General features: G+C 52.8%; 1 protein-coding gene and 1 long non-coding RNA gene across 6 annotated transcripts; both read right to left on the bottom strand.

Moving 5' to 3' along the window:
* Window positions 1-421: 421 nt before the first annotated feature.
* LARP1 (La ribonucleoprotein 1, translational regulator) lies at window positions 422-45,788 on the bottom strand. 5 transcript variants are annotated; one of them, XM_021552108.4, is made up of 20 exons: window positions 45,391-45,788; window positions 29,925-29,951; window positions 17,143-17,204; window positions 15,554-15,619; window positions 14,658-14,826; window positions 13,986-14,117; window positions 13,667-13,810; window positions 12,859-13,021; window positions 12,491-12,635; window positions 12,100-12,274; window positions 11,133-11,302; window positions 10,503-10,862; window positions 9,235-9,358; window positions 8,448-8,653; window positions 8,247-8,353; window positions 7,727-7,878; window positions 7,329-7,473; window positions 7,037-7,146; window positions 6,425-6,552; window positions 422-5,900 (listed from the first exon to the last, which is right to left on the bottom strand). In XM_021552108.4, the coding sequence occupies exons 1-20, from the start codon at window positions 45,731-45,733 to the stop codon at window positions 5,679-5,681; spliced, it is 3,150 nt and encodes a 1,049-aa protein (XP_021407783.2). In that variant the 5' UTR covers window positions 45,734-45,788; the 3' UTR covers window positions 422-5,678. The 5 variants fall into 5 exon arrangements, with proteins under 5 accessions (XP_021407783.2, XP_021407782.2, XP_085447559.1 ...); XM_021552107.4 differs by having other exon boundaries at window positions 14,658-14,829; window positions 45,391-45,785; XM_085591433.1 differs by lacking the exon at window positions 45,391-45,788 and adding an exon at window positions 44,427-44,896 and having other exon boundaries at window positions 14,658-14,829.
* An 813-nt stretch (window positions 45,789-46,601) lies between these two features.
* On the bottom strand, window positions 46,602-55,091 carry LOC110482767 (uncharacterized). The gene is made up of 2 exons (XR_002467453.4): window positions 47,951-55,091; window positions 46,602-47,011 (listed from the first exon to the last, which is right to left on the bottom strand). It is a non-coding gene; the product is annotated as an uncharacterized LOC110482767 (long non-coding RNA).
* Window positions 55,092-59,138: the final 4,047 nt, after the last annotated feature.

Here is a 59,138-nt window from a genome sequence, read left to right as displayed (position 1 = left end):
TTCCAGAGATTTTCCAAGGAAAGCAGAGTCCCTGCTGTCCTAAGCCATGTGGAGATTAAGGAACCCCTGTAAGAAAGGACCCAAGAAAGCAGCCCCCAGAACAGTATGCACAAGTACCCACAGACCATCTGAGACACACTGAATTCTCTCAAGGATCTCCCTAAATCTCAGTCCTGCCTGGGGGCGTGGAACAAAAGCACATTTGTCCCCAGTGCTAGAGCAGCCCCTCGAGGAACAGGCACACAGGGCTGACCTATGCTGCACTGACCCATTGGGTCAGCCCAGCTCTACCTGTGGAGCCAAAGTCACTTCCCCTGCTCCCCTCTGGTCCCCACAGCTGCACCAGGATGAACCCAGCCCAGCCACTAGCCACAGTTCCCTGGGGAGGGCAAGTCAGCAGAACAGAAAACCCAGGCACCACTGTCTTTTGAACTTTTTATTTTTATACATTTTTTTTTGTATTAAAAAGGAAAAAGCATAATTACCACAAATTACAAAGGACTAAAGCATTACTAGAATAATGAATCACATCAGCCTAGAAAGCAGATACTCTGAATAATATTAATGTTATAATACAAGCTCTCATTCAAGTATTTTACATTTTTCTCTTTTCCTTTTATACGTGATCATGATCCTAGCACATGGGTCAAAGATTATGTACTATCGACAGAGATGGATCATGTACAGCAGGCCGTATTAACAAGATTTTCCTCCCAAGTGATATATGGTCTCTGATGAGTCATTTTAAGTTTGTTTCTACTATAAATGCAGCTGAAGAAGGTAGCACACACTCTCTAGTTTTGGGAAACAGAAGGCTGAGGTTGGACACATAGGGTTTGAGAAGGGCCAGCACATCGAACCATCACCCTTTAGCTCCAGGCGAGCAAGCAGAAGGCTGCACTCGCTGGGCTGCAGCTCAGTGGGTGTCTCTGAGCCACAGATCCAAAGGTTTCCAAGCCCAGTGGGACCAGGACAGGCTGGGGGGGAAGACAGGGAGCAAGGCTGCACCAGGGAGGCTCGAGGGACCAAGTGGTGCCTCGAGAGCACCACTGGCACAAGCCACCCTGGTGCAGGGCTGACACCTGGGGAGAGCAGGAGGACAGCATGGGGAGGAACCCCAGCACACTCCATAGGGGCCGGCTGGCACCCAGGGCACTCCCTGCTCCTCTGGAGCTTCCCAGCAAGGGATGTGCTTGTCACAGGTACATCGGTCCTATGTTCAAGTGTCTGCAGAAAGTGAAACTGTAAACTACTGGAAATGCTGCCCTCCAGCCACCCGCTCCACACCACCGAGATGAACGTTTGCTTAGAGAACAAAAAATGAAAGAAATTCTTTTATCTGTTACCTGTATTGGAATCTTTTAAAAAAGTCACTGAGGCATTTAACATCAAGTGTAACAACCCTCTCAAGAAGAGCCCAGCATCCATTTCAAACAGTGAGTGACAAGTGACATAACCAGCCTCAGAGGCAGGAGACAATAAGCACTGCAAACACAGCTTGCTACATTTACAGTTTTCCTTTTTTTTTTTTTCTTTTTTTACTTTTGATAAAATATCTGGGAAGGCATTAACAGCTAGAAGGCCCCCTCTGCACTGCCATGTGGAACGTGGCAGGACACTGAGGTTAAACACATCAGTTTGTTACAGTACAACAATCAGTCCCCAGCAGATGCTGAAACTCAGGGACCCCAAGGGCTACAGTGAGAAGGTGCCACCAGAGGTGCCAGGGGGGCATCAGAAGAGATGGATAGGCAAAACTAGAGCAGCAGCATCATTATGTTTTAATTTTTTTTCCCCAAATGAGCACAGCAAAGCAACAAAGCCTCATCAAAAACACACCTTCCACCTCCACTCTGACCTCACGCCACAGCTCTGTACCTGCTGCAGCCATCTGCATTCTCAAGACAAGTTAACCTCGGCAAGGAGGACCTCCTGAGAAGAGGGGCAGGATGAGGAATGCTCTCCTGCCTCAGCCTCCCTCAGCCTTTCCAAAAACAGCTGGGGCTGCCCCAGGCTCTGCCAGTGGCTGGACACCAGCACCAAGCAGCCCTCGTGGGCTGTGGGACAGTCAGCACTCACAGGAGCACGTGTGCAACCACTCAGTCCTCTAAAATTCAAAAAAGCACAACACATGGTGGAGGCGAGGCATCCAAACTAAAAGCAAGGCCCAACTCCCTCTGCAGAAGGGCAAGAGCTCCCTCAAACGCAACCCCCCTCTGGACAGATGTCCCTTTATCCAGTGGGGACACGAGCCTTGCTGCAGCCACTCGTGACCCAGCTGGGCACAGACCACGCACCTGGGGAGCTCCCTGCCCTCTGCCAGCACCCACCCTGGCACGGAGCAGGAGGGAGCAGCTCTGTGCTCCCTTCCCTGCAGGAACACAGGTGTGAGCCAGCAGCAGCTGCCTCGGACTGTCACATCCATCTTTGCTCTGTCCTGCCACTGCTGTCCCATGGACAGCTAAACAAGGCACACGGTCCACAAACCGGGAGGGCACTGGGACCACTGGGATTGCTCTTCTGACCCACCTTCCCCTGGGTGCACACACTAGTGTGACAAACCATTGACTTGGCAGAGGGGGAAGGGAAAACACTTCTATGCCAAGACTAGAGCCTCAGGATCAGGAATTAAAAATTATTTAAAATCAGTATTTTCAGAAATTCTCTGGGAAATGTCTTACCTCTTCCACAACCCAAACAATTCCAGTCTGCTCTACAAGCAACAACTCCATAGCAGCAGCTCATCCCTCCCCATTTCCTATGAATTTGTTGCTGAAACACAGACAATTGGCTTCAAGAGAGCCACGCACACACACCAACGAAAGGAGCGCAGACAGAGCAGCAATGATCACCTGTGGCACATCCAGACCTGCCTCCACTTGCAAACAACCAGCAACACATCTACAATGTCCTTGATTGACTCTCCAGCCTCCTCCTTCCCAAATGTGGGACAAACCCGCCTACTATAAATGTAACCTCAGAGATCTGACTCCAGCTCACAAGAGGGGAAATCCAGAGATAACAGTCACGGCCACAGCACTGTACAAGTGTTACTTTTGCCCATCTTGCCCAGTTCCCACAACCCCAGAGCACTGCTGCCATAACGGAGATCCACGGCCTTGGATGGGCTCGCCTGCTGCAATCAGGCCTGTGAGTGGTACCAGCTGCAGGTGACATGGCAGGGGTGGAAGGACCAGGGCAGGATCACACCACCAGGAAACAGCCAAGCAACAGCTCCCCAGCCTCTCAAACCCAGCTGTGCTTTCGATTCTAGCAGCAATTCATGAAGCCTCTCCAGTCGGACCAGCCCACCTGCCCCACAAAGGTGGCATCCTGGAGGCAGGGTCACTTTGGGACGTGATGGCCTCAGCCAGAACCCCACAAGCACCCACAGCCACTGCTGATGGACAGCTCAGCCATGCTTCCCCTCTTGCTCCTGCTCTCAGTTCCTGGCTGCTCCCACCCACCCTGCAGCCACACAGGGACAGCCCTGGAGAGATGACTCCTCCCAGCTCTGGATCAGCTGGATCCCTTGGGAAAACACTGTTCAGTACCAGCTTGTGACTTGGGAGAAAGGGCAACCCAAGGAGCTGCTCCCTTTGAGCGGTGCATCACGTGCCCACTGCACACAGGAGGACAGATCTGGAGCTCACAGGGACAGAGCCACAGCCAAGCCTGGTATCTCAGGGATCCAGCAGAAGGAGCATGGTGGCAGCAAGGCAAGCAGGTCTGACTGGAAAGGAACACAGCTTCCCAGTGCTACCTCTGGAGCACCTCCAGAGGTAGCACTGAACATCTCAGAGATCTCACACCTGACACATGCCCCTCACAAAGGACCTAGCTCACAGCCTGGGGAGGGTTTGCCCGCCAAAGTCCACCTAGTGCTGGGTGTAAGGATGAATCAAGTAAATGCCACAGCAGCTCTGCAGTCAACCCCTGCCTCAGCTGAGTAAGGAGCTACACACGGTGTCAACTTGGCCCTTGGAAATGCACAGGGACTGAGCCCTGAGTGGGAGACTCCATGCAGGTGCCTGCCACAACACAACACACAAGGAAACCCAGACAAGAGCTCTCCTGTGCCAGGCAGCTCCTGCTCACCCCTGCACAAGTCCCACCAGCAGCCCTGAGCCAGTGACTGCTGTGGACAGCTTTCCCAGGGCTGCCTCACTCCCTGTCAGGCTACAGCAGAAGCAGCCCTCGCTCCCAGCCAGGAGCAGCCCCCCATCTGCTGTGACAATCCCCCTGCTCACTCCCCAGCCAGCTGGAAGCACAGACAGGAGCAGAGCCACCTCCTGCCCAGGGAGGGCTGGGGGTGCGAGCAAGGCCACGACAGAACAGCCGCTGTGGTGGGGACAAGGCTGCCACAGAACCAACACAGGGCTGCGACTACGGCGTGACACCGAGCCTGGGCTGTGACTCGGCCCCTGCCCAGGAGGCTCCAAGCGAGCTGCGGGGGCAGAGGAAAGGCCGCAGGGAAGATCAGCTCGGCAGCAATGCCGTGAGGAGTCTCTGGGCCTGGGGGGAGCCGAGCCCAGTGCACCCCAGGGTGCAGGATGCCAACAAGCCTCCCCGCTCCAGCTCCACCATAAGGCAACTTTTTTTTGTGTATTTTTGGGGTTTTTTGTTTGTTTTTTTTTTTCTTTTTTTTTCTTCAGTAATATTTCCAAGGAAGAAAGCAAAGGGGGATGTGTCTTTTTTTTAAAGAGTTTTTCTGTTGTTTTAGAGGGGTTTGTGGGATTTTTTTTCGTTATGTCATTTTTTCCAAGGGAAAAGGAAGAGAAAAGCTCCTTCAGCAAAGTCCTGTCTTTGCAAGCGATGGGCATTCCTGGGGCAGCGGGTGCACCGTCCACACAGGCTTGAGTCCAGGTGCCTGCCAGCCTCCCAACCAGCCATCCTCGCAGGAAGGAGTCAGAACGAGCCTATCCTTGGCAAAGGTCCTTTGGTTGACTTCCAAATTGTCCGTGACAGAAGGGAGAGGTGGACAGAGGGAGAGCCAGACCCCCGGGAAGGTGAGGACGCTGGGGAGAAGGGAGCGGGAGAACGAACAGGGCGATGCTCCTGTCAGAGGTCGGTGTTGGAGAGGCACCGCCGCACGTGGGATGGGAGACGCCAGCCGGGTCATGGAGATCAGAGGCTCCGCAGCATCGTCACACGCTGTGGCTTCGGTCCCCCACTGGGGAACCTCGCTCCTCCGAGCTTCCTGAGCGGCTGCCCCGCGATCCGAGGGGGACACAGAGGGGACTCGTTGGGGCCACACAGAGCAGACTTGTTTTGGTAAATCCAGACGAACTTCTAGCAATAATTTAAAACTTGATATATATATATAATAATAAAAAAATCTCCCCTTTCCAACCCAGCCAGAACACATTTCTTTTGAAGAGACACTAAGACATGAGTGTGTGCACGGGAGGAGAGAGAAGGGAAAGCTTGGGTCTGCTGGGAGCGGGTCTGGCTCTGGTCAGGGTAATAATAGCAAAACGGTGTTTTGGATGCAGATCGTCTTTGCTTTCCAGCCACAAGAGAAGAAAATCGTGTGCGTTGAAGTTTCTCCCAAGCAGCCTATTCCTGGGAACCCACCTTGCAGCTCCTTTCCTGTCCCACCCCCTCATGTCTGCTCTTCTGAGCCATTCCCCACCAACCCACCCCACCCCCGGCAGGAAGCGGACGCTGCAGCCTCTCTACTTCCCCACTGTCTGCGACTCTGCAGCTGATGGGGCAGGGGATTGCTGGCTCAGGTTTTTGGCATCCTCTTGTGCAGGCTGGCTGGGTGAGGTGTGGGCTTGGCTGGATGGGCACTGGCTGACCGTTTTGCTGGAAGACTGGGATGGGTAGCGCTTCCTGCTATCTCCCCCGGACGTCGTAGGGTATCTCTTGTGTCCACCTTCTTCCCCCATGGGTGGCTGGAAGAGAAGCACCCCAGTATCAGCACAGACTCCTGCAAATGTAGGTGCCCACCCCAGGATCAGGAAACAGCCTTCCTGCAAGCCTGGCCCACAAGGAACACACACATTCACTCCAAGCACTCAGATTCCCTGTCCAAATTTCCTGCTGCCAGATTGGACAGAAAAACTGACTGACTCCCACAAACTGACCACAGTGGTGACAACTTGCTCTTGTCACCTGCTTCCCACACAGAGGCACAGTCCAGAAGTTTGGGAGCCAAAGCTCCACACAATGCACCACTCAAACCATCAAAGCTCTCTTTCCTCCTCCTTCCTCACCTCACCAGGGAGGACAGGCTCACCCAGCTCCCTCACCCCACACATTCCAATCCCGCAGTTTGCTCCCGGCCTGGCTGCAATGACTGGCAGTGACAGTAGATGTCACTGCCCCCCCTCCTGCCACCTGGGGACCCCCAAAATCCTCCATCCTCGGAGGACTCTGCAGGGGCCGTCAGTGTGGCACAGGAATTGTGTCTACTCACATCTACTCGGAAGTCCTCGAGGCGCTTGAACTTGCTGAGGTATTCTTGCAGTTTGCTGTTAATGTCCAGATTTTTGGCTTTGGAATATTTTAAGAAGGCCCAGAACTTTTCCAGCCCATAGAGCTGCCCTGGAGGGGAAAAAAAAAAATCCAGATGTCAGCAAGACAAAAACCAAACGTGACATTTTCCCTCCAGGCTTCCCCACAAACCCTATTGTCCTGCTGGTGGGCACAGCCTAGGCAAAATGGGACACCTGGAGGGAAGCAACCTACATCAGTCCTGGGCAGCCCCAACTTGGGATGTCCCCAGGCTCAGCTGGCTTGGTGGTGACAAGGCTCAGCCACTGCAGGGCACTGAGAAATCCCACAGGAAATGGTGCCTCTACAGGAATGCTCTGGCAAAACTGCAGCCTCCCACTGCCCTCCTCCAAGCCCCAGTAATCTTTACGATGGTGATAGTCAACCCTCTCCTGTGAAATGAGCAACAGGACATCCCAGTCCTCTACCTACAGCACTAGGTGGTTTCATCAAAATGATGAGTACAGAGGCTCAGAAGGACCATGCAGCTGAGCTATATCCATGCCAACCCCAGGGAGCCAAAGGAGGCACCTACCAGCTTCATAATCCTTGATGGTCTCTTCTTGGAAGTCCTTAAATATGTCTGGCCGGAATTTCTTCTCCAGCCCGTAGCTGTAGTATCTGAAAAGGCACTCCAGACCGTACCTGGGAAGGGAGCAGCACATGCAGCTCAGACACTGCTGCACACAACACAGGGCAGCAGCAGGAGATAGAACAACCCCACACCCACCTTCAAGCAAGACAGAGGCACTGCCTTAATTTGCTGTGAGCCCTGCAAAAGGCCAAACCCTTAGAAAAGGCCCATACTCTTATCACTTTCCTCTTACCTGTATCCCTCCTTCCCATCCTCCACAGCAAGTTGCTTGAACTCCTCATACATTTTCTTGTTGAAGTGATCTCGGAGGAAGAAGGACCAGAAGCGGAAAAGCGTGTTCATCTCCTGGGACTGACCAATGCCCAGTCGTTTTCGCTCTGTTTGGGGAAGAGGGAATAATTACAAAGCCAATCCTGCCCCAGGGAGCCAGGGGCTCACGTGCAGGAGAGCCCTGTGATGACACCCAGCCCCAGCAGAGGACACCATGAGCACAGCCCATGCTCCCCACAAACCATGGGGATACAGCAGCTACCAGCAGGGCTGTCCTGTAGAACCCTGTCTGTGTCCATCCCTGCCATGCTCCTGTCCCCAGCAGACACCCTGTGCCACCCCTCAGTGCAGGGTCCCTACCGTTAAGGCAGCGCCGCCGGTACTTGTGGTAGACGTGTTGTGTGAAGCCGTTCTCCTTGAGCAGCTCGTGCGAGGGATGCTGGAACTTGGGCAGGGACTGCGGGGTGCAGCCATAGCTCCCGACGGCCGGGGTCCCTTCCGAGGGGCTGGAGCTGGGTGTGAGAGACTCCTGTCAGCACCCTTCCTTGGCATCACCCAGGAGAGGGGGGGGGGGGTGTCACACTCTACCCCACCTGTCTGTTGGTCCCACCCTTGCCCTGTCACTATGCTGGGTTTGGGACATGAGCCATGGAGCAGTCTACTAGGAAGGTGACCCATGTTTCTAATCAAGTCTCATCTTGCTACTCTCCAAGGCCACAGATTTCCCCCAAGCCTTTCCAGGAAGGGCAGGTTTGACTCCTGTCCTTTCTGCAGTCACCTAACAGGAGACCTCCCCTGCAAGACCAGATGCTGCTTTCCCCTTCCTTCCCACACTCCTTCCCTCTCCCATTTCTGCCTCCTGCATGCCTGTCTCTGGTACCTGATGGAGGCAGTCCGGGGCCTGTGCTCCCTGGAGTCCATCACCCAGCCCACGTGGCACTCCATCGGAGGGTTCGAACTGTGCCTCGTCTTCCTCTTGCGCGGAGTCTGCAAGACACGGCACATCACGGATGTGTTCCCCTCCTCCTCAGGCCCCAGCTGGGAGCCCCAGCTCCCGTCCCCCAGCCCAGCCTGCTCCCACCTTGGCATCTATCGTCCTGCCCTCTTTCACCACTGGGTAGAACCGGGGCGTCTGCGTCGGGTCCTTGAGCTGCGGCGTGCGCGGCGTGCGGGGGGTCCTGGCGTTGCGGTAGTTGGGCGATTCTGGGACGGTCGTGGGCAGAGAGCGGGCGATGGTGGAGGGCTCAGGGACTCCGAAGAGCTTGTTGGCCAAAGCATCTGTAGGTACTGCAGGGAAGAAAAAGAAAACCCCCCCGTGTCACGCTGGGCTCCGGGCACCGAGCGTCACCACCAGCAGCAGATGGGAAGCAGCAGGGGCAGAAATGCAGGGACGCATCCCAGCTCTCCCACACGAGCAGCCTGAATTCCAGTTTGGCCAGAAAGCCCAAATGCAAGCAGCAGATGCAAAGAGCTCCCCACAAGGTATCTGCTTCCTAGTGGTTAACAGCAGCAACAAATCCCTCTCCCCAAGGACGCAGCCCTGGTGTCACACAGGAAAACGATGTCCAGTAGGCAGCTGCCTTCCAAGTACTCGGAGAGGCTCCAAGAGGAAAGCCAAATCCCAGGAACTACACCCAAGTCTGCCACGGTTTCCTCACCACACTGGGACACCCCTGCTTTTGGGCTCCTCTTCCAGAGCCCTACAGCATTCAGCTGGGAGCATTAATCTGGGAAAGATGCAACTCGGTATATTCTGTGAACTAGATAATCCATCACACTTGTGGCCCCAGTTCCTTCTCCCCAACTGCTATCCAGCCTCCATGAACCTGTCAGCATGAGAAACCCATCATTCATGCCCCATCTCTTACCTTGCTGGAACCTGGGGGGACCAGGAGGGACTTCCTGGTTTGGATCCACGGGGGGCTCTGGGGTCAGGGTGTCAAACTGCTCCCTGCTGATCATATTCACCTTCTTGAAGTTCTCCACCTCTTGCTGCATTGGAGGAGGAAGATGGTGAAGAAACTACTCACAACCATGGCTCTGCCTGAGCAACAGACACAACACTGGGCCCCAAGGGCAGTCAAAGGGCCCGGGTGCCCAGAGGGCACTGGCTGCACAGGGGTAGAAAGGGGAGATGCAGCAGACAGAACACTGGGCATTGCACAGGCCACATCTGAGCCACCAATGCTGCCAAGCTTTCAGGGATCCCACAGGCAGCTTCACTAACCAGCACCTGCTTCTTTCAGGCTTTTACCAGCCAGGTCAGAGCCAGTGCAGTAAAGCTCAACATGAGCTCAGTGACCCATTTTTGGCCAGGACCCCCTGCCACCCTCCTGTGTCGCTAGAGCACCCCTCCCCACATCCTCACAGCCATGCTGGAACCAGGCACAGCACTCCCATGGATCTGAAGGATCCACATCCCAACACACATTGTCCCTGTCACCCTCCAATTCTGTTACCCTAGACAGCAGCACTGCTTCAGCAATGGGCCGGGTATCAAACTTGGAAGCACTGAGCCCAGCTGGGAGCTCCAATAAGTCATCCCACCTCACAGCCATGATTTCTGTCACTGAATGAGTCTAGGCAAGTACCCAAAAGTGAGAGTCACCAAGTTAGGACCCAAACATTTCAAAACAGCAGATGGGCTTTCTATAAAAAGCCCATGTCTATGCAAACTGACACCAAAATGAAGAGCACAGGCCAAGTGCAGCCCAGCCATCTATGAACCCGTCCCCAACACACGTAGTCTCCAACAGTCTGTGCCCAAAGCACAGGGCACTATGGGCAGTGCAGAGACGCCCAGTTCCCCTCACAGACCTGGCCCTGCCAGCTGAGATCCTGGCAGTCAGCTGAACAATGGGCCCCATGTTCCAGGTCACCTCACTACTGGCACTTTGTTTACGTGGCTGTAGCCTCACGTCTGGTAACAGCGCTGTGTTTATCCCTGGTATGGACAAACACGATGCTGGGAGCCAAGAATCCCAAACACTGCAAGAGGACTAATCCCAGCTTAGCTCTTCCCCACGAGGAGGCTGTAACCCACTGCACTGCCCTTTTCACCCCAGCCCAACTGCTGCACACAAGGCTCCCCACAGGCCACACGGATCCCTCCCATCCTCGGATCAGCCGCTCTCACCTTGATCTGAGAATACTCTGGCTCAAACTGCTCTGTCCACAGGTCCTGCTCATAGTAGTACAGCCCATCGTTGATCACCTTGGCCAGCTCCGAGCTCATTTTAGCCCTGGAGGTGTGGTTGCCAGTCCGGTCCCCGCCGGGATGGCGGCGCAGGTACGGAGGGGTCTGCGTCACGATGAGGATCTTGTTCACGTCGCGGTCGTCGATCTCGTAATCCGAGTCCTCGTCTGACCAGTCGGTGAAGGTGTTCTTGCGGCCATCCATCTGCTCCATCTCCTCGTCGAAGAGGAAGTCGAGCTCCTCGGGTTCATCTTGGTCCTTTTGCTTCTGCTGCTGTGGTGTCTTTGACTCCTCTGGTTTCTACAGGTAGGGGAGCAAGGGTGACACAGGGTAAAGACCACACAGCGAGACAAGACCCAGCTCTTGCCCCTTATTTCTTTACCCCAGCCCATCTGGGGAGAACACATCATTTACACCACTGAGGAGCAGCTCCAAAGGGGCTCAGATGGACACAGGAGAGACTGGGACATCACTCCCAACAGACCCTACTTGACTGAAGCTGCCCATGTATGATCCAAGTCACCCCAGTCACTGGGAGACTCCCAGTCCAACAGCTCCTACATCACTTACCTTGGGCCTGGCTGGGGAAGGGCGGGGTCTCTTCTTCACTTCAATCCAGGTCTCTGAATCCAAGTCTGGCAGACTTGTAGACAGGCCCTTGGGCATTGTCTTCAGGTTACTGACCTCCTCTGTTTTGGTGGGGACTGGGCTGGCAGCACGTGGGGAGCCTGGAGCAGACTCTGGAACCAACAAAAGCCACAAACTGCTTTAGAGGGAGGGAGGGAACCCAGGGGTGCAGTTACAAATTACCCAACCATGCTGGCACCATGGCACAGCCTGCAGGACTAACTGGCATACAGTGACCACAGTTAACCAGCACAGTGTCCACAAGTGCTAGAGTGGGAATCTCCAGTTAAAGCTATGATGGCAGGGGTGGCCACACAGCTTTGCAGGTGACAGTATCCCAGACACACAAAGCCCTAAAGGTGCTCCGCTGCTCTCTGGGAAACCTTTCCAGGAGAGTCTGGACCCAGATCTTCTGTCAAAACTATTACGAAGAACCAGGATCCTTCATGTGGGCTCTCAGGCCCAGCCCTGGGCTCCTGCCAGCCCCTGTGGGATGAGGTGACAAGAGCATGGGAAGCCCATGAAGGACAGAAGACCCTTCTGCAGCACTTGGTTGATGGCTTCACATCTGCTGCCCACTTTGTGCCCAGTATCTCCTCACAAGGATTCACAAGCATCCTCTGCTCAGCAGCTGTAGACTATTTCCAGGCATGCCAAGAAACTTTCAGCAGGACTGACTCTCTCTGAATCCCTTCAGCCCTAACGGAGGACAAGCTACATGCAGGCTCTCACATCACCCCATGTCTGAAGGCAGCAGCAAGTCCTCTCTCTCCAAGGACAGAGCCCACACCAGCTCCCACCACCAAGCAGAAAGCCACTGGCAGAGCCCTGCCCTAGGAACACTTCTGACTCTCAGAGTCTCAGTTGTGCTGCAGTCCCAAACCTCCCTCCACATTCCCCCAGTGCTCACCAGTCTCTTTCTGGAAGCTCTGCCGGGGCACAAACTCAGGGCAATTGATGAACTGTGAGAAGTCTGTCTGTGTGTAGTCTGCCATAGGAGGGCCAGGCAGAGCCCATTTTTCTGGCTGCTCTTTTCTCCTTATCTTCTCATCTACGATTTCCACCACCTTGCTGTCCTTCAGAGCCTGGAACCAAGCAGTATTTGGTTAACTTAGGGTCTTGCTTTGGCATACTGAGGGGGGTCAGCCCAAGCCATTCCTCCCTGGGAGGACTAATAGGAGGCAGGAGCAAGTCAAGGACAAGGGAAGGCTCCACCTGCACCTCATCCAGAGTGAGCAGGCATTGCACAGGGGCGATGAGAAGCAGAACAAGGAGGAAAGGTCACCTCTCCTTGCCCTCACCTTGATGATGAGGCTGATGTCGGTGGTCAGCGCCTGCACGCGGTGGAAGCTGGCGATCAGCGTGATGGGCAGGAAGCCGTCCGAGTCCATCTTGCGGCGCAGGAAGAAGTCCCGCTCCAGGTTGTCCACGCTGAAGTAATATTCTCTGCATGGACAACGTGCCAGTGAGAGGAAGCCCCAAACCACCGTTCTCTGGGCACCCCCAAGGAAATAACCCCCACACACACACACTGAGGGGAGCAAGCCTGGGGAGCACAGACATGCCTGGTGCTGGAAGCAAAGCACAGTCAATGGCTCAGCTCCAACCCTTCCCTTGGGATTGGCTGCACAGTCCCCACCACCCAACAAGGACAGGAGGTGGTGCTCACATCTGCCTCTTGATGTAGTCCTTGAGCAGCTCCTGGTCCACGCTGTAGAGCTCGGCACTGCTGATGTTGTCGAAGTAGTAGGTGATGTTGCTGGCGTACTTCTGGGTGCGGGAGCCGTCCGAGCCCTCGAATTTCCGGTATCCATATTGGTAGTCAAAGTGCCCTGGGGGACACCAGGGTCAGCACAGAGCCCCTGGGGTCTGCACCCTGCCAGACTGGGGTGGACTCCTGCACAAATACTTCCCTCTTCCTGGGGACCCCTTGGAAGCCATCAGTGGAGCACCCACATCCCTCATCCTGCTCTCTGCCTGTGCCATAGAAGAGGCCAGGAGCCCTCTTACCCAAGGGTAACTGGGCAGCCCAGCTGACACATGAAGGTCCTACACTGAAGCTGCATAGTGTTAGCACAGACACTGCCCAGTCAAATGCCAGGGCAGGTGCTCTTTCTCACCCAAGCCATGACCCCTGCTTGACTCTCAAATGGCATAAAGTCCTCACAGACTATCAACATGCTTCAATTCCTGCTCACAGAGCTATTGCAACAGGCAGAAAACATGAAAATGAGCTTGGCCTGAGTAGCAAAAAGACATCTGCTTTTATGAAAATACTAGTATGAATTACTTGCTTTGTTAACAGCAGATCAACTTACCAGCTGGAATGACCTGCCACAATATTCCCCTGTATCTCTGGAGTGCTCTGTCCTCCCCAGCCCACTTTAGAGCCCCAGATCTCTCAGGCACACAGACACAGAGCTCTGCCTGCTGTGTCACTCTCCCTGCAGCCACACGAGCACACACACGGTGATCACCTCCTCTGCCACGGCCACGGCCCCTGCCCCGGCCACGGCCTCGGCCCCGGAAGGTTCCTCGCACGGCTCCTCCCTCGCTCTTCACGCTGGAGGTCTCGTCGTGGTCCTGCCAGCTGCGCTCGTGCTTGTTGTCGGGGTGCCAGCCTGCAGCAGGGGGAAGGAGAGGCAGGAGGGGAGTTAGGGCATGACAGCACCTCCCTGGAGCAAGCCCACTGCTCGCAGGGAGCTTGCAGAGCCCTCTGAATGCAGGGCAGCTGGGCACCAGGGCTTGCTCTGCCCCGGGCCGGGCCAGGAGCGGCTCCCCAGCCCGAGCCCCCACCTTTGAGCTCGCTGCGGTTGTTGGAGGGGTGCCTGTGCTGCTCGTTCTGCCGGTTGTTCCGAGAGGCCGTTTTGTCCCTAGGCACCTCTGACTTCATGTCTATCTGCAGAGGGACCCACTTGTGTTTGTTGCCTGCAAAAGGACAGGGTTTGGGTGTGACACAGGTTGAGAGTGCATCTGCTTCCTCCCCCATAGCCCCCACACATGGAGGGGAGAAAGCAGCAGGGCCTTTTGGACGGACCCTGTCCTCTGACATCCCTCCAGGCCTCACTGCATGCAGAAAAGCTCTGACCAGGACTCTGAGACAAGGAGGGACATGAGTCAGAACTTGCCTGTGGCAACTGTCACAGCACTTGTCCTTCCTCTGCCCCTTTCTGCCTGCCCAGGCTCAGGCCAGACTAAGCCCATGTGTCAACCACAACTGATGCAGCCCAAGGTGAGGGGCTGTTCTGTGACACTGTGGAACACACAGGAAGGCAGGCTCCTGCCCTGCCCCCACCAAAATGACACCTGAAGCCTGCCAACACCTTTTCCCACAGCTGTCCCTGCACTGGGATCATGTCCTGCAGCAAGGCTCCCAGGGAAGGCAGAAGACGCTTCCAGCTGTCTGAGGGCTGGAAAGGGGAGGACAAGCTGAGCCTGGGGGACTATCCCCACCAGCTCCTGCCTTACCTTTTTTCTTCTGGGCTGACTTCTGGTTGTCATCATCACCATTCTTCTCCTCGCCAGACTCATCCGATTTGGTTTTCAGGCTCTCTTTGCCATCACTCCCATCCCCCTTTTCCTGCTCTTTCATGTCTTTCTTGACAGGCAGCTTCCGAAGGGACGGTGCTTTGTGTGGCTGCTGGAGACACACCAGTGCAGCAAAATGTGAGAGGTGGGAATAGTGAGGAGCTGGAGGCAGAGCCCAGCTGTCCCAGCTGAACAGGAAGACTCTGCCCTAGGCTGGGTGCATCCCTGCTCTGAACCTCCCAGAGCTGTCCTGCTCCTAGGGAAGGGCCCATGGCTGAGCAGGGCAAGGGCTCATTGAGACACCAAGATGGGCTGACAGGGAGACCTCGTGCTCATGGATGGGTTTGTCCTGTAAAGGACCAGACTGCCTCAGTGACAAAAGGGCGAGTGACCACCTTGCCATGACAGACAGGCAGGAGCTAGCAGAGCAGCATCCAAAAATAGAAAGGTTTCAATGACACCCATGTCCTCAGCAGGGAGGAAGGGCTGAGCCCCCCTTCAGCACACCAAACATTTCTCATGCATTTTCAGTTCCTCCTGTGGAGCTCCTGACTTTGGCCTGGTCCCTTCCTGCACAGAGCAGCCCCGAGGAGAGCAGGTCTGGGAGCTGGCCTACCTGCTTCAGCCAGCCCAGGGTTTAGAATGGGCTCCAGCTTCCCAGAATAGCACTGAGGGAGGGAGGCAGCCCTAAAAGGAAATTCCCTGCACACTATTCCTGGCTGCCTCCGAACTGACACTCAGCACCCCAAATGACCTGGCTCAGCCAGTGCTTCCAGAGGGATAGGGAGGTCTGCAAGGGCCACATCCTGCCCATCACAATGGTTCTGTGTTCTCACCTGGACGCTCTTGTGGGCTATTTCTCCAGGTGTTGGCCAATTTGTGGCATCACCAAAATCGCCAACCTTGTTCCAAAGAGAAAGGTCCTGTTAGTGCACGAAGCTGCAGGTGTTCCCTGCAGCAGGAAGAACACTTTCCACCCATTGCTGTCCCAAAACCAGGAGGCTGGAGGGGGACACCCACACTGCACATATACCACCCCTCTCCCCACCAAAGCAGGAACCCTGAACTAATTCCAAATAGCTGCAGCCAAATTTACGTCCATCAGACATTGTCCTGCAAGGTCCCAGCCTCTCACTAAATATTCTGCCCTAGCAGCAGCAGCGTTTGGCAGGAAGCTGCCCAGGATAATTCACTCAATTACAGGCACCATCCCTTGGACAGGGAAAGCACTCAGCTTATGGCACTCTAAATACACCTGATGCAACTGCATTCCACTGAAGAAGCTCTTCCAGCTAGTGGCAACCACAGCCAGGCACAGCCCCAGTCAAGTGCCCAACTAGAACCACCATGTGCTGCCAACAAAGCGAGGGCATGGTTTCAGAGTGGCTGAGAAAATTCAAGCAGGTGAAGGGAACTCCCTCATTCCAGTCACCCCATGGGCACACAGGGGAACATCAATGACTTCTCTGCTGAATAAATGACCTGCTCACTACCATCACTTCTATCTCTTTCGGGTTTCAGAGGACCTGCAGAACACAGGAAAGAAGCCAAACAGCTGCCCAGGCACCAAAAGAATCACAGCTGGTCACCGAGTTCATCTGGGCACAGAAACTCCTCCTTGCCCTTGTGAGATTGCTATTTCTGAATTAATTTGGAATCAAAGGAGTTTTTTATCCCTCAGGAGATTGCATCTTTACATGCAGGTGCCATGCTCCTCTGCCCAGGAGGCAAGTTTCCTGGGAAAACCAATTCCAGTGCAGGGCCATGCCTGTTTCACAGAGAGGAGCACCATCCATCCCAGGGCCTTCCTCTCTCCAAAATGGAACAGAGAAGTAAAGTCCTATCAAGTTGCAGATACATCTCTACTGGCTGCTGGGAGCCAACACCAACAGCTCCTGTCCCCAGCTGTGCCCCAGAATAAACTGTCCCTCCATCATCACCCATTCCCTGGAACAAATTGCCCTGGTTCCTCCAGAGGAGTTGCTTTGTCTGACATCCATTTCCCTGGCTCTCTGTGTGCCAGGGAGGAACAGACTGCACAAGGAAGGACAGAGCTGCAGACACACCACTGTCACACCCTGCCTGCACTGCAGGGCTGGGCACGGGCTGGGCCCACAAGGAATTTGGGGTGTCCTCACAGCGGATGAGAGGTTTTCCACATCCAGGACTCCTCCAGGTGCCTCCCTGTTAGAGGGGAAATAATAAGGTCTCCCCTGACCTAGCTGGGCAGAAAACCAGTCACAGCAGCATGCAAGACCCTAAAATGCTGAAGGGGAGATAGAGAACAGGGCCAGCACATCAGCCTCTCCACAACCAAGCTTGTGAAAGGAGAGCTCTGCTCCCCAGACCCTCGAGAGGCTCATGCAGCACTGACAACTGCACCAGAAACTGGGGGCCAGCGAGAGGAGAGCAGGCACAGCCTTACCTTGCTTCCTTTCCTCTGTCTCGGGTTGGCAGCCCTCACCACTTTCGCTGGAGTTGTAAGTTCTGCAAGAGAAGGACAACAAAATGTTAAAACACAGCTGAGGGCTGTGAGTGGGAGTGTTGGCTCTGGAGAGAAGTGGGTAGGAAGCAAAGCAGCTCCCCCTTGAGCAAAGGAGGGCTATCAGGAAAAGGTAAACAGAAAACATAGCCAGCTCCTGACTTGAGTCTCAGAACTGCCCCATGAAGATCAGAAAACTCCTGACCAATCCAGGTGGCCCAGAGATGGACTTTTAACCCATCCTGCTGCAGCATGGCAGTCCCTGCCTTAGCTCTGCCCTCCCCAGCCAGGGAGCAGAGGGGCAAGGAGCTCAGCTCATGCTGCAAAGCACAGAACAGCAAAACAATCGTGCCCTTGAAAAGCCAAGACCCATCACAGCACCGTGAGGCCACTGCTCCCCAGGGAGCAGAGCAGGGCTCTGACAGAGAGATGCAAAAGTCCGTGGCTGCTGAATCCTGGTTTGAAGTCAGGCATCCCATCCCAGCAAGCACAGTAAGTTCAAGAGAGGAAATGTACAGAGAGAATGAGCCAGACACATCAAGCTCCTAATCTGCTACTGAATTTAGGCACTGAAGCACCTGTGGGGTGTTTTAACACATCAGAGTGAGGCTGTTGGGGTTCACACTACCACAGACTTCACAGCAAGTCAAGTTCTCAACCTCATCATGGCCCAGCTTGGCTCCAGCTCACACACCACCTTCTCACAAGCAGAAACAAGAATTCACCTTGCTTTGTCCCTCTGGTCTGGCTGCAAGGTCTCTGATCAGGCTCACACAGGGCACAGAGTCTGAGCAACAGAGCAGCACAACTCTGCCCAACACAAACCAGCCCCACAGGGATGAGGGTCTCCTCCAGGATGCTGGTGCTCCACAGGGGGAGGAGAGCCCAGCAGCCTGTGCCAGGTGCCAGGCTCCTGCAGCAAGGATTTCTGCTGACTCACTGGCTTTGTTTAGAGGAAAAGCAGCCCTGACTGGGGTAGGAGGTGAGGCTATCTGGGGATGCCCCGGGAAACACCCTGAGTAGCCTATTCAGCTCTGCTCAAAGCTGCCTTTGATCTCCTTCACAAGGCTGGACAACTTTGCCTGGATGATCAAAACCGGTCCCCTTCTGAGCCTCGAAACCAGTGATTCATCCTGGCCTTGCTCAGAGCTGGAGGCTTTGAAGTGTCAATAAAGCACAGTCAGACATGGCAGGACAGAGCCATGTGCACTCTCCTTCCCCAGTTCCCATCTCTATGGCTCCTGCATGGGGATTTCAAATCCAGAAGAGTCCAAGCTCTCAGCTGGATCCCTGAACCCTCCCCTTTTCCCCCAGCACCTCCCCAACCCACCGGCAGTGCCTCCCTTCATGAGCAGCAGCAGTCCCACGTGTCCCTCATTCATTCCATGTGCACTTCATTGAGAATCCTGGCTGCACAGGCACAAAGCTTGCCACAGGGCTTTTAAACCTCCCTGCTAGTGTAGGAAGAGCCAGCGCTTTCAAAACAGCCCCCAAAATCCTCCACTCAACACCCACAGATGTCACCAACTAAATATAGCTTCAAAAGGCACCAGGAGCTACAGCACAAACCCACAGCCAGCCCAGTTTTCCACAGACACAGAGCACCCAGCCTGCTCCAACAGCACTGATGGAACTGGCACAGCTGATCAGGCTGATCTCCGGGGCTGGGGGACAGCAGGGACAGCTCCTCTCCCTGCAAGGATCCCACCCAGGTGCCTGCTCCCTGCACAGCACAGCCCCAGCGCTCACAGCAATGGCATCCAGCCCTTTCCTCCAGCTGCTTCACCTCCGGAGCCCTCAAGACCATAGATATTCTTGTGCTTTTTTTTTTTGGGAACCTGTCAAAGAGAGGGGCCTCACAAGCAGCAGTGAAAGAGGACGAGGGGCACAGGCTGCAGGGGCAGGTGCCACAGACTTCATCATCTCTGCGGGGGAGGGAGGAGATTGTTTGAAACAAGTTCTGCTGCTTTCCTTATCTGCAAGATATGAACAGGGATCCCTTATCTTGCTGAGGTGCTGAGAAGACTAATTAGCATTTGCAGAGTGCTGTGGAACACAAAACATAAAGCAAAGGGCTGCAGTCCAGCAGGCAGGGAAGCTGTGAGCATGGATGGAGCAGAGATCCAGCAATTCATGGTGGAGACCATACTAGGAGATGGAGAGGGTAGGACTGTGCTGGTGGACACATGGCCAGACACAGCATTTGCTGAGCCAAGATCATGGCTAGCAGAGGCCATGCACGCCTGGCACCCTCCAGGGCACAGCAACATAACCAAGGGCACCAGCAACACATCTTGTGGCCTTCAGCTGAGAAGAGACAAGACCCCTTGCAGGAAAACCTCACGGCATCAGCCTGGGAAGTGGAGAGCAAGTGAGTGCTGCTCATCCCACGCAGGAGCTCAGCACGAGCAGTGGGGGACACTGGATACTGCCTTGGTTCACAGCCGAGCCTTTAAAAGCTGCTGACAGATGTCTCAGACCTCTGGGTGTCTCACAACTCTCCCTCTGCATCTGTTTGGTGGCAGTAAGTAATTTCAGCTGCACTAGCAGTGCCTGAGCACCTCCTGAGAAACAGGGCCTCTCTGTGTGAGGGGACAGACAAAACAGCTGCAGCAGGAGCCAGGGCTTTAGTGGTGTGAGGCTGGCACGGGGACAGCGGGCAGGGAAGCAAGGAGCAGCTCTGCCTGCGGCCACAGAGCAGATGCTGGCACAGCCAAGAAGAGAAAAGCAGGTCTTGAGTTTTGATCTGCTGCCTGCAGCCAGAACCTGATCATTTGTCCAGGCAAGGGGTTGCCCAGCCACGAGGAGATTATTCCTTAGCAACCAAGAGGATGAGGTACAGGTGGGAGCACCCACAGCAGCTATCACAGCCAAACCCTTCCCGAGGCTGTGCCACAGCCAGAGCATTCCCTGGCTTTGGACACTCACTCCCAAATGCACCTGACAAACACCAAGGGCAAAGCTGTGCAGACACCTCGTGCCTTCCAGCTGGCTGGGACATAGAGCCCTGGGGTGGGAGGCTCACAGGGGCATCCAGGTGAGCAAATGCCTCTTAGCCTTGCACCAGAACCAGACAGTCAGAGTGACAGTAGATCCATAGCTAAATGTCCTTCCACCTCAACAGGGACATCTGATGTAGGACCACTGAACTCAGCCAAGGAGACATATCTACTACCTTATCTGGGAAAATGAAATCAAACACCCAGCAACTGGTTTTCTGCCTTTCCTTGCATCCAATGGAAATTCTAATGAAATTTTAGGCAAGGTAAATGAAGAGAGGGACTATATCTGCAGTGCTGAGCAGAGACCTGGCATTACTGGAGAAATATCTGTACATATAGCAAGAATGCTGTAATGTCTGCTCCAGGTGTACCACTCATGTGCAATGCAGACAAGGGCTCCAGCAGCAGCTGGGACAGCCTCAGAGGGCAGCCCAGGCTCCCAGCAGGAATGCAGAGTCCTCAGCTCTGGCACACTGTCCCTGACACAGCATCCCCTCCTTACCCAGCAGCCAGGTCGACAGAATGGAGCCATCCTGCTCCCTGCTCCACAGCCTGGCACCTACCAGAAACTGCTGATAAAGGTGGTTCCAAGCCAAGAGCCTGGACTTTGTGCTGAAGAGGCTGAGGCAGGGGCGCATGCTCTGTGATGTAGGTCCTGACGGGGCTGCAGGAACCAAACCAGTATCCCCAGTTTCCCCAGAGCCCTGGCAGGAGCTTGAGGGTGCTGTATGAGACAGACAGCCACATGCCCAGCGGTCCACCAGGGTCCACTTCACTCTTCTGTCTCCAAGCAATCCTCCCTCCTTCCCACACTCCACAGAACACTGGTGGCACATGTGAAGACTAAAGTCATAACCAACACAACAGGACACCCGCTCTGGCATCAAGGTTTTTAGGTGAGAAAGAGCAAATGCAGCTTGGGCAAAGGTGAGCTGAGAAAAATGTTTAAAAATGTTTCTGTGTGGGATTATCTGTTTTCCCAGGAGATAGGTAGCTCCTTCAGAGTCATTTTGTGAGGGCAGAAGAATCCCTCCTAGGGTGCTGACACACAGGAAAGATGTGGTGAAACGGCACCAACCCTCAAAGAAATTCCCTTAAGACAGCCCCAGCAGGCAACCCGCCACAGGCAGGCAGACCAGGACCCCACTGTGGCTGCAGGAATTCCCTTCCTGGCCAAAAAAAATACTTAGGGAGCCAACAGAAAACAGCTCCAAAGGTGCATTCACCACCTTCTCAACATGGGAAACTCAGGCCATCAATCCTGTCCCTGTCCTTCCTCCAGGCCTCAAGGAATCTCTCTCAGGGTGACCTGATCTGCACAGCTGCAGGGGCATGACATGGATTTGGAGACTCTCCTGTGGCACTGACCACTGTCCATTAACTCAGTGCAGCACTTGCAGTCTGAGCCTGACCAAGCCATCCGAGGACACAGCTGGTGAACTTCCATGTCCACCAACAGCACACAGGGACATTTTTAGGACCAGTCCTGCAGGCCAGATATGACCCAACAGTCCCTGCTCCCACCAGCAGCCTGCCTCTTGCAGAGAGTGACAAAGCTTTTCTCTTTTTGAGTCCATCCCAAAGAGGACCCCCTGAAGTTACAAGCAGAGAAACCTTGGGGGATGAGCAATCACTTTATGCCCCTTTTGTGGGTGCTGCACCTATTTCTGCATCAGCAAGAGGCTGTGGTGGGCAACACACTCTTACTGTGAAGGGGCTGGGAAGCATCAGCAGATGGGAGGGGACCTCAGCCTCCCCAGGGAGCCATCTGGTAGCACCCCTGTGTGCAGAGAGGTGCAGATATAGAAACCAATCAGCAGATCCACCCTGCCCTGCCTCCCAAGGAGCTGCTCCCAGCACAGCCTCAGCCTGGTGCCAGAGCTGAGATGGGAAACGCTGCTGCAGCTCCACACACAATCAGAAAAGCCTGGGATTTATAGCACGGACTGCTTGGCATGCACTCACATTTTGCTGAAGGCATCACAAGGCACACAAAGCCAGAAAGGTCCAGGACAAGCTCAGCCCACAGACTGCACCTCCTCTAGGAGGTTTGCAATGTTTTACAGCTCTACCTCCCCCTGAATCTCAGTGGCACATGAGTGAGCAGAGGGGGAAACAAGGGAGCACTGGATGGAGTTCTCCAACAGCTTTAAATGAGATGTTATCACAAGGACATCTTCCAGCACAAATGCCTCCACAACAGGGGCTCCCACCTGCTCTTGGGGACTGCAGAGAACTACAGCCAGCCCCAGCACTCACAGCATGTAGTCTCACAGCTCCCACTGGGCAGTGCTTGGCTTTGCTTACTAAGGTAGGAGGAGTATCTGCAGCACCCCAGCAATATCACAAGTTTCCTGTATGTGCAAGAAAAACTGCAGAAGAATGGCCAAGGTCAGGACCAAGCAGAAGACTGGATCCTTAATGTGGATGGCTGAGCAGGATTCAGGTTTGTAAAGCACAGGGGAAGCCTGCTCAGCTGGAGCAGGAGATAAGCTGCAGGTACCATGGCTCAAAGCCTTCCAAGCAATTTTCCACAGCTCCTCAGCAGAAGCTCCACTGTACAAGCCCTACTGTAACAGCAATGGAAGCAAGGAGCTGCCTACACCTCTCTGCAACGTAAGCTCTGCAACTGCTGCAAAGATCACTCTCTAAAAATAACTTCAAAAAGGGCATCTGACAGCTCCACGGAGAGAACAAGAACACTCCCACCTGGGTGTCCTAGGCAGCTCCAGGAGCTCAGGAGTTTGACCTGGGAAAGTGCAGGGAGGTAGAGGACAGCACTGCCACAGGCTGAGTGTGGGCATCTGAGTTATAATCCCAGCTCTCCAAGACCTCACATCCCTCAGCTGATAGTCCTGAAAGCCCCGGAAGAGGAGGAGCAGCTCAAGACATGTGCAGAGCCCACCTCTGCTGAAGCACAAATGGGCACAGATCCCCACAGAGAGCAGGGGCTCCAGTCAGACCACAGCCCTCCTCAGGGAGCTGAGGAACAGCAATGTTCCTTTTAACACATAAACTGCTACAAGCTCTACACACATGCATTATCTACAGGGTCTGACATTTATTTTCAGAGCAAATGAGGGGCAGGGAGGGACTGGACTTACCAAAAGTGCATGATCATCTTCACGGCAGCCTCTCAGTCCAAGACAGAAACGCTTCAACTTCTGAGCAGCTACACTCCAGAGGAGCGGGTTAGGAAACGTCGACAAGCATTTCTAACATTAACACTGTCAGTGAGGGCAGCCTGGATTCTTCCTGGCACAGACAGCTACTATTAAAGGTAGCAAATGAACTCCTTCTTAAGGGCGAGTGACATCTTTCCACTGCCTTTTCAAGCAAACCTCTTCCCTGAAGAGGATTTCTAGGAAACTCCTGACATACAATCCATGCTCACAGCCCTGCACACGATCCCTGAGATGCCAGGCACACACAGAATGAGACGCACATGAACCACCTCCCACCCAGTTTTCTACAAAAAAAACGAATCCTAAACTAAGGATTCAATCCAGGGAAAACCAAAGGGTTCCCAGAACCAAGAAGCATGGCACAGGGGACACAGCCAAGGTCACCCAGCTGACCAGACTTCAGAAACTGTCAAAATGAGGAAGCTGGGCTGGCTCAGGCCCCCACAGCTGCTGAGCCACTCTGTTCTCTCTGAGCACGGAAAAGGTACCCACCACCTCTGCAGGAAAAGCTACTCCAGAACCAGTGCCTGACCCAGTACATCTGGTGCAAACACATCTCCAGCTGGAGGAGCATGTCACCAGCAATTCTTCTGCCAGCATGGAAGGCAGAAAAGCCTTCAAGGACAGCTGCAAACACTGTCAGGTTAAATGGTTCAGGGACAGGGGCTGGAAAAGCCGGCAGCGCTGCAGGGAAAACACCGTGTCAGTCTGGGCCCCTGAGAAAAGGCAGGAGTTGATCCAGCTGCTGCTCTGGGCACGAGGCACAGCAAGGACACCTCAGTGCTAGGACAGGAGGCCACCTGAGGCAAGGCTGCAGCAGCCCAGGGTATGCAAGTGAGCCAAATCGTGGAGGAGATGGAGGGTCAGGCCCTCCTCCCAGCCATCTCAGAGACCAACTGATAGTTCACACCTTAAAATCTAAAATCAGTGGTGGGGGAGAGGGAGGGCTGACATGGACAGGAACTACAGAGCAGCACAGGCAGACACTAGGCAGGACTCACAACTCCTTATAAAACAATAAACCAACCCAGCCCACTCACCTTTGGGGACAACTGATTTGTAAATTAAAAGGGGGTGTCCACCCTCCAGGAGGGATCAGGAACAGATTCCCAGTTTCCTCTGCTCCCGTTCACCTCTGCTGCACGGTTCTGCCGGTTCTGCCAGGCTCTAATGAAAAGCTAGTTAACAGTTAATTATTACCCATTCAGACACACGATCCCCTACTCTGCCGGCTGGGAGGGATAAGACAGTCACGTGATGCAAAAATCCCGACCTTATGAAAGCACAGGCGACTATATTTAGTTGGAAAAACGATGACCTAGCGAGCCTGCTCCTCCCTGGCCCCCCCTCGGAGGGGCCAACCTGCCACATCCCAGTATCCTACCTCCACGGCACCCGGAAGATCTCATCCAGCAGGAGCTGCAATACACAGAACAGGGACACCTGGCACGGCAGCAGGCCCTGTGTGAACGTCCAGGCTATCCCGGGTGGAGGGGCCAGGCCAGCACACAGCCCCAGCTGGGGGACCCTCCCTCCCCATCCTCAGCGCTCTGCAGCAGGTCACCTTGTCAGCAGCAGAAGCTGATAAGCACCAAGAGCAACAAACAGGGGCCTAGCCCAAGGTCCTGGACCTTATCTTGAAAGCAGGAGGCACACAGGGAACCTGACCAGTGTGACCAAGCATAGGAGAGCATTCTGCAGCAATGCTCCAGCTGCTGGCTCCTCCATGCCCAGGGCTGGTGATGCCCAGAGCTGGTGACAGGAGTTTGACCCTCTGGATCAGTCTACCCCTCACTCCTCAGGGCTGGGTGACCAAGACAGACACTGGTGTGCTGAGAAGGGAACAAGAGCCAAGCAGCACCACTGCTGCAGAGAGATGGCCCTAGAAAAAAGATGCAACAACAAAATCCAAGAGCATCGCCTGCTCCGTCTGCAGTGAAAGAGCTTCAAAGCAGAAGAAAAACAAAAAGCCTGAGGAACAGACATCATTAATCTCTTGACATCAGCAGAAGGGTGCTCTCTGCCTGGATCCTGCTGTGGCCGGCGAGCCAGCACAGCGCCCAAGGCACGAGCGAGAGGAGGTCACTGCACCGCTGCCGAACCCGTGCTGACACCATCCCTTTCATGGCTGTCAGCCTCTTCTGCAGCTGCATCTGGGGACTTGGAAGCTGACAAAACCCTTCTTAGGAAGCATCTGGTACATCTCACTGTAAATATTTAACAACAAAAAGACAGGAATTGAGAGCCAAGCGCCTGCAGAGACCCTCCAGCTCCAAGCATTCACACTGTCTAGGAGGAGACTGTGCAGCTCCTACAGTGCCAGTGGAGGGGGAGACGGGTTGTACAAGGCAAAAGTGTGAACTCTGCACAAAATATGCCTCTGGAAAACCTGTCATCTCAAAGAACAGAATGGGTTTCCAGAAAGGAGACTGTGATGTAATTCAAACAGCATCATTCTGAGTTCCTCCCGCTGTGATTCCTTGACCTTCCTGGCTACTTTGGCAGAGGCATCCCTGCAGGACCAGAGTGTCCCCTGAGAAGTGGCCACTTGCTAAGTGACCACTTAACCTCGCCCTCAGCCTGCACAGCTGCAAACCTGCCTCCTTGACTGCACAGAACAAGAAGAGACTGAACAGCAGCTCAGCTTGTGAGGTCAAGGAACACAAAGCCAGCACCGCATAGAAATCCAGCTCCATCTCCTGGGGCAGGTGAAAGTAATAGTGATTTGGTGGTAGGAGCAGGTGCAGCAAACTTCCCCAGGAATTTAGGGAAGTCATAGCTACACTAAGCAGGATGTCTCTGTAAATGTGTTGAAGTAATCTTACAGTCTCATAACAACCTGGATTAAACTGAGCACAGGTATTGGGGCTTCCTCCTCTTGGTGAATCCAGAGCATTAAAATCATGACAAGGCACTCAAATATCCCTGTGATCTCTGAGAGCAAGCAGAAGGGCAGCTTTTTGTTCTACTTCAGGATTACTGCACCTCAGCTGAGCTGATTTCAAGGCATCCTTTTACACGCAGAAGATGCACCATCCTCACTTATGCCTCCCACATGAAGCAAGATGCAGAGACATTCCAGGTTTTTCTAAATAACTGATATAGCAAGTCTGAACTTCCTGGGTTCACAATCACATTAATCCTGCTGCATAAACCACTCTCTCTAATAAAGCTAATTCCTGTGCTACAGGTGCCTGCCTCCCATGTCAATACACAGCATAAAAGAGTACAACACCCTAATCAGACTAAGTCTTCCCAAAGGAGTCAGGAATAACCAATTACAGAAGAGTGCAACCTAGCAGTTTCCTAATTTAAAAATCCATCTCCCCTCCTTTTATTTCTAAAGGATTAAAAACCAGTTCCTTGCAGTGGTAGTATCACCCTCATCTCTTTATGGAAAACTTCACAGTGTTTAATTCAAAGAGGCATTTATGAACTCAAGAAAGATATCTCAGACACTGCTGACAGTTGTACAAAATGATCAGGTCAGGGTGCAACAGATGAAAAAAAGTCATCAGGAGTGTGAAACCAAGACAGAGCATCACTTGCTGCTCTGTTGAACACCAGCGCATCCACAACTGCACCCTGCAGTCAGCTCTGGTCTCTGGAATTCAACAAGGGCACAGGGCTGTTACAGCTGCTCAAAGAAAAGCAATTAAACCATCCAGAGGCAGCTCCTTGAGAGGTGAGACTAAAAAGGCTGGCTTCTTCCACCACGGAGAGGAGGAGGGCTGGCTGCAGCTTGTAGGAGGCCAGGAGGGCACAGCACACTAAGCTAACAGGAGAGCCACTTGAAGTGGCAGAAGTATTCCCTTCCAGAGGAGGCAGAAAATTGCACATAGTAGCAAGTCCTTGGAGCTGAGCAGCATCGGCTCCCTGGCAGAAGAGTTTGGTGTTCAGAGTAAAGTCCTCCACAGACATCCAGCTGCAAATGTGCCCTCCCAGTCCTCCTCTGCAGCAGTGGGAATGTGAGAGTGTGTCCCTCAGCTCACCAAGCCCAACTTTGCATCTCTCAGGGGTGTTGAAGTCTCTCAGCTTTCCACCTGAACTCCAGATCACATGGTTTGCAATGGCTCCTTCTGAAAAGCACCCTACAGCTGCCAAATCCTGGATGTGGGAGAGGAGGGGACTGAGGCACTGCTGTGCCAGACAGAAGGAAAGTGAGGCCTCTCTTCAACAACTGCCTTATTTGCAAACACTGTTAGGTAACTGGGATGCAAACACTGCCATGCCTCCACCTCCACGGTGCTCCCATGTGACACGGGGATGATCCAGCTGAGGATCCAGGCTGAGGGCAGGCTGCCACAGGCATCCCTATGCTAACAAGCAGGAACATGCTCTGGGGCACACTATAGCTACTGTGCCTACAAAAGGGCTGAATTTTGGCTCAGGCACCCCTCACCTATGCAATTCCCAACCCTGATACTGCAACTCAGCATCTTCCATCACTCTGCTAACCATCTCCTTGAGAGAGGACCAACAGACTTCTCATCTAGAGAGGAAACCAGCCATGCAGACACACCTGACTTCAGAAGACTAAGCTTAAAAAACAGACCCCTGATTACATGTGTGGGAGTTCTGGTGACCAGAGTAAATTAACTCATTCAATAGCCTCAGCAGTGAAAAGGAGGTGAGGGAGTCAAACCCAAGCCTCAGGAACGCAGAACAGCTCTGGTGGTAGGAGCAGTGCCACTCTGCCTTTGCCTGCTGCCTTCACACTTCACTGTGTTTGGAGATACCATGGCTTCCAGATAAGCTTAGTGCATGGGAAGAAAAAGCATGGCACCAACTTTAAGGCTTTTCTGGAGAAAGGTATGAGAAAGACTGCAGTGTCCTGTGCAGCTACCATTTAGAGGAATCCTGTTTCAGCTTTAACTTATCTTCTAAAAAACAGACAGAATCGTAAAAAAAGCCCCAAGCTCTGTAGGTAATGTTTTCTACAACACTGCTGACATATAACAAACACTTTCTGAAGCGCTATCATCTGCTGCAGACACACACTCATGCCCCACCCTGGAGGCAGCTGTGCAAGGTCCCCAACCAGCTGGAGAACAGAGGATGGAGTAGTGCCAAACAAAGGACGTGTCTGAGTTCACAGCACAGGCAGACAAAACCCAACACCCAAAGAAGATAGATCTTCAGCAAGGTGGAGAAAAGCCTCCTACAAACTCAACAGATGGGAATGTATCTTTGCTCTTCAAAACCCTAGTATTTCACTCTTACATGTTAAGATAGCAAGAAAATCATGAGGGACTTACAAATATGGAATCAAAGCCTTAATCCAGTGCATCTAGTTCTACACCACGGCTTTGGTAGCTGGCTAGAGCTCTGGAAATGCATCCACAACTTCCATCCCTCTGTTCAGTTCAGCAGCCTGAATTACTTCAATGTTGCACCAGACATGTTACACCAGACCACTCTAAACCAGCGAGTTATTTTCCCTGAAATAAACTTTAAGACACCAGAGCTGATTTCCATACTTCCAATGCCTCCACCATCAACAGTGATTTATCCTCACACCATCCATGAACTGGTGAAATGGGATCCCATGCAAAACCAAAGATGGACATCAGAGTTGGACACGGTGACGTGCCTGGGGTGACACAAGCCTCAGTCAGGCACTGACTTCCATTCCCAGTGCCTTTGCTATGGCACATCCCCACATGGCAATACAGCTTTGAAACATCAGGCTCTCACTGACTGATCACGGCTTAAAACACAAACATTTCCTTCAGTCTTGGCACTTCCACAACATCAGCCTGGATGAAGAGCTTCTGGCAATTTGGGAAAGGCAGGAATTGAGATTATCCATATTTGCTTCTGAAAACTACATTACTTCCTGATTTGAAACCTCCATCCAGAGCAACCTCGCTATCCCAGCAAGGCTGCACACACCACTGGGGCCAGGAAGTTTTTTCTTTGCACTGATGGCAACACAGTGAGCAATTTGGTTGTCCTTAACAGCAGTACTCAACAGCAACACACAGACTACAAGCCATGGGGGAGGTCTGTGTCTTCCCAAAATACTGCAAATTCAAATATATATCCTCAGGTTCACAGACACATCCATCTGTATACAGGTAACATATAAACAACAACAATCTGAGTTATATTTGCATCTTGACACATCAGTGTTTTCAATTATGTGTGATGAGCAAGACCTACAAGTTCCCAAACTCCTTCACCCTGGACATCCAAATTTGCTATGCTACAATGGATGGGAGCAAAGAACCTTCCAGCTGTTTAGTCATCACTACATGAAAGCATAAAAGATGTCACTGCTATACAGGAATGACCAAATAGTAGAGGTTTGTTTAGGAAGTTCTTTTGCTTTGGTTTTCGGGTGGGGTTTTTTCGGGGTTTTGTTTGTGGTTCGGTTTTGGTTTTTTTTACATTAATGTCCATTGCATATTCCAGACTGTACATTGCATGTACCAGTCTTGTACATCTAGTTAGCTCTGACTCTGAAGTAAGAGAAATGCAGAGAAGGAAAGGGAGAAGGAAGTTTGAAGAGCTCCATTTTTTTTTAAATACATACCAGACTGGCCATCAGTTGGAAATATATCTGTAAAAGAAAAAAAAAAAAAAATCAGTATTGGTTGCAGCTGGAGTGCAAATCATATTTAAAAGGTCTTTTCTCTCAATTTGTTTGCTTTAGCTAAACAGAGGAAGTATTTTCTTAGAATCTCAAGTTAAACATCAATCCAGCTTGGAACCCACCTCAATTCAACCACTTGTTGTGAGAAAGATTTTGAAGGAGTCTGTTTACCCGAATGTGCTGCTCTCATAAATAACCTTCTGGATTGGTTTCTAGCAGACAGCAGTGAGCAAAAAAAAAGGTTGTTGAGATGTACAAAGACCCACACAATGAGCTACTTTGGTGGCAGCACACACTCCTCCTGAGCAGCAACATCAGATGGAAATCTACAGAGAACATCTAACAGGGAGCACAGGTGGAAGCCAAGGCAAAAGCCAAGTGAACATTCTTCTGATTGTCCTTGGTTTTGCAGCCATGGGGGACATCAGCAGCTGTGCCTGGCTCTAACACAGCAGCTACACCAGACACACACCCCCATCACCAAATGGACACCCAGGGCCCTGGCACATCACCCATCACACCAGGAGAACCCCTTCCCTTTCCCAGCTCAGGAGTCAGCAGGCACAGGCCACTGCACAGGACAGACTGAGTCTGGAGGGTTCAGACCCCAAAACAGATTATGTAACCTCCCCAGTCCCCCAGGCTCTTTCCAGTTGGAGGTACAGGAGGGCCTTCTCTTGGAGGGCCTTATGTATTTCTGAGATGTTTATTTAAGTAGTTGGAAGGACCAGACCTAATTTAAGGAGCACACAGGACAGTGTGTGTGGAAACCCCCGTTGATAAGGCTTCTCCGGAAGATATGAAAATTACTTTTGAGAGAGCAATACATTATGTTTTCTTCAAGGATCCTGGAAGAGGAGGGGGAAGGAAGGCTGCCAGCAAGGCAAGGTCCTCCTGGGACAGGGGCAGGCCCCTGACTTCTGCTTATCAGCTACCCAAAACACACAATCAGCTGGAAAGTCACAAGAGTTTCAGCAAGGACTACCCCTCAAGCAGGGCAATGCTCTCTGGCCTGGGCTCGGCTCATGCAGAAACAGCAAAAACACTCCCCTGCCAAAATAACTTATATTTCTCTTCCTTTTACTTGCATCACGTTCAAAGCATTCTCAGGCAGGGATGCTTTCATCCCACATAGGAACAGGAAGAGCCAAGCAGAGCAAAAATACCCAGAAGTTAAATCAAGACTCTCTCTACCATTATTACACAGTTATGATCTGTGGCCATTTGAAGGCATGGTATCAAGGACAGCCCAGCACATCCAGAACAGACTCCAAGCAACAATTTCAATCCTTTGCAAGCTGCATGTTCTACTGCAATCCTCCACCAGCCCACGTCCCTAATGCATTTAAATTTTGTATTTCTGTATGGTCACTTAGGAGTTCAGGCTTCTACTTCAGCAAGCTGAAACACCCTGTACTTCACAGAATCATAAAATTGTTAAGGTTTGAAAATACCTTTTAAGATCTCAAGATATAATTTATTTTCCTACTTGGGCTTCTCTACAAATGAACAAGGTGGTAACACTGGTATCCCACCTATTTGGATCAGCTGTACCAGATGCTACCAAAAACCAAAATAAACAACAGCACCACAATGGTTGATAAAATAAATTCCTTTGTGCCAGCCAGGAATTTAGCAAAGCCAGGCTTTGGCAAACGCTCCCCTTGCTGTACCCTGAGGGGTGCAGTTCTCCAGTCTGCATTCCTGCAAGGCCATCCCACCAACTCTTCATCAGAAACACCACAGCAGAACCAGCCATTCACACCAGGTCCAGGCTCTAGACACCACAAATGCCACCAAATCAGGCACAGCTGCAGGTGGCCCCTCAGCAACATCTCCTATCAGACGTGTCACCACCACAACTCCAGACTCACATTCCCTCAGCTCACTGCTGTATTCCCCACTGCCCTGCTCAGCTCTAGATGCACAGCAAGGTTCTCCTGGCTCCTCCTGAGCTCAGCCATGACTCTAGAGCAGCTTTGTCACTACATTTACTGGAAAAGCAGTGACTCTACTCAGTGGCTGAGGTCAGTAGAAAGCAAGGACCATGTGTGACAGCTCACATTCACCTCAAGAGGCTTGCCAGGGCAACTCCTGTCAAGGAAAGACACTTGCATCCAGTGCTCAGCCCCCTTGTCTGGGAGAGACTGCCCTTGTCCGACTCATCACACCTGTGAGTAACAGAGTTGACTCCAAGCTCTCCAAAGCACACTGAGAACACTCAGCTTGCAGGCAGCTTTCCCCAGAGCTGAGAACAAGCACAGAGCAGTCTGCAGGACTCGCTTTGAAAAATGGGGCTGCTGGGAGGACACATCTGAGGCAGGGCTCGTCAGGGACCAGCAGGCACAACGACCCTTTGGGACACCTTTCTCCCCTGCAAGCACAAGTGACTAAATTAGAAATTAGCCTGCCAATTAAGGGCAGCACCTCAGGTGCCCAAGAGAAGTCTAAATCAGGCAGAGCTTTCTTTTCCCAAGAAAGCCATGGTAGGGAAGCAGTCAGAAAGGTATGTGGCCAGCAGGTAAACCCCCATGGCTGCTCTCCGAGGAGCCCATCTCCTACACTGCAGGACTGAGACTGCCTGTCCAGGTCTGTTCCCTTCCCAGCCCTCCCAAGGCTAAAACTCAAACACAAAGAACATAGGCACAGGGACAGTTTTTTTTGCTCCAAGTCCCAACATAGACAGGTCAAGCCAGCAAACCAGCCCCACCAATTCCTCTCCACACACACCTGCTACCTCCCAAGGCACCCTGATGTCAGGGTCCTGATGCTGCAGGACAGTGCTTCACAGCAGCTCTCCACCATCCTGTCAGCCACCAGCTCAGCAGCAGGCAATCCCTACATGGGACCCAGGCAGTCCTGCCTGCAAACATCCTCCCAGCCATGCCCAGCCTGCCCTCCAGGCAGTCCAGTGGGAAGGAACAAGAAACAACAGTATCTCAATGCAAATGAGCAGACCCTACAGTCTCACACTTCCTCCTCCTTCCTGCACACAAGACACTTTTGTTTCTCAGCATGCACCCAAAATCAGAAAGAAGTGGTGTCTGAACAAAGGGACCTGCAGTCACCACGGGAACCAGTGATCTCTTCACTGCAGCACCAGGTACTCCCCAAGCCTGACCACTCTCCTCAGCCCTGTACAGAATCCATGCAGCCTACATCATCTCAACAGAAAAACACATTCTGTGGATCTTCCTATTATCAGCAAAGCAGGGTGGAGGATGGAGTGACGAGGAGGCGGTCAGGGGTGTGTATGGCAGCTGGCAGGATGTTGGGACAGGCACAGAGCATCCCTTTCAGGACCATCAAGTGAAGGTGCAGATGTGGTACAGGGGTGCTTGCTCTGAGCACCAATACCCAGAGCTACTGAACACAGCCCAGGAGATATAACTAAATTGAGGGCAGTTGTCCTTATTTTAGGTGGTGCTGGGGGTGGATCTCAATTTCAATTTTTGCCTGATGGTATTTTTACACAAAGGAGAAAACTATATACTAAAATGGGGCATTTAAAGAGAAAAGCTGATACATCCACACACATACCCCTTTCCCCAGGGGCTATCTGGCTACTTCTGCTATTCAGGTATCTGGGACAGGTCCAAAAAAGTCACCCCATTTATGAGCCCCCATCTCCCCTCTGCTGCTCTCTGAGGAAACACGCGGCAACCACGCTCCTCTGCCAGCCACGCTCAGAGTGCTGAATCCACAGGAAGCCTGTCTTCCCCAGCTCAGGAGCCACAGCCGGGAAGGGACCTCCACCCCCCAGTGCCTGTCCACAGCCCCCCTTTTCCAGTACGGACGCTGCTTCCTCCCTGCAGGGCCCGGGAGGCAGCGGCTGAGGAGCAGCTCATTATCCCTGACGCAAGAGAAACGCTGACTCGTTATTACAGCAACCTGCAGCCATAACTGCCGAGGGGCCGCGGCCGCAGGCCCAGTGCCAGCAGGAACCAGCTCCCTGCTGGCCCCCCACCTCCCACCATTACCCTTCTGCTCTCCCAACGGGAAAAACGAGCTCAGAGTGCTCCATGGCACCTGCCAGACACCAAAGCACACTGACCAGCATGCGCTGGGTGAGGGCTGTGCACGCACAGGTACCAGCACAGCGATGACAGCCAGCTCTCGGCAGAGCCCAGTGGGACATGGGGCTCATCCACACCGCCACAGGAAGACACCAGCCGATTTGTTCTGGCTTTTGACCCGTGAAGTTGTAACCAAATCATCCTCCACGTTTTGCAGACAAAAGACTTGGATGTCAGCAAAAAAAAAAATGACCTCTCCAAGGTCACCGGGGGACTCGAAGCAGGGACGTGACCAGAACTCGATCACAATGGCTCGAAAGCTGCAGGGCTGCACTGCCTGCCCAGGAGAGGGACTGGGGAGGGAAGTGCTGCCGGATGACAGGATCGATTGGCATCTCTCCTCCTAACCTGACCTGCAGCCCAGCAGGGACGATCCAGGCACGAAAAAGGTCCAAATTACATAGTCCAGCATATACTGAAAAGAGACCAGAGCTGCTCAAATCTCTTCTCTGCAACATTTCAGTTCAAATCTCTGTCACCTGGCTCTCCCTCGGAGGCCACGCAGTGCCTGCACAGGTTCCTGAGACAGTTACAGGCCTCTTCAAAGCAACACCCCGCAGAAAAGGGGGTGAGGTCTGCTAGGGAAAAGCAGCAAAGCAAGAAACCCTAAACCCAAAGATTAGCATGGCCAATTTTATCCCTCCCAAGATCTTGTTTGCTTCCTGTTCCCCTCCTTTGTTACCTGCTGAGCAGGATTGGGGAGGGTCCACTTCTCAGTCACCCAGATCATTCCAGCTTTTTCCAGCTGCCAGGTCCATGCTAACACCTCCCATGCCTCTCAACTTACTGTAAGATATTTACCCCCTCAAACAGAAGCTGAAGCATGAGACGGATGGGTCAATCCTAACATGATGCTGGCTAGGTCCCAAGACAGCACTAAGAACTGTGTAAGAGAAACAAAAAAAAGATACTGAAGAGTTTATCCCAAATCCTCTGCAAGGGTATCCAGACTACCAGTATCTGCTAAGGGGTTTTCTGTTCCCTGCCCAGAAAAAAAGGTTAGATTCATTCTTAGGCACCCCTATCACCTACACTGGGCTCAAGAGCTGCAGCCAGTGTGAGCTCTAACATCAATTTCCCACATAGAAACAAATGCTCAAAATAGGTTTTCAGTGTATAAACAGCTGTGCATTCGGTGCAGTTTAGCTGTGGTGCCCCTGCTATCTTCATGTGCTTAATCACAGAGTTTCAAGAGGAACAACCCTAGGGAAAAAAATCACCTATTCCAAAATCAAAGTGTTATCTGGGATAAGTCCCTAACTAACGCCACATACTAAATGAGTACCTCAGTGGTGATGCTTAGTGTCCTCCAGCCCGAAGGGAGCAGTGCAGACCCAGCAGGGCTGCAACACTAGCTGAACACACAGTCACCAGCAGGACCAACACTGCACCTGGCAAAAACACCTTTCAGAGATCCACATGGATGGAAGAAGGTCCAGGGCTCTTCTCCAAGCACCAAAGATACCAATGGGGTTCTTGGGAACCTGACCAGAAGAATGAGAGCTCTCCAAAAACAGTCCTGCGAATTCAACACTCACATATGCACAGGCACACAAGGAATAACTGGAAGGTCACAGGCTGCTGTTTCTCCCATCCACTTATCAGTGCCTGCACTGGAGGGAACAAACACTGGGTGTTCTCTCCTGTTAACCCCTTCCCCTCATCTCCAAAGTGCAGAAGCAGCAAAGCACCGCTGCTCCAGAGCATGAGTCTCAACATTCCCAATCATGAATTCAACAAGGGGCATCAGAGAAAGTCCAAGGCAACTTTAAAGATGCTTGATTACTCTTCACATGGAGCAGCTGGTGGGTGACCCAGCTCTCAGCATCACATTCTTTAATCACCAGGAAGCCTGGAGTGATACCACTTGAGGCCTTAGACCTTCCAGGAAAGCAACCCTACATGATTCTGGTCCAAATGATCACAGTCACCCTCACCAAACTGCTCTTTAAGCCACTGGATATTGAACAGACACTAAAATTTCTGGCACAATCAAGTAAAATACATGTCTCAAAGACTCTTGTTTAAATACAGGAGTCATTTTGGGGTGGCCGAGAAGCCAGCTGGATCCCACACTGTGGAAACTGATACAGGATGGTGTTTCCCTCTGACAGGGCTGTCACACTCAGAGCTGCAACACACTTTTCTGCTTGCACATCAAGGACAGACCCAAACTCCAGAGAAGCATTGCCCAAGGACAGCTTAGCAAGTAGTGGGCAGGACAGATCCATCTCCATACAAGGGAGAATCCATTAATGTACCCAGAAATCCAGCAACTCCATGAAAGAGGATCCCAGTCCACCCCCTCAAACCTCAAACGGACCAGTATCATGGCAAAGCCCAACAACATCAGGCAAGGATGCCATAAATCCCTATGAAAACCCCAGAAACTGAAAACTGCAAGGCTCTCTCCACCTTTGGGCTGCAGGCAGAGGGCCAAGCAGGGGGCTGTAGGATACGCAAGGCTGCACAGCGAAGACGACATAATTAAATCTCTTAACTGAATTACAAATCATCAGACACAGTCTGAGGTGTTCCCTCCCTCTGGCCCAGGCTATCTCCTTGGTTTTAATCAAGCACAGCCATTCCAATCACCCTCCAAACTCCATGCTTGCTTGGTTCCACTCACTGCTGACAATTACATCAACTCAGATTTCACCTCCAATTGAAGCTAAGAGGGTTATCCTACTGCAATCTGCCATGTCTCCTCCAAATCATCTCCACAATTGTCCTTATGTTTAATTTTAAAATTTAAAACCATGGTGGCATTTACAGCAAATTCCTCCCTGCATATATGCAAATGTCACATTCATCATTCCACAGTTAAAAAAAAAAAAACAAAAAACAAAAAACCAAAACACAAAAACCCCCAAAAAGCCAGCAACAGTGAGCTTGTAGAGACTGGGAAACCAAAAGAAAAGTCCCCTTTTTGTTCAGCTTAGTGAAAGACCCTCTGAAGTGGCAGAGGATTTCTGAGCACTCAGAAGATGCATGGAGATCATAGCTGGTATTCCCCTGAGCTCTCAAGGATGAGCTGGGAGTTGGGAAGTGAAATTCAATATGATTACAGTGAAATCTCATGCTTTGTCACCTGAGCACATGGTGGAGACACCTCCGTGATTCGCTCTTCTCTATTGCTGGGTGGAACCTTGCACACAAATCCCATCACTCTTCTGTTTCAGTCACAGAAAAAACCTGATCACATTTTTGGGATGCGCTTCTCCACATTTCCTGGTACTACAGACACATCATTTCTCAGCATCACACATACTGGTGTCTCTCCTTACACTTAATTCTTCATTCTGTTTTTCCCCTCTACTTTTCCCCTTCACACAGCCTTGCAGCTGACCTGCCAACCTGAGCCCACCTGGAGGTAACAGAGCTATGGTAAAGTGCTTCAGTCACTCCTTTAGGTGTCTCTTTTTGTGCTGAATGAGGCCAAGAGAATTGCTTTTTGTTATTGTGGTTGTCTTTATTTTCAGTAGGCTCGTTCTGTGAGGTCAGGAGAGCTGACACAGACTTTTTACTACTTGCAAGTGTAACCTTTCCAGTTACAGCAAAGGCATAAAAATTGCAGAGAATCCTAAGGGTCCTGCAGGAATAAACTCAGTGCTTCTTTAGCAAGATAAAATAATAAAAAAAAAGGAAGATGTGACCTTGGAGAATCCAAATAAATTAATTTCCTGTAGTTTAAGTGAAAGCTGGCTTATCAAACATTTGAGTGTTTTTTATTAGCTGCGAGTTCTCACTATTTTATTCTGTCACTAGCTTCATCATCTGCAAATGTGCAAACCAGACAGTTTGGTAGCTAAGACTTGGTAAAATAATCACTAATTTACATCACTGACCAGAAGCTTTCAAAAGCACAGTCATAAAGAAAAACAAAATAAAGGCTGTGTGATTTAGTGTGAAGGCTGAATATGTATCTACTTTAAAGACAGTGCTCAGTATTTAGTAGCATACCCACCTCTAAGTTACCAGGCAGGTAAAACACCAATCTCCCCACACACCTTTTCTCTTACTTTCCCATCAACAAAACTCTACCCTTTCCTCATTTTTGTGGTTTTTCCAATTTCATACTTGTTTCCCCACATATTCAGCCAGGAAAAAAAAAACTCACCTCTTCTCTCAGTTTTTTTCACACTCCTTAAAAACTACCTTATGCAGCCCTGAAAACCCCTGTTCTCTCCATGCATTCACACTGCAGGCGAGTTAAAGAAGTCAGATGACTGGCAGGAAAGGAGAAGCAGTAAGAATCCCCCCGGCGCAGCCGTGCCCTGCAGACTGCAGAGTCACTCTGCAGGAGCTGCACACGCTGCCGCTCAGCTGGAAAAACTCAGCTGGCAAAACGTGCTGAGCGCTGTGCCCGGACAGGCTCCGAGCTGTGCCCCCACCCCCGTGCCAGGGAGAGGGGGCAGCCGCCGTGTCCCACCTGCCGGACCCAGCTCGGGCTCACACAGGTCCTCCCCCAGCAGGAAGGACACACAGCACATTTCCGCCCCGTCCAGCTTCTCAGTCCTGCTTTAACTCTGCCTCGTGTGTCAAGGACGTGTGAGGTTCACAAGCCTGCCCCAGCTGAGCCCCCATTTCTCCCGGCTGCCACGGTCACCAAAGGATCACAGCAGAGCTGACAGAGATCAAACGAGTGACACTGAGGAGCACCAGAGATGCTTCTCCTCCAACATCTTCCTCGTGGGGCAGGGATGCCTCTCCTGGGCCCCATCAGCGGCCAGGGCTGCTCTGGGGAGCAAGTTGGGAGTGGAGAGCAGCACCTGCTAGAGCAGCAGGTTGCAGACCTGTTCCCAGCCACTTCAAGGGGTGTCCAGCAGGAAGCAAATGTGCTCCCCAGGAGCACAGGTCAGGGCACGCTGTGCCTGCCAGCACGCTGTGAGTGTCACACGTACTCTGGAGGAACCAGAGAAACATTTTCTAGATCAAAAGAGCAAAGGGCATTTGTGTCACCTCTGAATGTCACCACAATTGGATTGAGTGGCATCACACCAACAACCACTCTCTTTGACCACTTCTTAAGGAAATTAAGGTTTCCACCTGGCTTGCTGTGACAGAGCACCCAACCCAGCCAGGGCCACCATGGTCACTTCCAACACACCATCAGTCTGCAGCAGAGAACTCTACCAAACCTTATGGTTTGTCACCACACAAAGGAACAAAGGACTCAAACCCACAACATAAAAATAAAATCACAACCATGCAGAGCACTGAACCCTGTTGCATGTTCCCCTACAGCCCTGAAACACAGCCCTGGAAGTGTCAAGGGAAGCTTCTGGTCCTAAGTCAGCTTTGCTCCAGAAGGACAGTGAAGGTAACTCACTGATAAAGCAGGTATTAGATCAGCCAGTTCCCAGCCTTTCCTCCCTTCTCCTTGCATGTCTCAGCAGAACACCCCCCAGCACATGTGGCTTTAATGCTGCAGGAAGAGCTCTTGATCCTGGCAATACCCACAGCGAGTGTCAGATCAACGCTGGGCAGAATGACCCGCTAAGGATGGCTCCAGCAGCTCAACCAGCACCATCAGCCTGTGCAACACTGAACCCAGCAGAGCCACAACACATCACACACCAGTTTGCTCGGGAAAGGCAATCCACCCCCCCCACACAAACTTCAGTACAAATGTGTGCTCTGATAGAGGAAAGTTCAATTAAGAGGATCTTCTGGGAACCTCCAATTACAGGATGAGCCTCCCTTTAGAAACATGTTGATACTTGACCACAGTTTCCACAACCTTTCCCAAAAACAAAAGTTTATCTTGCACAGCATTAGAATTGCTATCAGCAAACCTATTTCCACCAAATGCCTCGTGCCAGTTTTTGTTCCATAGCTGTGCAACATTCATGTGCACACCCACTACTCTGTTTGCCAAGCAATCCAACCCGACCCCAACCCAAAATTTTCCCCACACAGAAGTCTGGTAATTTATTTATTCAAGGCCAAATTAAGTTGCCATTTGTTCTGGTCGCCCATTAGCATTACCTAAATACGCAAATAGCTAAGTTCTCCCAGGACTGCACCAACTTCTTTGAAAGTCTTATTTTCCCTTTCCTCTGACCTCAAGTTGTGCAGCTGCATCATCTGATACAAGATATTCAGATTAACCAGTTATTTCAATGCAAGGAGATAAGTCTCCCAGCTCCATTCAGATCTCACAAGGACCTGGACCTGCAGAATGAGTGGAACCAAAGACCAATTTCAAGTGAGGAAAGGAAGAAATGCAGAGCTGGCCATGCCAGAGACCACAGAGTGGATCCAGAGATCCACCCAGAGCTTTAGCCAACCCCAGGAGACAACTTCTTGGCCATGAAAAGCTCCACCTAGACAGCACTATTACCATGGGAGAGCTCAGCCGGTATCACCAAGGTTGCATCACCTCTTTCCCCAAGCTCCCTGTGTACACAGCAAGCCAGGGATTTGTCAGAGCCAGCAGTGTGGAGACTCAGGCCCTTGGTAGGAAGTTAGCAAAGGCTTCCATAATGCTAAGATGACCAAAGGATAAGTAACATATTAAATACCATAAGGTAAATGTGTATTGCGGTTGGGAATGAACAAAGCTCCTCTGACCCAACTGGACCTAGGGAAAGAGCACCTGTAATAACTGTGAGGGTTAAAATGTTCAGTCTGATCTCAACAGCAAGAACAGCTTCCTACTAAAATGCCCATTCCTTATTTTGCCAAACAATCACAACCACAGAGATGGTGTTGGAGATTCATTATAGTCTCAAGTATGTAAAGAGCAACCTAATTCTATCCAAGTCTGCAATTGGCATTGTCCTGAAGATAATTTCACACTGTTCAAGCACAGTAAAAAGATCCAGTGTCATAATTTGGAAGGGAGAGCAGAGCATTGCACCCCAGTGCCCCCATTTCCAGTCCTGCTTTCTGGATTCAATTTGTCTTCACATTGGAATGAAGTCCCTCTGCTGCCCCAGTCGTGATGGAAATCTCCATGGCACAATGAGCAATATGAAAGTTTAAAAGAAGAGCTGTGAGGGTAAGGAGATGGCTGGAGAGAATCCTTCAGCCACGCCTTGGACCTGGCAATCTGGAACTGGAGGTCGCAGCAGAAGCAGGCGCTGAAGCCCAGCAAGCAGGGCCAGTGAGTCAGCTCCCAGGAGCTGTGCTGCATTCCCCAGCCTTCTCTGCCCGAAACAAACAGTGCAGAACAGGGCAAAGGTCCAGCACAAAGCTGAAGGGCAAAGGTATGTGGGGGAGGGAAAACACTAAGCCTCACGGTTTTTTTTGGAGCAACAAGTTCCAGTTGCCTTCATCCTCCCCAATAAGATGGGAAGAGTTACTCAAACGTTGAGTTGTGGGATTGAACAAAAACAGGAGTTTGGAGAGAAAACTTGGGGTGGTGGAAGGGAGACCTCCTGCTGCGATAGCAGCTCTGCTGCAACAGCCAGAAGAGCTCCACAACTACATGCCACGACAGAGTGAGAATTGCCCAACACTTTGGAAATAGGTGTGTGCAGGACTACCAAGCTAGATACCTGAGCAAGCAGATGTGTGTGTCTACTCTGAATACGAAGAAATGCCAATGGTAAAGCAAGCTTCCCATCCATCTTATCTCCTGTACTGAAGGCTGATTTCAAGGAAAGCCCTATGGGGAGTTAGTCAGCAAGGGGTGAGATGCTAATGAATCTTCCTTCCCTTGCCTTCTCCTCAGTACCGGTAGCCAAGTCAGACTCTGCTCAGGCATAAAGCAACATGCACTCTCAACAATAGCTCACCCCTGGTGCTTGCTGCTAGCAACTAAGGTGTGCCTTCTTGAAAGTACTGCTTATCCACCCAGCACGTTTGCCAAACAGCATGCAGGAAACTCTACTCAAGAAATCAAAGCACCTCCTGCATCTCCACTAGGAAATACACCTCTTCCCCTGGCCAAGAACTTACAAGGAGAATTTTAAAAGTTAGCCCAGGCAAAGCTCAGCAATTGCAGTGCCAGTCATTAAAACCTGCATGTTCTTACTTCCAAGATGTAAATGGCTTTAAAAATAAAGAAGTGCCAAGTGCCTTGATGCAACATTTCTTGAAATGCATCCAGCAGGTTTTCAAAACGGGGTGCTGTTAACACCTGTCCACACCAATGCTTGCATCAGCATCAGCCCTGGTGCAGGGCACAGCGGAGGAGTACAACATGTTCCAGAAGGTCGAGCTGTTTTAACTGCAAGCCACACTTCTCATCTACAGAAGAACTGAAGAAAACACTTTGAATTTGGTTTATAGCCAGTAGTGCAAAGCTGGTTTTGCCAGAAAACGTTTCCTTCACTACTACAGACACACATACACTACCATCATGTGTCAGTCAGGCTGCTGGCTGCATTTATTTACATGATAAGAAGAGAACATGTAATAATGAGGGCATGGTCACACAGACCTTGCTACTAGATCATTAGAGAGTAAAAACGAGGCATCATTACAGTTCTGCAGTGTCCCTCACAAGCAGTCAGCAGTGTCAAGTACAAGCCCTTGCCACACAGGACAGGACCATGTGTACTCAGGACTCAAAGGATCCCCCTTCTCCCCTGACAGGAACACACAGGAATTAAAAGGTAATGTGCATCTTGTCAAGAAACCATGAAAATTTTCTGGTGTGCCGCTCCAGAAGAACCTCAGCAGTATCACTGACATCTAACTCGACCTAATGGTTGCCCCACTTACTGCCAAAGCCGTTGTGCTTTTGGGAGGTTAAGAAGCAAGAAGAGGCTTCACTTCAAGAGTCCTCCTTCCTGAAAAAGCAGAAATGTTTGCTCGAACATCCCATTATATTACAGCCTTCACTGCCAACTTTGAGCATAAAAATACTGCAGCAGGTAGGCATGGCACAAACTTCTAAAGGTAAATCCTAATCCATGAGAAAACGATCCTGTTCTTCAGTCCCTGTGTCAGGCCCCAAATGCACTCAACTAGCCCAGCAGTGGCGAGTCAAACAGTTCAAAACAAGCTGGTATTTCGACCACCTGGAGGTGGTGTTAAGCTCTTCCCTATCCATAGTCCAACACGGACAGCAGAAACCCACCAAGATCTTGCAGGCAGCTGTTTTCCCTGAGCTCAATGCTTTTATTTTTCAAGCACCAATGCCAACGCAGGCCATTGCAGAATGCAGGGACACCTAAGGAGAAGGTCTTGTCCATTAAATCTGCTCTGTGGGTCTATAATTAATATAATCATTATAAAAAAATTAGGGCTTTCAAAGCCTGTAAAACAAGTCACAGAAGGATCCCTTTATCTTTACAGGCCTGTCTTCACTACGCTCTCTGGTCTCCTCACTACCTCTGGTGGATCAGGGCTGCAAACATTTAGTATCTCCAGCACACAAGCATTGCACTGGGAACACTGCTGGATTATGAGCAAAGGCCTTGTTAAGCTCTGCTAAAAACCCAAAGACTTACAGTAGTGACTTTCCAGAGTTCAGAAGCTCTCAATTCACTTCAAGCATAGAAAAAGAGTGGCTTTCCTTGGGTCATCCTCCTGGAGGTCACTACAACATCACAACAGGGCAACTCACCTTACCAACCGATTCTTTCACACAAATTCACGCTCCAGATCTTTTTTGTCAAGTGTCTGCCAAAACAAATCCTCCACCCAATGGAATGAAGACACAGTATGAGCCTGCAAACTCTACAAGAAGGCACCTGGGTGCAGGGCTGCCAGGCAAGGTCAGCTGCCAGCCTGCCTCTCGTGGGAGCTCACCAGCAGTGTTTATTTTACACGTTTTCTCTTCTGCTAATGAACACGCAGCAAAAGAAACAATGGCCCAAGAGAGGAGAAGCAGGCAGCAGCACTGGGGGCACTGCTGGAACCAGTCGCTGCCACCAAGCGTCCCAGAACACACCACTAACAAATTCAATTTTTAAACACCTCTGGGAATACAGAGACAACTGTGCTGGGCCCAAGGACAATTTTGAGCGTTGCCGCATTACTCCCTTACCCTACAACTGCGTGGACACGCTAATGACACAGCCTCACTCTCTCCCTCAAATAATCATCCCAGGAGTTGCAAAGGCCCCCTGCTTGTGCTGGGCAGCTGCATCGTTGCTGCTGACTCTGACAAATCACACACGTTTGCAACGGATGAGGCTGGTAATGAATCTGGGCACTCTTTACACAGGAGACTCAAACAGGAACACTCAACCTTGCAGTTTTGCGTTTTTTGGTTTATTTCTCGGGATCGTTATCTCAGAAGTCATCACAATAGAGTGTAACCTTCACACAAAGGAGCGATGTGACCAGTTTTGTGTCATAACGCACGAGGTGAATGCAAACACCAACGCTACCCTGGATTTCCTTAAGCTTTGCTTATGTCCATGACTACAACGACAAACCAAACAATCCAAACACAGACTTCTACCTGGCACGATTAACTTGTCCTCTTTACTTCCAATTAAGATGACAGCTTTCCAGGTAGAAATTGCAGAGCTGTCCATCTCCCAAAGATCAATAACTCGGATGAATCACCATGCTAGGTAGTAACAGTTCTTACAAAACACTGGCATGTACAGTAATTGGGAATCTGACGGCACATATGGCAGCGTGATTTCAGAGCTAACAGAGACAGGTAGAAAAAGATTAAGTCTTTCCCAAACAAGACGCTTAGTGAAAACTTCTGCGGTTTTCCCCTACTCCCGATTCACTTGAAGCAGGTACGAGAGGAGCGCAACACCCATCCCGACAGGCGAGGAAATGGTGTTCTGCAGCTTCAGCCTTTGCTGACGACAGCAGCGGGTTCCAAGCGCGATTTGGACAGCGCAGCCCCTCCGCTTCCCTTTTCGGGGACCCCCGTTCTGCACCGCGCCCGCAGCCCGGGGCAGCGCCCGCGCCGGGCAGAGCGGCGCTCGCCGCGGCCCCGCCGCCATGAGTCGGCAGAGAAAGGCGGCGCGGCCTGCGCGGGGAGCCGCGGCCGCGCACACGTGGGCAGCGCAGGCCGCGGCCCGGGCCAGGCCCCCGCGGGGGCGGCGGGGCCGCGCTCCCGGGGGAGCCGCACGCCGGGAACCGACCACGTTGCCGGCGCTGCTGCGGCGGAATGCCGGGAGCGGGAGGGGAGGGGGGGCCGCGTGTCCGCCGCCGGGCCCGCCCGCCACCACCGCCACCGCCGCCGGGCCGCCGGCCCCTCCGCCCGCCGCCGCATGGCCGGGCCGCGCTGCTCCCCCCGCCTCGTGGCCGCGGCCGCGCCGCCGCCCCCCCGCCCCGCCGGGCCCCGCAGGCCGCGGGCGCGGCCCCACGCCGCGTGTGCCGCATGGCGCGGCCGCCCGGGGCGCGGTCGGCGGCGCGGCCGGGCCCCCCCGCCCCGCTCCCGGCGACCCCCGAGCACCCACCGGGAGGCGACTGCCCGTTCACGGCCGGCGCGTTCTTCGTCCAGGGGTTCACCTTGGGCGGCGGGGCCTCGATGAACTCCCGGCGCCCCGCGCCGCCCGCCTCGCCGCCGTCCTCCGCCTCGCCGCCGGCCCTCAGCAGGCTCTCCTTCTCCTGGTTGTTGCTCTCCTCCTTCTGCTGCTTGGCGCTGGGCGGCCTCGGCGCCGCCGGCCCGCCGTCGGGGCCCATGGGCGGCTCGCCCTTCTCCCGGCCGCCGTCCTGCGGCGGCTTCAGCACCAGGGCGCGCTCCTCGGCGGGCAGCAGCGGGGCCGTGCCGGGCAGCAGCGCCTCCACCTGCGTCGCCATCTGCGCGCCCCCGAGCCCCGCCGGGAACCCCCCGACCCCGGTGCCGCCGCAATATGGAGCCGCGCGGGGACCACGCGACTGCCGCGGGGGCGCGCACCGCCCGCCCGTGCGCGCCGCCGGCGAGGGGAGGGGCGGCGCGGGGCGCGCCCCCGCGGGGCGGCCGGCGGCGCGCACGGGCCTGATGCAACGCCCGGCTGGGCTGGGCTTGAGGGAGGGAACCGGGGGGTTTAAAGCGCTCCGGCCCCTTCCCGACAGCCCGGACCCGCCGCCCGGCTCGGAGAGGCCGCGTTGGGGCCGGGGGAACCGCTGCCGGCTCGGGGAGTACGGGAACGGACGCGCCGGTGGAGCCCCCGAGCCCCGGCCGGCATCAGCCCGGAGCCGAGGGGTAGGGATGCTCTCGGTCACCCACGCCTGGGGATAACGTGGTTGGAAAGTGCAGCAAGGGACTCGGTGCGTGTCCTGGGGAATCACGGAACCACAGAAACGGCCGGGTTGGGCCGGCTGGTCCCACCTCTCTGTAAAAACAGGGGTTGTCCCAGAGCACATGGCACAGGATTGGCATCCGGACAGTTCTTGATCATCACCAGTGAGGGAGACCCCGCAGCCTCTCTACTCTCTGTTCCAGTGCGGGTCACTGCACAGTAAATAAGTTCTTCCTTATATCCAGGTGGAATTTCCTGTGCATCAATTTTTGCCTATTGCATGTGTCCTATTACTCAGTACCACCGAAAAGAGCCCTGCTCCATGTGCTTGGCTCCTCCCTTTAGATATTTATGCACATTGATGAGGGAGAGACCACTTCTCATCTCCTGTGCCCAGCAAAACCTTTGTTTGAATAGGCTAAAATATTTAATTGCTCTCTAGCTGATAGAATGTCACTTGCTCATCACCATCATTTAATATTCCTGGTATTTGTCCTCAATTCTTGCAGGCAGCAAGACAGCGACTGCAGACCGTGTGTGTATGTGCACATGAATTATACACATTTAAAAGGCAGCTTGCACTGCCAATACTATTTAGCACAACCTGCCTAATTCACAGCAGCCCTTACTTGATGCCTTTTTTATTAAATGCAAGCTTCTCCCAGCCTCTTTCCTCATCACAGCGAGCACACCACTCTGCTTCTGCCTGGAAAGGTTCATCTGGAAGTCCCAGCATGTCCTGCAGCCCCAGGGACACATCTATGCAATCCCTGCAGGAGACCCGTCAGCATGACAAGGCACTGAAGATGTAGCTGCCAGCTGCTGATGCGTGGAGAAGGATGAAAAGCTGATTTCACTGTTGGAAGGAAAGAAGAAAGTGAGAAACAAACATGAGCTCAGCACAACATTTGGAAGGGCAGCAGCATCATGGTGGATCCATAGAGGGAGTCCCAGGCTGTCAGGGATGCTCCACTGAGACCATCTCTGCTCTCTGTGTGCCCTGGTACCCAAGCTCTTGGCTCAAAAAATACCCTCCTGTGCCACAGCCTTAGGGATCACCAGCAATTATCCCAAATCATTCAAGAATTTGGCCAGTAAAATTCCAAAAGGAACTTTAAATATAACTCCAGAAGACAGGCTTGCTGGCCTGGCTGGCTGAATACCTGAGCTGCAGTAACCCAAGCCACATCCTGTGCTCCTGTGCCCGGTCCCTGACATGCTGGGGGCTCCTCATGAGTGTGACTTGGAGCTGCACAGCTTCCAGCCATTCTCCCACCTACACCCTCTCTAGGAGCAGGTCCTGGCATAGGGAGCACAGCTGGGTGAGGAAGGTGGCTGCAGCCAGGGGACCTGCAGGCCGTTGGTGTCCCTCACCTGTCCCCCAGCCAGGGTGCAGAGTTCCAGCTCGCTCCCTGTGGGACGCTGCTCTGCTGCCACGTGAGCAGGAACGAGCCCGCGGTGGCCAAGAGCCAAACTGGCTCCAGAGCTGCCAGGCAGGAGGGAGCTGGGTGAGTCTCACCCTCATGCAGTGCCCAGCCAGCCCAAACCCAGGCAGGTTTTCGGAGTTAGAAAATAAATGCATGAGCAAGGGTGAGGGGGGAAGAGAGGTGTCCGTACAAGTTACTTGAATCAGCTATAGGGAACATCACCTTGGCAGGTCAGCTCTCAAACACCCATCCATGGCCAGGGAAGCTGGGTGTGCACCACCTCCAGCTGCTGTAAACACGCTGGCCATGCCCAGCAAGCTCCGTGTGCTCCACTCCTCCCTTGGTGTCCTCACCTCTGCTGGACCCACCTTCCCCTGCTCTGCCCAGCGTCCACTTGGATATTCTGCTCCTCCCTCCAGGGGCTTGCTGAGAGGCAGCCAAGGAGTCTCCACATTTCTGCAGCACAATTCACTGGGAAGTAATCCATCTCTGCTTTCCCCAAATGCAACAAAAGCACCTGACTGGCATCCCCAGTCCTGCTTCTCTGCCTCATCCTTCACCCCAGATGTGTCCCTGTGCCTGCCCAGACCACATCAAGCAGCTCTGGGTGTTGCCTCCCGGCCCTGTGCTGGCCCTGCGCAGGCTCTGAGGAAGCAGTCTCCAGGGAAACTCCTCTGCTGAGCAGTGATTTGGGCAGGAGCTCCCCACCTCCCTTGCTCCCTGTACAACAGCTTATTTATTTCTCCCCGACTGAAGCGTGGCTTGCATATTTATCACAGACAGCCGGCTGCTTTGGTGCTGGCCTGGAGGTTTAAAGATGCTTTGACGGTGGCCATTAATGCCTCTGAGCATCTCTGGGTCTTGCTTGGCTGGAAAATCCCCAGCTTCATTTCTGCTGGTCTGGCAAGCTCACCTAGAGGCCCAACCTTCCCTTTGGGAACAGCTTTAGTTCAGTGGCCTGGAGCAAGGCCTGTGCATGGCGGAGCACAAAGCAGCCGATGTGACTGATATGCTCCTTAACTTCACTATCCTGTTTGGCTGGTAGCTCAGCCCCTTTCTCAGGTTCCACTTGCCTAATTTTGTCCAGCACTGTGGCCACGAGGTCACCGTTAAAAGAGTTTCTTTCCTACAATTTCACCTTTGCTCTAGTCAGGTCCTGAGTGCTGCTTAGCATCTGCAGCACACTCCTGATCACACCTCCTTTCCCTGCATCCAGGGCTGTGCAGACCTCGCAGTCAGCTCAGATGTGATGTGTGCTTCCCAAGGGAATTTTCTTTTCCCAGCACCTCCAGACCAGTTTGCCTGCTGCCAGTGCTGGTCACGCTGTTCCCTGGTGAGATGCCCAAGCTTTACACGTGGATGGCAGAATATTAAGGCTCAGGCATCTTTAACGCTGTGCAAAAGAGGATTGTTCCAGGAAAGTCCAAGCTTCCTATCCTGAGTCATATGCTTTGACTTATTTATGTGGTTGTTATTGCTCCATGAACCCTGCCAGGCAGAAACATTGTCAGGGACAATGCACACAAGGTTGGGCTGACTTTCCTGCAGCAGCCCTGCAATGCTGCCCTCCAGCAAACCCAACTGCCCCTGAGGGATGTCAAAGTCCTTCTTCCAATGGACTTGCAAAAGCAGTCTGACCATCCAACTGCTGGTGCCCACAGGGAAAAGCTTTTCAAAGACACCCACAGCTCATTCCTAGAAGAGAAGCGTCTTCGCTCTGAGAAGAGGATGGTATGTTGGTGCAGAACCATTCTCAGGACTCTGGGCCAACAGTTACAACCCTCACATTGAAATGGGAATTTTTAATTTCAGAAAACCTGACAGTTTCCCACTGAAAAATACTCAGCTTGCCCTGAAATTCTTCACCAGGGTAATCTGACCCCACCTTTTAAGTCTGGGTGATATTCTTTCCCACAAAACAGTGGAAGCCCAAATTCCCGTCCCAATTTGCTGTGCCATTGGTGAGTGGGGCTGAGGGCAGGCTGCCAGCAAATCCTTGTGACTCTGCCATGGCAAGTGCCTCCAACCAGCAGACACCTATTAGTGGCACATAGTGGCCATCACAAAGCACTTGAGTACTTTTAAAATTAAACACCCAAACCTTTTTTTCTACTACTCAAAATATCCACATTTCAACCTGCTTTAGCTCACAACCAGAAGAAAGTGCCCATTCCTGCAGGTTTCTGCCAAAGTGAGTGCCAACATCCCCCAGTTTAACCATATTTTAGCCTCTCCTTGCCCCATGTTTTTAACCCCAGAGCTTCCAACCCTGCTGTGGAGTGAGGGACCATGCACTAAAGCACAAAGCACAGCCAGAGCAGATATCTCAGCTCCTGCACTTCTGCTGCCAGGGCACAGGGGTGAGAACACACTGAGTGCTCCAGACAGCCCCATATCTATCTGCAGCCATGTGATCCAGAGAGATGGAAGACACTCCCTGGCTCTGAGATTAATTCACTTGGACCCTTCCAGCAAAGCATACGAAGGATCAGCGTGAAGAGTGAGCGCATTCCCACCAATAAGTAATTTTCAACCTGTGTAATAAAACAGCAGACACTAACGAGTTCCATTCCATCCCCATCAAAAAGTGCTTTCACTTAGCAGGGCTCCACAGCCCAGGGGCTTGGTGGGTTGGTGCTGCAGCCCAGCCAAAGGCACTGTGCTCTCAGGGCACTCTGCCACGCCTGGGGTAGGAACCAGCTCCCAAAGCTGCTGGCCCCTCGCTGCTTCCACCCCTGCTCTGCACGCTGGGATGTGGTGCTGCAGATGTGTTCATGTCTGAGAGTAGTGCACCCCATGGATTTTCCTGGTGCTAGGAAGTTAGATTGAAATGTGAGCAAATATCCTGTAATTAAAATCTGAAGCCTGTTATGCAGCTTTTGCATGTTTTTAATAAGTGGGTTGGAGGAGGGGATATCTAATGATATATAACTGCTTTTATCATCACAACTTTTCCCTCAAAGAGCCACACTTCTTGTAGAACTCCCCCAAAGCCAGTAAATAATCTTGACTGCTTGAGAAAAAATTCCCCATTTCCTAGTTATTGATGACATGGGCTTTGGAAAGCAATACCTCCTCTAGAACACAATTTCTCACCTTGTAGATTTTGCTGGAGATATATTAACCCAAGGTTTCTTATGTCCCCTAAACCACTTCAATTTCCAGGAGCATGTGAAAACATGACATAACTTGACCACTGAACCTGATATTTTCTCTGAAGGATATGTACCCTCCATGCCACCCCTCTGCCATCAGGAATTTCACCAGAAATATTTCAGACACTTCTACAAAAAGAGATATAAAAGCTCTACTATCCTTGTTCATGATGCCTTAAGCTCCACGTGCTTCAGATGAGATCCTGCATCCTTCCCAGGTCTCAACCACCCACAGCAGTGCCAGAGGTCCCTGACTCAGCCCACCCAAGGATGTGCCATTGCTATGGAGAATTAAAGCACACTGGCAATGTGCTGTGATTCCCAGGAATTTGTATTTCCCTGCCACCAGCACTGGCCAGGGTCATACATCTTTCTGCCTTGTGCCTGATGTGCAGGGAGGCACCAGCCAGGGGCTGCTCCACAGAGCTCAATTAATTCAAGCACTGGCAGCTTGTGCAGGTGCCCTAAAAGCTCCCAAAGACTCAAGGTGAGAATCAAAAAGATTGATGGGTGGAATTGCTGGGATATTTTACTCTACACACCTAAGGATAATTAACAGCCAAAATGCTTGGAGTCAACCACCAAAGTTATGAAATACTAAATCAGAGGCAGCTCCCAGCAGCTTCACTCGCTCCCGTTGCAGGTTGTACATTCACAATGAAGCCATCAGCCACACACAGCCACAAATTCTCTCTTTTCCCCTGGGACTTCTGCTCCTTCCAGTGGCTGGCAGTTATTTAAATATTGTTTTACCCCTCTGCAGTCAAAGCAAAGCCCTGGGCTTTGCCATTCAAATCCTAGCCTGACCCACAGCACAAGGACATCACTGCTGGGTGTTTCCCTGGCAGGCAGCATGCTGGGATCTGTGTGTTGCACCAGTAGGTACAGATCCAGCAGGTGCTGTTCTCCTCCTTGGACAGCCAGGGAACTGAGAAATAGGGAGAAGATAAAAAAATGTTGCTCTTTTGTGTGCAAGAGTTCAGATTTCTGCCCCCCAACTTTTCAGGGCACTGGGCATCCTATCACAATACTTTCCTTTCCACTTTTGCAGCCACCTTGACTGGAGCCAGGCACAAGCAGCCAGCAGTCTGGACTCCAACAGGCCTCATGGGGGTACCAGAGGAGGTGGAACCAGGCAGGAACCCCATCAAGAGCCAGTTTGGAATGGTGGAGCTGAGCTGCCTGGCCAGCTGTCCCCCACAGAGTTCAGGTCCCACAGAGTTCCTGTGACCCACAGCAGAGGGTCAGCACACACCCACTCCCTATCCAGCTGGCCCTGAGCACCAATCATCACACCATGAGTGACAAAGGACCCCAGGAGGGCACAGCACCTCTCTGTGTCCAAGAGCTGCACTGTGCACTTAAGCAAAGGGGCTGGAGCAGGGGCAGCTCCATGCCTGACTCTACTTGACCCCAGGCATGACTAAATGATCCTCCTTGAACCTTGGGATGTGCTGTGTGGGCCTGTTGTACTCCTGGTATCACGAGGTTCTTCCTCCGCTGCATATGGAGCTCCCATCCCTGCTTCCATTGCAGGGAAGTTTCAGTGCTGAACAGGTTTTCCTGCCTTTTCTCCCCATGCTATGACTTGGGAAGGCTCCATCCTGCACAGATGCTCCCCCAGCAGCCAGCACAGCTTTCCCATGCTGCCAGCACCCAGGGTGCATGGAGGGGATGTGGGGAGCATCTCTTCCTCTCACCTGTGCTCTGCCTCAAGCCAGGCCCTCTGCCTGTGACTCCCACTCAGCCTCGCCAGATTTGTGTTTGCTTTCCCAAATATTTTACTGGTGCAAAAAAACTGCTGTGAACTGAGTCGTGAGCTGAGTGACCTCCACCTCTGAGCTGAAGCCCATGGAGTGAGAGAGGTGATAACTTGGAAGCAAAGCAATGCCAAAGCGTAGAGCAACATACCCCAGTCCTCCTGACCCCCTGGCAGTCTGCCCTGGTGCCACCAAGTCAAGCTGGGGACAGTCCCCAGTAGCCAGGATGCTGGCACTGCCACTGCACCCGCCCCAGCCTCTGATAACACCCTGTCAGCAGCTGACCAGCCAGTCAGAGGTAAAAGGGCTCCAGCAAAGTGCAGTGCCAGCACCCAGCCCTGGCCACCGCTGTACAAGCACGGCCCGTGGGACACAGGCAGGGGGATTAGGAGATCTGTGTCAGCAGTGGGCTGTGTACACAAACACAGCAGCTAAAAGGGCTCATGTTCATGCTCTGTCCCCAGGGATGGGAAAGGGTCGTGGAGGGCTGGACATGCGGTGTCTGTGTCAGTCCTCTGAGCCACGGGAGGATGGGACTGGGGATGGCAGAGTGAGATTGGCCTCAGGCACGGGGACTGTCCCCCAGCTCCCCTCCCTGCAGGGAGCCGGGCTGGCCATGGCAGATAATGCTGTAGTGCCTGGGAGGCTGCAGGGAACTCCCTGGCTCTGGAGTGGCCCTCAGGAGGGCCAGAGAACCTCACCTGGTTCTGGAGATGGGAGCAAAGGAAAGGAATTGTTCCACCGGTGGTTTTAAAAACTCAGCCCAGAGCTGTTGGTGTAGGAAAGAGTCATCGAAGTCAGCAGCTGCAATGGCATTCACCAGAGGATCTGTGAGTAGCCCCAGGATATAGTTTGTCTGCTTTCCCAGCTCCAGGGGCAAGCAAGATTATGGGATGCTTATGGACACACTCTTGTAAAGCTTCCAGGAGGATCTTGAGTCCACAGACCACAGAGAGCCAGTGGACCAGGAGCCCAGGCTTCCAGAAACTGTACTTTATGGCTTTATGCCTCTTCTGCCCCTGTACTTCCCAATGAGCTCCTGAGGTTCTTGACAGCTGAACAAGCAACAAGGGGAAAAAAGACCCACCTAAGGGACCTGAAACATCCTCTGTCTCCAAAGATGCCAGGGAAAATCAGCATGGGATGAGAAGTTTGATTGCAAATCTGGGGATTTGCAGTGGCCAGGTTCTGCATTCATTTTTACAATTATATCAAGCAATATCAATTGTATCCAGTGATTGGAGAAGTCCTGAGGATGTTAGGTGATGGAGATTGATGGAAGAGTGACAATGACTGACCAGGTCCAGCCACGTTGGGTGAAAGGATCTCAGGCCAGAAGTGCAGAATTTGCAGGTGGATTTTGTTATATTTTGACTGCCCAATTTGGCAGGGATACAAGAGCTTTTCTTTGTCTGGTGAGAGGAACAATGCTGACCTGTAAGGGAGTCTGTCCTCCTGCCAGGCTCGTTGTTAGACTTTGAAGTTCAATCATGAGCAAAATAAATGCAAAGTGAAGCCATGTGCAGTCAGAGCCAGGATTTCTTGCTTGTGTTTCTGTCTGTTCAATTTTCATGCTTTTCAGCCAACACTGTTTGTTCCTAAACATGTTTTCATCTGACAGCAAGCAAGGACAGGACTTCAGAAGCCAGAGAGTTTATCCTCTTCAGAGAGAGACATCTTTCAGGTCCTCTCCATCCTCAGAAAAAGAACAAGGAGAAAAGCACATATTGCCCCTCTCCACTCTGGCAAGTTACTTAAGCTCCTGTTCTCACAGTGAAGGCTTGTCTTTGTTTCAGTAGAGTCAGCACAATGTCAGCACAAGACCATCCCAAGGTGGTCTTTCCTGCTCTCCAGAAACCTTGACAGCAATTTATGTCCTAAAGCAAGTGCACCCCCTAAGTCTGCCCAGCAGGAGAGACATCTTTACTCTTGAAACGGGATTTTTGTTGAGCTCGCTTCCAGTCTACAGCCTTATCTCATTATTTTGTAATTCCTCTCCTAAAGATGCAAAACCAAGGCTCGTGCCAAACCAAAACATCCCCGCAGTTTATCTGAGTGGGGAGGAGCATGTGATGGTGGCCCAGAGCCTGGAGCAGGACAGCAGCTGGAGCCTGGAGAGCAGCCAGGGATGGGTAATGCTGGTGGGCCAGGGACCTCCCCAGGACAGCACCACACAAAAGCCACCTTGGTGGCTGCTTTGGGCTTTTTCTCCTGCCTGGTGGGACAAGAACACCAGAGAGGGGCAAGCCCAGGGCAGTGTCCCTGCACACACATCCCTCCCTCCCTGCACCTGCCAAATCCAGCCCCGTTCCTCCTCCCAACAGGTCCTGATGGGGTTTTTCCCAAACGCTGCCTCCAGCAGGCACCAGCCATCCTGCTCCACGTGGCACTGCAGCTCCTGTTCCAGCCCTGGCCATCTCTGCAGCTGTACTGTCTTAGCTGTTAATTTAATAATTAACTTTAGCTGGCCTCATTAAAGCACCTCCTGCCCTTCTGCACGTGGCCAGGCCGTGTTACAGCCACTGATAATCCCGGCCAGGGCCGGGGCAGGAGCTGCTGCTGCTGCTGGGCACGGAGCTGCTCACTCCTCAGACACTGCCCTGTCCTCCCAGGGCTCCCCAGCCTCTCCCCCCTCCCCACACTCTCTGGGGGCCAAACACTTCCATCTTCTCCCCTTGCCAAGCAGTGACAGATGCAGTGCAATTGCTCTTAGAGGACTACTTGGGATGGCACCATTTTGCACAGGGGAGTGGAAGGTGATTCCATGGGTCTTCCCCAAGTTTGGCATGTTTTGCCTACTGAAGCTGCTCTCCCGCAGCCCCTCTACTGTCCTGCTCAGGTGTGTTGTAGCCCAAACACCAGGAAAACCCCCTGAAAATTGCAGTGAGGTTGGCTGCTTACATTTAAACTTTTACTAACGCACTACATAACCATTTTTGCCCCATCCTGAAGATCTGCTGGCTGCTGGAGGGCAATCCTGTCCATCCATCCCACTTCCATGGGACAGGACAGGGTTTGGAGGCAGCTCCTGTGCTGCAGCTGCCCCAGGAGCAGCTGCTGGTGTTGGGGGGTTTGCAATGCCAGCACCAGAGCAATCAGGATCTGTCCTCCCCTGGAAGAACCAGTTCCCCAGGCAGCAGCAAATGGCACTTTCCCTTGGGCAGAGGCCAGGGACCCTGTCCTGCTCAGCAGGGCTTGGCAGATAGGCAGGCTGCAAGGCTGCCTACGTTCACGTGAAGAGGGAGATAGCACAGCCAGGCTCGGAGCCTGGGCCCTCGGAGAGGCCACAGGGATGGAGTGAGCCAGCAGGGCTTTGCCCATGATAAAAGCTCCAGCACCCCTGTGTGTAATCAGGAGAGGGCAGCCCCAGCCCTTAACTGCATCTCTGGAGAGCCAGGCTGGGTGGGGTGACACAGGATGACAGTGCTGGAGATAACTCAGCACGCCAGGAGACAGAGCTGGCAGGGGAGAGAGAGAGAGGGGCTGCCCTGGCAAGGGGGCATTTCCCACCATGGCAGGTGCTAGTGCAGCTGTGCTGGGCTTCCCTGCATGGTCAGTCCTCTGGGAACTGGCAGTGCCATTCTTGTGCCCTCTCCCTCAGCCTGGGCCTCTGCACTGGAACTCCCCCATCCCTGCTTCCAGGGAGAGGAGATCCAGGGAGATATTTGGGCTTGGCTCAGCACCAAAGGTTGCAGATCCTCCACCAGCAGCATCCCCAGCTGGTCCCAAATACCTCCTGTCCTGCTCAGAAGCACTTAAGGCTCAGAGACTCTCTTCTTGCTTGCAGCACCTTTCATGTTCCCCTGTGGTCAGACTTGGGCTTCTGGAAATCATATGGCTCCAAATTAGGGCCTGTTCCCAGCTTTGCAGCTCACACCATGTCTCTCAGGGCAGCTTGACCCCATTCCTGTGCCCACCCTCCTGGCAGGAGCTGCTCCACCAGTCAGGGCTCTGTGCTCTTAAAGCACACTATTTTTTTCTCACCATTTTTAAAATTTATTTCCTTTTTCTTTTTTTTCTTTTTGACCAAGCAGGGTGTTAGAGGAGCATGGCAGTCTGGGGAGGATGCTCCCAGCTCCTTGCCAGGGTTACAGTTTTTCCCCCCAATATTTCTCTGAGGATGGCACAGCCCCAAGCCTCCATCCAGCTAATGGTGCAGCTCTGGGCACTTGCCAGCCCTGCTCTGTGACTCAACAAAACTACCTGGCCCTGTAAACAGGCACCCCAGAGCACCCCAAGAATGAAGGGGGATGTCCTTGGCCCCCTCCCAGCCTTGCACTGGAGCCAGGTGCCAGGGGAGAGCTTTGGTTGGGGCCTTGGCCAGCCATGCTCTGCTGTGGGTTCTGGCTGAGCTCCCAGCAGATGGTAGGTGCCGTGGAAAACCCACTGAAAACCTGTTTATAGCTCCAACAGCCTTATGCTGTACTTTTCTCTTTTTTTTGGTTTTTTTTTTGGGGTTTTTTTTGGGGTTTTTTTTTTTTTGTTTGTTTTTTTTTTTTGTTTTCCTAGAGAGTGTTTAGAGGTGAGAGGAGGTTCCCTCTCTCCCTGGTCCCTGGGGCTCTCTCCTGGGAGGCATTAGAAAATCCATGCAGTGGGAATTGCTTATCCTTTCCGGGAGGGATGAGACCCCGGGATGGTGCAGGCAGAGAAATGTTTGAACTGTCTCTGTGCCCTGCAGGGCCCTGCAAAGGCCGTGGTGGAAGCTTTGGGGTGGTTGAGGATGGGGAACAGCACAGATCCAGCTTAAATTTGCCTGAGTGCTTCCCCTTTCCTGCTGGGAAAGGAGCCAGGCCACGGCATGGTCAGGAGAGAAGCTCCTCGCCCCACCAGGAAAATCGGTTTGGAAGGAAATCCTGCTGCTGGCTTGTCCTGGGATAAACCTAGGAGTGGGGGAGCCTGGGATCAGGGGATGAACCCCGGGATCAGGGGATGACCCCGGGATCAGGGGATGACCCCGGGATCAGGGGATGAGCTCGGGATCAGGGGATGAGCCCTGGGATCAGGGTATGACCCCGGGATCAGGGGATGAGCCCCGGGATCAGGGGATGAGCCCCGGGATCAGGGGATGAGCCCCGGATCAGGGGATGAGCCCCGGGATCAGGGGATGACCCCGGGATCAGGGGATGAGCCCCGGGATCAGGGGATGAGCCCCGGATCAGGGGATGAGCCCCGGGATCAGGGGATGACCCCGGGATCAGGGGATGAGCCCCGGATCAGGGGATGAGCCCCGGGATCAGGGGATGACCCCGGGATCAGGGGATGAGCCCTGAGATAAGGGGATGAGCCCAGGATAAGGGGATGAGCCCCGGGATCAGGGGATGAGCCCGGGATCAGGGGATGAGCCCCGGGATCAGGGGATGAGCCCGGGATCAGGGGATGACCCCGGGATCAGGGGATGAGCCCGGGATCAGGGGATGAGCCCTGGGATCAGGGGATGAGCCCGGGATCAGGGGATGACCCCGGGATCAGGGGATGACCCCGGGATCGGGGGATGAGCTCGGCATCAGGGGATGAGCCCCGGGATCAGGGGATGAGCCCGGGATCAGGGGATGACCCCGGGATCAGGGGATGAGCCCCGGGATCAGGGGATGAGCCCTGGGATCAGGGTATGACCCCGGGATCAGGGGATGAGCCCTGGGATCAGGGGATGAGGGGAGCCCCGGGATCAGGGGATGAGCCCCGGGATAAGGGGATGAGCCCCGGGATCAGGGGATGAGCCCCGGGATCAGGGGATGAGCCCGGGATCAGGGGATGAGCCCGGGATCAGGGGATGAGGGGAGCCCCGGGATCAGGGGATGACCCCGGGATCAGGGTATGACCCCGGGATAAGGGGATGAGCCCGGGATCAGGGGATGAGCCCCGGGATCAGGGGATGAGCCCCGGGATCAGGGGATGAGCCCCGGGATCAGGGGATGAGCCCGGGATCAGGGGATGAGCCCCGGGATAAGGGGATGAGCCCCGGGAGCGCAGCCCCCGCTCGGCTCTGCTGCCACCTGCCGCCGGCAGCCCGGCCCGGGGCAGCCCAGAACGCTCATCCCTTCCTCCGAAAACCATGGAAAACAGCCCCTTTCCCTCTCTCCAAAAGAAAAACATTTGTCCTGCGGGAACAAAGGATTTGCTGGAAAACTAGCTGCCCGGGGCAGGGAAGCAGAAAGCCTCCTCCTGCCTGGCTTCACCCCAGAAATACAGCCCAGGAACACGCTGGGTGTTTGTTTCCAGGGTGTTCTCAGCAGAGCAGCGGTTGATACGCCCTGGCTCTGGCTGGGGCATCCCCGAGATAAGATCCGAGCTCGCCGAGCCGGCATCCGCGGCGCCCGTGCCAGCGCTTCTGCAAGAGCCTGTGTGTAGAGAAACTAATACCCGCGTGTGCAATAAATTTATACAAAATCCCAATTCCCAAGGGTTCCCAAAATAAGTGGGGTTTTTTTGTTGTTTCTGTGTCCTCTGCTCTCGGGGCCAGTAAGAGCAAATTTCTTCCCCTCATTTCCCCAACTTTCAGCTCCACACACAACACAGCTGCTTCCAAGCCCAGCTGCGCCCTGGAGGGCTGGCTTGGCAGAAACCGGAGGTGGAAAAGCCCAGAGGTTCCGTGCCCTTTGCAAGTGTGGAGATAGCTTAAATTAACAGTTCCTAAACCCTGC

The sequence above is a fragment of the Lonchura striata genome, chromosome 13 (assembly GCF_050655825.1).
Source record: "Lonchura striata isolate lonStrDom1 chromosome 13, ASM5065582v1, whole genome shotgun sequence".
In the NCBI taxonomy this organism is placed as follows: domain Eukaryota; kingdom Metazoa; phylum Chordata; class Aves; order Passeriformes; family Estrildidae; genus Lonchura; species Lonchura striata.
The sequence above is the reverse complement of the archived record's forward strand: the minus strand, read 5'-3'. Positions and strand labels throughout refer to the sequence as shown.

Excerpts from the sequence above, each read along its gene's own strand:
- LARP1 (XM_021552107.4), bottom strand. The coding sequence starts at position 45,733 with ATGGCGACGCAGGTGGAGGCGCTGCTGCCCGGCACGGCCCCGCTGCTG. Across the intron at positions 14,830-15,553 it reads TAGCCCACAAGAGCGTCCAG|CAGCCACACAAAGCACCGTC; the intron begins GTGAGAACACAG and ends GTGTGTCTCCAG. Across the intron at positions 7,879-8,246 it reads CCCCGGACTGCCTCCATCAG|CTCCAGCCCCTCGGAAGGGA; the intron begins GTACCAGAGACA and ends TCTCACACCCAG.